Source organism: Scyliorhinus torazame, chromosome 8, assembly GCF_047496885.1.
Source record: "Scyliorhinus torazame isolate Kashiwa2021f chromosome 8, sScyTor2.1, whole genome shotgun sequence".
Taxonomy (NCBI): domain Eukaryota; kingdom Metazoa; phylum Chordata; class Chondrichthyes; order Carcharhiniformes; family Scyliorhinidae; genus Scyliorhinus; species Scyliorhinus torazame.
Window position 1 is genome coordinate 177,321,560 of NC_092714.1, and position 72,089 is coordinate 177,393,648.

Genomic DNA, 72,089 nt, shown 5'->3' on the forward strand with positions numbered 1-72,089 from the left:
AGCGGCAGGATCTGAGAATCCTACCACGAGCGAACAGCACACGCCTCCTGCCGCCAAGAAACACGGGGCTGGGGGGGGGGGAGCGAAGAATCCCGCCCATAGATTTCTTAAGGGGTTTGACAGGGTAGATGCTTAGAGATTGTTCGTGACTGAATATATTTAAGAAAGAAATAGATAGATTTCTAGACTCAAATGGGGTCAAGGGGTCTGGGGAAAGAGCAGTAACATGGCGTTGAAATTGAGAACCAGCCATGATCACATTGAATGGCAAAGCTGGCTCAATGAGCTGAATAGCGTACTCCTGTTCCTATTTTCTGTTTCCACTAGTTGGGGAGTCTAAAACAGTCTCAAGATTAAGAGTCAATCATTAGGGCTGAGATGAGGAGAAATGTCTTCATTCAGAGGGTTGTGAGCCTTAGGAATTCTCTACCTCTGATGGTTGTGGATACTCCATTCTTGGATATATTTATGGCTGTAATAGACAGATCGTCGGTCCCTCAGAGAATCGAGGGATATGGAGAGTGGCGGGGGAAAGTTGAGTTGAAGCCTGTGATCAGCCATGATCGTACTGAATGGTGGGACAGGCTCAATGGGCCGCATGGTGTACTCCTGCTCCAATTTCTTGAGATTTTGCACATCCCTTCCTCCCTCTTTATAAAGTAGTACCATGGTAGCTGTCCTCAATTTGCCTGGCACGTGCCTGTAGCCAGAGAGGAATAGCGAATGACGGCTTAGCGTCGTTCAGATGCATTTAATCCAAGTTTGGCAATTACTCCGCCCTCAAGGATTCTAAACATGGGGCGTCATTCTCCGCCGGCGGGAGTCTCCGTTTTGCCGGCGCCCGGGGGTTTCCCGACGGCGTGGGGCTGCCCCACAATGGGAAACCCCATTGACCGGCTGGTGTTACGGAGACTCCCGCCGGCCGGTTGGGGCAGAAATGTGGCGGGGCGGGTAGGAGAATTTCGCCCAAGATGTGGTGATGCCGGCGTTAGACTGGGGTGAGCACAGTAAGAAGTCTTACAACACCAGGTTAAAGTCCAACAGGTTTGTTTCGATGTCACTAGCTTTCGAAGCACTGCTCCTTCTCTAGGGCACGGGAAATGGATAAGGATGAGATAATTTGACATTACTGTGCAATACCTAGTATTGAATGCTGCTGTATTGAGTGGTGATAACTTTGTCCCAGTATCACGTGTTCATTGTTTATCGCTTGCTTATAGCAACTAAAAGGGAAAGCAGCGGCTTCCAAGTTCAACATAAGAATATAAGAACTAGGAACAGGAGTAGGCCATCTGGCCCCTCGAGCTTGCTCCGCCATTCAATGAGATCATGGCTGATCTTTGTGGACTCAGCTCCACTCTCCGGCCCGGACACCATATCCCCGAATCCCTTTACTCTTTAGAAAGGTATCTATCTTTTTCTTAAAAACGTTTAAAGAAGGAGCCTCAACTGCTTCTCTGGGCAAGGAATTCCAGAGATTCACAACCCTTTGGGTAAAGAAGTTCCTCCCAAACTCGGTCCTAAATCTACTTCCCCTTATTTTGAGGCTATGCCCCCTAGTTCTGCTTTCCCCGACCAGTGGAAACAACCTGCCCGCATCTATCCTATCTATTCCCTTCATAATTTTATATGTTTCAATAATACCCCCCCGCATCCTTCTAAACTCCAATGAGTACAGTCCCAGTCTACTCAACCTCTCGTCATAATCTAATCCCCTCAACTCTGGGATCAACCTAGTGAATCTCCTCTGCACTCCCTCCAGTGCCAATATGTCCTTTCTCAGGTAAGGAGACCAAAACTGAACACAATACTCCAGATGTGGCCTCACCAACACCTTATACAATTGCAACATAACCTCCCTAGTCTTGAACTCCATCCCTCTAGCAATGAAAGACAAAACTCGATTAGCCTGTTGCACCTGCACACCAACTTTTTGCGACTCGTGCACCAGCACACCCAGGTCCCTCTGCACAGCAGCATGTTTTAACATCTTACCGTTTAAATAATAATCCATTCTGCTGTTATTCCTCCCAAAATGGATAGCCTCACACTTGGTAACATTGAATTCCATCTGCCAGACCCTAGCCCATTCACCTAACCTATCCAAATCCTTCTGCAGACTTCCGGTATCCTCTCCGCTTTTTGCTTTACCACTCATCTTAGTGTCGTCTGCAAACTTTGCCACATTGCACTTGGTCCCCAACTCCAAATCATCTATGTAAATTGTGAACAACTGCGGGCCCAACGCTGATCCTTGAGGGACCCAACTAGTTACAGGTTGCCAACCAGAGAAACACCCATTTATCCCCACTCTCTGCTTTCTGTTAGTTAACCAATCCTCTACCCATGCTACCACTTTACCCTCAATGACATGCATCTTTAGTTGATGCAGCAACCTTTTGTGTGGCACCTTGTCAAAAGCTTTCTGGAAATCCAGATATACCACATCCATTGGCTCCCCGTTATCTACTGCACTGGTAAAGTCCTCAAAAAATTCTACCAAATTAGTCAGACACGACCTACCCTTTGTGAACCCATGCTACGTCTGCCCAATGGGACAATTTCCCTCCAGGTGCCCCGCTATTTCCTCCTTAATGATAGATTCCAGCATTTTCCCTACAACCGAAGTTAAGCTTACCGGCCTATAATTACCCGCTTTCTGCCGACCTCCTTTTTTAAACAGTGGTGTCACGTTTGCTACTTTCCAATCCTCTGGGACCACCCCAGAGTCTAGTGAATTTTGATAAATTATCACTAGTGCGTTTACAATTTCCCTAGCCATCTCTTTTAAAGTACACTTACGCTGTTTTTTATGTCTTTGTTATGAATCCTAACACCTTGATCAGTAACTTTTCGCAAATTATTTTTCCTCTTACCCTTTCTCCTAATTTTCCTCGTCTTTGAACCCATATCTCTACATAATAACCTGTCACGTAACCTGCTGCCTTGCTCTCCATTAACCATTATACTGTCCATAGCTTTACCCTTCCCTTCCCCCCAACTTGCAAGTTTAAAGTCCTTGTGACCAACCTATTTATCCTATTCGCTAGAACACTGGTCCCAGAATGGTTCAGGTGAAGACCGTCCCAACGGTACAGGTCCCTCCTGCCCCAGTACTGATGCCAATGCCCCATGAAATGGAATCCCTCTTTCCCTCACCATTCCTTTAGCCACGTGTTAACTTCCCTAATTTTCTCAACCCTATGCCAATTGGCACGTGGCTCGGGTAGTAATCCAGAGATTATAACCCTGGAGAACCTGTTCTTTCATTTAGTCTCTAGTGTTTGATAATCCCCAAACAGGTCCTCTTTCCTAGTCTTACCTATGTTGTTAGTCCCAACGTGGACCACAACAACTGGATCCTCCCCCTCCCTCTCCAAAATCCTTTCAAGCCGATCAGAGATGTCCCTCACCCTGGCACCGGGCAGGCAACATACCATGCGGGACTCACGATCTGGCTTACAAAGGATGCCATCAATCCCCCTAATTATAGAATCCCCTACAACTACCACTTGTCTTTTTGCTCCCCCCTCTTGAATGGCTTCCTGTACCACAGTGCAGTGGTCAGTCAACGCATCCTCCCTACAGCCCTCTCCCTCATCCACACAGGGAGCAAGTAGCTCATGCCTGTTGGACAAGGTCAAGGGCTGAGGCTCCTCAACTCCTAAACTCAGGATCCCCCTACCTGCCTGCCTTGCAATCATACCACTCTGTCCCTGACCACTGACCAAATTATCAGTACTTATTCTACCGGGTGTGACTGCCTCCTGAAACAAAGCGTCCAGGTAATGTTCCCCCTCCCTGATGTGCCGCAGTGTGTGCAGCTCGGTCTCCAGCTCATCAATTCTGAGCCGAAGTTCCTCGAGCAGCCAACACTTGCTGCAGATGTGGTCACTGACGGTCTCAATGGGATCCACCAGTTCCCTCATCATACAGCAACAGCACATCACCTGTCCAGGCATATTCAACTAGTTAATTAATTTAAATAATTTATTTTTATAGAACGTCAAGGATAAACCCGAACACCAACAAAAACACAGCCCTCTCTCACCACTCACCCGAACTCAGTCACTCACCTAAACTCAGATGCACTCTGTTCCAATCAGCATTCAGTCACTCACCTAAACTCAGATGCACTCTGTTCCAATCAGCACTCAGTCACTCACCTAAACTCAGATGCACTCTGTTCCAATCAGCACTCTGTGTCTAAAGGCACTCCCGCCACACCTTTTGTACCCTGCCTGATTTCCAATGAGCCAATAGGCCTGCTCCAGGAACTGGACTCTCCAACTGCCACTCGACCTGCAAACAAGCTCTTTTAAATATGCACTCACCTCTCCCAGCAACCCTGCAGCCTGTGGCCTGCTCCAGGAACTGAAGTCTCTTTTAAATATGCACTCACCTCTCCCAGCAACCCTGCAGCCTGTGGCCTGCTCCAGGAACTGAAGTCTCTTTTAAATATGCACTCACCTCTCCCAGCAACCCTGCAGCCTGTGGCCTGCTCCACGAACTTAAGTCTCTTTTAAATATGCACTCACCTCGCCCAGCAACCCTACAGCCTGTGGCCTGCTCCAGGAACTGAGTCTCTTTTAAATATGCACTCACCTCTCCCAGCAACCCTGCAGCCTGTGGCCTGCTCCAGGAACTGAAGTCTCTTTTAAATATGCACTCACCCCTCCCAGCAACCCTGCAGCCTGTGGCCTGCTCCAGGAACTGAAGTCTCTTTTAAATATGCACTCACCTCTCCCAGCAACCCTGCAGCCTGTGGCCTGCTCCAGGAACTGAAGTCTCTTTTAAAAATGCACTCACATCTCCCAGCAACCCTGCAGCCTGTGGCTCAACACGAGAGAATTAGGAAGATGTTGCTCCAAGCAAGGTTCAAAGCTGTCAAAATATAGACAAATGTGCTGTGACCTTATTGAATCAGAAGAGGGGAGAGAGCAGCCAAACTCAGGCTCTCTGATCCTTCTGGAATTCAGCAAACAGCAAGGGGACTGACAGAACAAATTGTGTGTCACAGCATGATGCACTGCTCCGTCACACACTGTGGATTTTTTAAAAACTTGCCCAGCGATTATTTTATTTTTAAAATTGAATCGGCACTACACAAAAGGCAGGGAAATCTGGAACTCCCTCCTCCAAAAAAACTGCTCAGCTGAGAGTCAATCGAACATTTCAAAATTGAGATGGTAGATTTTTGTCAGACAAGTCCATGGAACCAAACCCGACACACGGAGTTAAGATGCAACCAACCATTGCCTAATTGAATGGAGAAATAGGCTCAAGAGGCTGAATGGTCTACTCCTGTACCTATACTCCTCATCTCAACGCCACATCTTGGTTTTAATTGCCCATGACTCCTTTGAAAAGGTCAAGCAGTGCTATTAAACAGTTAGAGCCAGGAAAATACATTGAAAGGATAATAGCAAAGATGGTACCTCAGTTTGTTCAAAGTTAGTCCCAAGACCCTTGCTCCTATGCAGTATGGTGATGACTGATGTTACAGTGAACCTTCCATTTCCATCTTTTATCAAAAGCTGCCATGTAAGTTAGTGACAAGGTCTTAGCAACAAGGAATGTGATAATTCTGGGAAAATATAAATTCATTTCCAATTCAGTAACATTTACTGATATATTTGCATGTAGATCTGGATTGTCAGTTAATCACAGTTAGCTTCTGCAATTAAAGCACATTTAAAAAAAAAAATTAACATGTTAACCACAGATTTTTACTGCGGTTAGTTGACAGGTCTGTTCAAAATATACCTACTTTACTGAATCTGGATAGTTGATGAGATCATAACTTCAAGCAAAGACATTAAAAAACAAGCACTGAACTTTATTTCTAGAAGGATATAACTAAAAAGTAACGACCTTATGCTAAATCTTCATCAAAACCTCTTCAGACCACACTTATTAAAGAGGATATCGAAACGCTGGATAGAGTTCCGAGAAGATTTACAAGAATAGTACCAGAAATGTGTGGGAATACCTATCAGGAAAGGATACGCTCGTGAGATAGCTGAGGGGTGACCCAATCAAGGTTTTTTAAATGATGAAAGTCTTTGATAGAGTAATCGCAGAGAGAATGTTTCCTCTTGTGGGCACGAGCAGAACTAAGATAGCCACTAAGAAATCCATAGGGAATTCAGGAGAAACTTCTTCATCCACAGAGTGCTGAGAATGTGGAACTCACCAGCACAGAGAGTGGTTGAAATGAATGGTATAGATAATTTAAGGGGAATTTAGGCAAGCATGTGAAGAAGAAGGAAATAGACGGTTAAGAAGATTAGATGAGGAAAGCTAGGAGGAGGCCTCAGTGGAACACGTGAGTGGACTAATTGGACTGGGTGTCCTGTTTCTGTGCCATATATTCAATGTAATGCTTAATATATTCCAATATTCCAAACAGTAGGGAAGACTCTGTAGACCTCTGAAGATGACAACTGGTATTTGAATGTTGAAGTGCCGCCACCATTCACAACAGATCCCATTTTTTCCAAAAGGGGGAGGGCAGCGAGACATGGTCACACTGACAGGAAACCTGAACTTGTCAGGATCATTTGAGCTTAGTGCTGAGTTCAAATATACCCCATTCTGGCTGATCAAGGCCCTGACCTTGCAGCATGGCAGTCACAAATTTATGAAATGAAATGAAAATCGCTTATTGTCACAAGTGGACTTCAATGAAGTTCCTGTGAAAAGCCCCTCGTCACCACATTCCAGCGCCTGTTCAGGGAGGCTGGTACGGGAATTGAACCGTGCTGCTGACCTGCCTTGGTCTGCTTTCAAAGCCAGCTCTTTAGCCCTGTGCTAAACCAGTAGGCATCATAGAAATCACAGAAATCATAAATGCTTCAAAAGCGAAGATAAAATCCGTTAATGTTTTAGGGTCTGAAGTTATTAAATTTCCTAATCTTTAAACTTGAGGGGAAAATAACAGATTTTAGTTGTCAGCGAGAGTTACAAAGCACTATCTGGTGAACTGTTTTGATTAACAGGTCATCTGGTGTAGGTTAGAAAAAACATGAGCGACTGTGGACACAGTTTGAATAGAGTTCTTTGTTGACATTTTCCAAAGGCTGTTATTGTGCCATTATGAATGCTTGGCTGGATTTAAATTTATCTCAGCAGGGATGTGGCTACTGAATAGAAGTGTTTATTGTTAGAAAGATTAACCACTTGAGATTTAAAAGCTTTGAATGTGATTTCATGAATGGGAGGTTTTCAACTATCAAATGTGTATGAGTGAGAGCTGTATTAGATGTTAGAAGATTTATTTTGCATCTCCACATGGCTCCTGAGGTCTGCCCATTGTGGATACTGGGTGACTGGTTATGGGGGTATTATTGGAATTATGAGGAGGAATGGGTTGGGTGGGGGGGGCATGAGTTGGCATGGAGGTGAAATGTGTGTATGAGGGTCGATGGGGGCATGAGGTGGCTTGGAAAAAGCATGAGGTTTGAAGAGACATGAGAGTTGGGTAGGGGAATGAGTTGACATGAAGGTGGCATGGGAATATGTGAGGTCATGTAGGGTGCAGTGGGGGGGGGTGAGGAGAATTGAAGGGTGAGGGCTAAAGGATCTAACATATTTTAACGCATTTATGACAAAGTCCCAGAGAACCAAGGAGGCCCTTCTAACTGGACCGCTTCAGCCCTTGCCCGCCTCTGCAGTTGCCAGCGATCTACTTCTGAGATTGGCGACCCGACTATCCTGTCCTTGATTTCCTAGAGTGGAATTTTAAAAATATATAAATTTAGAGTACCCAATTCTTTTTTTTTCAATTAAGAGGCAATTTAGCGTGGCCAATCCACCTACCCTGCACACCTTTGGGTTGTGGAGGTGAGACCCAGGCAGTCATGGGGAGAATGTGCAAACTCCGCACGGACAGTGACCCGGGGCCGGGATCGAAGCCGGGCCCACGGCGCCATGAGGCAGCAGTGCTAACCACAGCGCCACCGTGCCGCCCATACCTGGAGTGAAAATTGGGTCCACTGGGGCTCTTTAAATTGAGGTGGGTCTACAGAGTTGGGAAATTTCCTCCCTCATCCTATCTGCTTCAGTAGTGAAAGTCCAGTTCTAGAGATGCTAAATATATTCCCTGAAGGCACTCAGTACTTTCCCTATTCCTCTGGCATAACTCCGCTGAACAGTACTTGCTTTATAACCTTCATCCATTCCCAGGTTTACTCTTGGAATCACTTCAGTTCTGAGTTTAGCGAATACTATTTTCTATGAAACCTTTTGAAAAAGGATTGATTTTAATTCTAAATGGCAGCACCATTTTCACGGTAAAGTTCACACAGCACAGGCCAAGCTCCTTGACTGAAAATTATACAAAGGGTTCTTAGCATTTTATATTTTTAACATGACACTAAAATAATACTTTTCTGAATGCATATGTCTTTGAATGCTAAAACTGAATGGCCTCTTATTGAATTCAAAATATGACAGAGCCTCACATTCACTTTAAACAGCTGGTCAATGATTACCTTAAAAAATTAAAATATTGCTAATATGAAAGAAAAAGCTGACTGTACAATTTTCAATCTCAAGCCTCTCGTTGAGTCCAGAGACACAATGACAAGCACACTTTAACAGAATCCAATGTACCTCGGCCTTGGATGGTTCTCAGATAACCAGGTACACTGCTTAAAACAGGCATTAGATCCCCTGTATATGCCAATGAAGGGCCTATTAGATATTTTCTTATATGGAATTAAGCTATCTTTAGCGGAGCAGACACAGGGCTCATGTTTTCTGAGTCTAGATGCGGCCTCGCGAATAGTAACATTGAAAAAGTTAGATAATTTTTCTTTAAAAGATTAATATGGAGCCAGGTTCCCAGCAGTGCACTCAGATAATTAGATGTGTAGAACAGGACAACAACCTTGCCATCCGTAAATCTAAATATTCACAGGGTAATTCAAGTCATGACATCATTTCAAACACAGTACAAACATACATGTTTCGCACTCATTAACAACCCTCTATTTCCATTTCAAGAGCTTTATTGGACAATCATAGAATCCCTACAGTGCATAAGGAGGCCATTCGGCCCATTGAGTCTACACCGACCCTCTGAAAGAGCATTCCACCAGGCCCACTCCCTGTAACCCATTAACCCCACCTAACCTGGACACTTAGCTACAATTTAGCATGGTCAATCCACCTAACCTGCACATCTTTGGACTGTGGGAGGAAACCGGAGCACCCGGAACAAACCCGCGCAGCTGCAGGGAGAACGTGCAGACTCCACACAGACAGTGACCCAAGGTTGGAATTGAACCTGGGTCCCTGGCGCTGTGAGGCAGTAGTGTGAATCACTGTGCCACCGTGCTGCCCCAATGTGTGTTCCAATTTCAGAAATGCCTCAAAAATGAGTGCCAGGTAATGTTGTCCCCATATGTAGGGCTACTCCATTTGTGAATTATTTGCACATTAAGTTAAACTGTCACACCATATCTGTCTCATCTTGCTATGGTAACAGGCTGCTTAGATTACAGCAGTTTCCAATATGTGGTCTTATTATTCATCCCTTTTATCTTCCCCTTTGTGTACTAATGTCCCCTTACCTCAGACGTTTTCGCAACAACTTTGAATGTGATGAGGATCTCATTCTGTGTCCCTTGGAGTTAGAGAGAATATCACATTTCAGCATTTTGAATTACTTGGCCTTGAAGGATTGGATTACGTAGGATATACGACACAGAAACAGACCATTCTACCCAATCAGTCAATGCCGGTATTTATGTTCCTCTCAAACCTCCTCCCATTTTTTCTATCTAAATCTACCATCATATACCCTTGTCTGGTTTCCCTTTTATTTAGCCTGGGAGGAACAAGTCATCATATGGTTTCATGATCCTGAGATTTCATCATCTTCGCATGTCAGTGGAGGAGCCCAGCACATCAGTGCAAAAGATAAGGCTGAAGCAATTGTAACCACCTTCAGTCATAAGTACCCAGTGCATGAAGACTTCCGGGTGCGGCAATGACCAGCTGAGTCGCACGTTTCGGCACCTCCCATTGGAACGGACTTTTGGGCTCTTGATAGGAGCCCCAACGGCAATTTAAACAGCCAAAATCACTGTGCGGTGAAATAGAAGGGAATCCCCCCGGATACACATGGAAAAGGGAGAGGATAGCGGCCGGATTGCAGAAGATCCTCTGGAGCAGTGGCAAGGAAGGGAAGCTCGAAGCAAGATGGCGTCGGAAGGTGGCCGTTTGCTATGGGGCCCAGAGCAACAAGAGTTCCTGCGGCGCTGTGTGGAAAAGCTGAAGAAGGAGTTGAAGAAGGAGGTGTTGGCCCCGATATTACAGGCGATTGAAGGGCTAAAGGAGGAGCAGAGGACCCAGGAGCTGGAGCTTCGGGTCGTGAAGGCAAAGACTGCTGAAAACGAAGATGAAATACAGGTGGTGGTGAAGACAGAGACGCACGAGGCACAGCACAAAAGGTGTGTGGAGAGGTTGGAAGCACTGGAGAATAATTCGAGGAGGAAGAATTTAAGAGTCCTGGGTCTTCCCGAAGGCGCAGAGGGGGCGGACGTCGGGGCATATGTAAGCACGATGCTTCACTCGCTAATGGGATCGGAGGCCCCGACGGGCCCCTTGGAGGTGGAGGGAGCCTATCGAGTTCTGGCGCGAAGACCAAAGGCTGGAGAAATACCTCGAGCTATAGTGGTGAGGTTTCTCCGCTACAACGACAGAGAGACGGTCCTCAGATGGGCGAAGAAAACTCGGAGCTGTAGGAAGGAGAACGCGGTGATCCGCGTATACCAGGATTGGAGTGCGGAGGTGGCGAGAAGGAGGGCAAGTTTCATCGGGCTAAGGCGGTGCTTCACAAAAAGAAGGTTCAATTTGGAATGTTGCAACCGGCGAGACTGTGGGTCACACACCAAGGGAAGCACCACTACTTTGAGACGGCAGAAGAGGCGTGGACATTCGTTGTGGACGAGAAGCTGGAATAGTCTGGCGAGAGAAAGAGCTTCTGGGATAAAGTGGTGGGGTGATTATGTGGGGCGAGGAAGGGGAAGGGGGAGGATGATTTTTCAATTTGTTAATACTTCGATACTTTGACCCTGTAACTTTTCTCTCTTCCCCTCGTTGGGGGGGGGGGAGCATGAGGAACTGTGGGAAGGAAAGGGGAAGGAGAAGGGAAATGCGCCATTAGGGGCGGGGCCGAGTGGGAAACGCGGGCTTTGCTCCCGCGTTATGGTAATTGTGGCTGGAACAGGGACGCAAGAAGGAGGGGGCCTCGCACAGTGAGGGGCCGAGGGCAAAGGGGGAAGCCGAGGTCAGCCAGAGTTCGCTGACTTCTGGGAGCAACATGGGGGGTGCAAATACGCTAGAGGGGGATCTAGCGGGGGGGGGGGTGGAGTTAACTGGGTTGCTGCTGCTAAGGAGAAGGGGGAGCTGTTATGGGACGGGGTGGTCGAGACGGGGGGGCACCGTCGGTGGGATATACGGGTACGTGGGAACCGGGTGAGGAGCTGGGTTAAAAAAGGTGATGGCTAGTCGACAAGGTGGGGGAGGGTAAAGAGCTCCCCAACCCGGCTGATCACGTGGAACTTGAGAGGGCTGAACGGGCCGATTAAAAGGGCACGGGTACTCGCACACCTAAAGAAATTAAAGGCAGATGTGGTTATGTTGCAGGAGACGCACTTGAAACTGATAGACCAGGTCAGACTACGTAAAGGATGGGTGGGGCAGGTGTTTCATTCGGGTTTAGATGCGAAGAATAGGCGGGTGGCTATCTTAGTGGGGAAACGGGTACTGTTTGAGGCAAAGACCATAGTGGCGGATAGTGGGGGTAGATATGTGATGGTGAGTGGCAGATTGCAAGGGGAGGCGGTGGTTCTGGTGAACGTATCTGCCCCGAACTGGGATGATGCAAACTTTATGAGGCGTATGTTGGGGCGTATCCCGGACCTGGAGGCGGGAAAGTTGGTAATGGGGGGAGACTTCAATACGGTGCTTGATCCAGGGCTGGACCAGTCGAGGTCCAGGACCGGGAGGAGGCCGGCAGCGGCCAGGGTGCACAAGGACTTCATGGAGCAGATGGGAGGGGTAGACCCCTGGAGATTTAGTAGGCCTAGGAGTAAGGAGTTTTCATTTTTCTCCCATGTTCACAAAGTATACTCACGGATAGACTTTTTTGTCTTGGGAAGGGCACTGATTCCGAAGGTGACAGGGACGGAATATACGGCCATAGCCATTTCGGACCACGCTCCACATTGGGTAGACCTGGAGGTAGGAGTGGAAAAAGAACAGCACCCACTCTGGAGAATGGATATGGGCTTATTGGCGGATGAGGGGGTATGTCTAAGGGTGAGGGGGTGTATCGAAAGGTACTTGGAGCTTAATGACAACGGAGAGGTTCAGGTAGGAGTGGTTTGGGAGGCGTTGAAGGCGGTGGTCAGAGGGGAACTGATATCCATAAGGGCACATAAAGGGAAGCAAGAGGGTAAAGAAAGGGAGCGATTGTTGAGAGAACTTCTGAGGGTGGACAGGCAATATGCAGAGGCACCAGAGGAGGGACTGTACAGGGAAAGACAAAGGTTACATGTGGAATTTGACCTGCTGACCACGGGTAAGGCAGAGGCACAGTGGAGGAGGGCACAGGGTGTACAGTATGAGTATGGAGAGAAGGCGAGTCGGCTACTGGCCCACCAATTGAGGAAGAGGGGAGCGGCGAGGGAGATAGGTGGGGTGAGAGATGAGGAGGGAGAGATGGAACGGGGAGCGGAGAGAGTGAACGGGATGTTCAAGGCATTCTATGAGAGGTTATATAAGGCTCAGCCCCCGGAAGGGAAGGAGGGAATGATGTGTTTCCTGGATCAGCTGGAATTCCCGAAGGTGGAGGAACAGGAGAGGGCGGGACTGGGAGCACAGATTGAGATGGAGGAGGTGGTAAAGGGGATTGGGAGCATGCAGGTGGGTAAGGCCCCGGGACCGGATGGGTTCCCGGTGGAATTTTATAGGAAATATATGGACCTACTGGCCCCGCTTTTGACGAGAACCTTTAATGAGGCCAGGGAAAGGGGGAAGTTGCCCCCGACTATGTCAGAGGCGACGATATCGCTACTTTTGAAGAAGGAAAAAGACCCGCTGCAGTGTGGGTCCTACAGACCCATTTCCCTTTTGAACGTAGATGCTAAGCTCCTGGCCAAGGTGATGGCGACGAGGATAGAGGATTGTGTCCCGGGGGTGGTCCACGAGGATCAAACTGGGTTCGTTAAGGGGAGACAGCTGAACACGAACATACGGAGGCTGCTAGGGGTGATGATGATGCCCCCACCAGAGGGGGAGGCGGAGACAGTGGTGGCGATGGACGCCGAGAAAGCATTCGACAGAGTGGAGTGGGATTATCTGTGGGAAGTGTTGAGGAGATTTGGCTTTGGAGAAGGGTTTATTGGATGGGTACAGCTGCAATATAGGGCCCTGGTGGCAAGTGTGGTCACGAACAGGCAGAGGTCTGACTACTTCCGTCTTTATAGAGGGACGAGGCAGGGTTGTCCCCTGTCTCCGTTACTGTTTGCATTGGCAATTGAGCCCCTGGCCATAGCACTGAGGGGCACCAGGAAGTGGAGAGGAGTACTCAGGGGAGGAGAAGAACACCGGGTATCATTGTATGCAGATGATTTATTGTTGTATGTTGCGGACCCGGTGGAGGAAATGCCTGAGATAATGCGGACACTCAGGGAGTTTGGGGAATTCTCGGGGTACAAATTGAATATGGGGAAGAGTGAGTTGTTTGTGGTGCATTCGGGGGAGCAGAGCAGGGGAATAGATGATTTACCGCTGAGGAAGGTAACAAGAGATTTCCGGTACTTAGGGATTCAGATAGCCAGGAGTTGGGAACCTTACATAGGCTTAATCTAACACGATTGATGGAACAGATGGAGGAGGATTTTAAGAGATGGGACATGGTGCCCCTGTCACTGGTGGGTAGGGTGCAGGCGGTCAAAATGGTAGTCCTCCCGAGATTCCTTTTTGTGTTTCAGTGCCTCCCGGTGATGGTCACAAAGGCTTTTTTCAAGAAAATTGAGAAAAGTGTTATGAGTTTTGTGTGGGCTGGGAAGACCCCGAGAGTGAGGAGGGGCTTTTTGCAGCGTAGCAGGGATAGGGGGGGACTGGCACTACCGAGCTTAAGTGAGTACTATTGGGCCGCAAATATATCAATGGTGTGTAAGTGGATGGGAGAAGGGGAGGGAGCGGCGTGGAAGAGATTGGAGATGACGTCCTGCAAAGGAACCAGCCTACAAGCACTGGCGACGGCGCCGTTGCCGTTCTCCCCGAAGAAATACACCACAAGTCCAGTGGTGGTGGCAACACTGAAAATTTGGGGGCAGTGGAGACGGCATAGGGGAATGACGGGAGCCTCGGTGCGGTCCCCGATAAGAGATAATCATAGGTTTGTCCCGGGGAGAATAGATGGGGGATTTAGAGCATGGCAGAGAGCTGGGATTGTGCAACTGAGGGATCTGTTCTTCGACGAGACGTTTGCGAGTCTGGGAGCGCTGACGGAGAAATATGGGTTGCCCCAAGGGAATGCATTTCGGTACATGCAACTGAGGGCTTTTGCGAGGCAACAGGTGAGGGAATTCCCGCAGCTCCCGACGCAGGAGGTTCAGGATAGAGTGATCTCAGGGACATGGGTGGGGGATGGTAGGGTGTCGGATATATACAGGGAAATGAGAGACGAGGGGGAGATCATGGTGGATGAGCTGAAGGGAAAATGGGAAGAAGAGCTGGGGGAAGAGATTGAAGAGGGGCTGTGGGCAGATGCCCTATGTAGGGTAAACTCTTCGTCCTCGTGCGCCAGGCTTAGCCTGATACAATTCAAGGTTTTGCACAGGGCGCATATGACCGGAGCAAGGCTCAGTAAATTTTACGGGGTAGAGGATAGGTGTGGGAGATGCTCAAGGAGTCCAGCAAACCACACCCACATGTTTTGGTCATGCTCGGCACTGCAGGGGTTCTGGGTGGGGGTGGCGAATGTGCTTTCGAAGGTGGTGGGGGTCCGGGTCGAGCCAAGCTGGGGGTTGGCTATATTTGGGGTTGCAGAAGAGCCGGGAGTGCAGGAGGTGAGAGAGGCTGATGTTTTGGCCTTTGCGTCCCTAGTAGCCCGGCGAAGGATATTTCTTATGTAGAAGGAAGCCAAACCCCCGGGCGTGGAGACCTGGATAAACGACATGGCAGGGTTTATAAAACTAGAACGGATAAAGTTTGCACTAAGGGGTTCGGCTCAGGGGTTCACCAGGTGGTGGCAACCATTAATTAACTACCTCGCAGAACGATAAAGGAAATGGGAAGGTAACAGCAGCAACCCGGGTGTGGGGGGGGGGGGGGGACGGGAGGCTCAGGTGGTTCCTCAGGGGTGGTTTTTTTTTTGTATAGATATTTGTACTTGGTTATGTATATTGGATTGTTTGATTTTACTATTTGGGAGAGCTATTATTTTTGTTATGGCAGTTGCCATTTAGTTTATATATTATTTATCTATTTGTTAAAAAATGGTCACTGTTATTTATATTGTGTTATTGTTGTAAAAAGGGAAAAACCTTTGTACGGTTTTGTTTGGCCGAAAAACTTGAATAAAATATATATTTTTTAAAAAGTACCCAGTGCATGATTCATCTCGGTCTCTGCTGGGGGTCCCCAGCTTCACAGATATCAGCCTTCAGCCAAACAATTCACTCCATGAGATATCAAGACACGGCTGATATCTCATGCAAAGACTATGGGCCCTGACAATATTCCAGCAATAGTACTGAAGACTTGTGCTCCAGAACTTGCCACGCCCAGAACCAATCTGTTCCAGTACAGCTACAACGCATGCATCTTCCTGGCAATGTGGAAAATTGCCCACGTTTGTCTTGTCCATAAAAAGTAGGACAAATTCAGTTCAGCCAATTACCGTCCCATTAGTCCACTTGCGATCAACAGTAAAATGGTGGAAGGGGTCATCGATTGTGCTATGATGCTCATTTTGGGCTCCACCTGGGCCACTTTGTTCTCGATCTCATTACAGCCTTGGTCAAAAAAAGCTGAATACCAGAGGCGCGGTGAGAGTGACTGCCCTTGACATCAAGGCAGCATTTGACTGAATGCAGCATCAAGGAGACCTGTCAAAATTGAAATCATTTCATATCAGCTGGCTGGAAGTTGAGAGTATGGGCATCTTAGAACTGAGTTGATGCGAAAGCACATTGTAATCGGGTGTCTGATAACACCCTATCTGACCTACTACAATCCCCCAAAAACTCAACATTGGAGAAGATACAGTTAGTTCGACAATCAGAGGGGGCCACCCACAAAATAGATCCATACCAAGTGGGTGAGACCCCAGCCCCCAAATGACAGGACAGCTTATTAAACAAAAGAATGTCAAAGATACACCAAGGAAAAACCCACCTTATGGATCAAAAGCTCAGGACACCATTAAACTATGCCAGTGCTGTGGCATCAAAAAGACCCAACGCATGATTCGCATCCTGCAGGCATAGCGGAATACTTCCACTGTAAAAGGGTTTGGACACTTTGGGAAAATGTGCAGAATGACAACCTCCAGATACCCAGAGGATAACGACAGAATCCTCCTACACAAGGTCATAACAAGATAGAGGAATCTCAACAAAAAGGGGAACAATTGTCCAAGGTGAGATCAAAGATACAAGATATACTTGCTGGACAGCATGGGTGGCACAGTGGTTAGCACTGCTACCTGACAGTGCCAGGGACCCAGTTCAATTCCAGCCTTGGGTTTACATGTTCTTCTTGTGTCTGCGTGGGTTTCCTCCAGGTGCTCCAGTTTCTAAAGATGGGAAGGTTAGGTGGATTGGCCATGCTAAATTGCCCTTTAGTGTCCAAGGATGTGAAGGTTAAGTGGGGTTACGAAGATAGGGCAATGGAAGTGGACCCAGGTAGGGTGCTCTTTCAGAGGGTCGGTGCAGACTCAATGGGCCGAATGGCCTCCTTCTGCACTGTAGGGATTCTATGGATTATTTGCTGGAATGCAGACAAATAGGAGTAAGATTGCCAATTATTTATCTGTTTGTTCCATTATGGCTCATTTGACTTTCCGATTCTGGCCGGACGAGATCCAGGAAGTGCAGCCAGTCTCTGGGGCCCAACACGATGTGCAAGATTGGCTGAGGGCTAGGGTAGTGTCTGGTGGGTGTGGTGGGGGGGGAGAGTTATGGTCAGATCCAGTTGGGGTGGGGGTCGGGAGGGTCAGGAATGGAGGTCATGGGGTGTCGGAGGTCAAAGAATATCAGATCAGGCATGCGGAAGGGGGCAGATGTTGGGCTTTGGCGGTGGGGGGGAAGAGTTTCAGGCCTGAGGGGTGGTGGAGATAGGCAGCGGAATTCTCCGAACCCCCGCTGGGTAGAAGGATTCCCAGGGGCCGGCGCGAATCCTGCCCCGCCGCCGGCTGCCGTATACTGTGGCACTTTTTTCGGGCGGGGTTCACGCCACGCCAGTCGGGGGCCATTGGCAGCAATTCTCCGGGCCCCGATGGGACGAATGGCCATCCGTTTTTGGCCAGTCCCGCCGGAGTGAATCACTCAGCTCACGTACCGGCAGGACCTGACAGGTAAGTCGGCTGGGGTGGTCGTTGGGGGGCCCAGGGGGATCCGACCACGGGGGGGAGTGGCCCCATGGTGTCCTGGCCCGCGATCGGGGCCCACCGATCTGCGGGCGGGCCTATGTCGTGGGGGCACTCCTTCCTTCCGCGCCGGCCCCTGTAGGGCTCCGCCATGGCCGGTGCGGAGAAGAAAACCCCTCTCGCATGCGCGAGATCACACCGGCCCTTTGGTGCATGCGCAAACTCGCGCAGTACCTTCGCCGCCGGCTGGAGTGGCGCCAACCCCTCCAGCGCCCCCGAGAAAGTGGAGGTAAGTGGAGGGAGAATCCCTCACCTTGGGGGCCCGTTGACGCCGGAGTGGTTGGCGCCGGTTTTCCCGCCGGCGTGGGGACTTAGTCCCCGGAAAGGAGAATCCCGGCCAGGGTTTGGCCTGGGGAGGATAGGGGAGGGTGACCAATTGTTCCTCACTCTTCTTGCTTCTTCGGGATCTAGTGCTAAGTGTGTCCCTAGAGGTGGAGGCAGCCTGCTGCTTTCCGCACCCTGTGAACTTTGATGCCCTTGCTGGGCGCCCTCTGAAGGGTCTGGAACCAGAGGACACTCGCCAAGTTACCAGTGTCACACGCGTTGCACGTGCAACCCTGTTCTGCCTGATGCCCATGAGATGTGCCGGTGTCAGGAGGGGGGTGGAATTCAGAAGAACTCGAGGCCTCTGTAGTCTCCTTGATGGAAGGCTCCGAGTTGCCTTCCAGTGCTTCCTCCTCCTTGATGATGCCCTTAGGGCCCTGGGTGATTCTATGGGACAGGGGGACTGCTGGAGGGAGCTCCAGAAGCCTCTGCGTCACCTGGCACTGTCAGCCTTGGAGGCTCCTCATTGTCTGCACCATGGTGTTGACATCCTCAGCGACTGGGTCATGCTCTAGAGTGCCTCGGCAATGTCCACCTGTGTCTGGAACACGTCCATCAGTAACTGGAACATGATATTGAGATCCTCAGCCATGGTCATCACAGACTGAGCAACACCTTGGACACCACCACTCAAGGTGCTCCAGGTTTCCCACTGCGGTCTCCACCCTAGCAGTGTTGACCTCGGTGTCACACATGGTTAGCACCATCTCCTGTGCCTGAAGCCTTTGGGACTCCTCCAATCGGCCTTGCAGTCACTGGAATGTCGTTAACCTATCCTCTAGGATCTCATGGCTCTGTCCTATTATTAGCATCAGCTCTGGGAAAACCTTGTACAGAGATCGGCATCTGACTGGGTCTCAGCTGAGTGCTGGGATCCAGCAGAACTCCGACTGCTGTCTCTTTGGATGTTTCTGTCTCCATCTGATGTGCATCAGCAACTGTGTGATGCTTACCAGTTTGTGCCCTCCCTTGCCAGGAGGGCCTGTCCACAATGCCGCCCACCAAGGTGTGTATCGCTACGCTGGTGGAAAGTGCGAGTGATAGCTGTGACGCCTCAATGGCGATCTTCACGGAGGTCTCCACTGAGGTGTTCTCTTGGATGTCAGGGGGCCTGGCCTCATCAGATGGAGATCTTGCAAGACAATGACCATTGTAAGTAATAATTGGAAGGAAGAATGTAGTTTGGAACAAAATAAACAGAGTAAAGTAAACATATAAAATTATAGGTAAAGGAACATGAGGGAATTTCAGAGTGCTTGTAAAAGCTTGAAAAATAGCATGCACACACAAGGTCAAAAGTTTGATAAAATTTGAGAAAGAATAGAGGGCATAGGAAAAGATCGTTAAGAAAGTTGCAGTTTTTAAAATAGACAGGAAATAACTATCAATTATTTTAAGACACGTAACGGGTTTTTTGGAACCTTTGAGAAAAAGAGGAACAAGTAATTTTGGAGACATTGCAAACTCGAACAATGAGAATCTTGGGCAAGGTGTTAAACGGTTTAAAGATAGCAGGCATGACAGAGCAAGTTTACAAAAAATGCGAACGGCTGAAATAGACAAAGATAGACACAGCTTAACGTTTTTTTAGACTTTGAGCAGAATGCACCACGTGCTTTTGAAATGTATGGCAGTCTTGGGCATGGTGCAGAATCGCGGTTTTAAATGTAATACATCTGAAAATAAAAATTGCTTATTGTCACAAGTAGGCTTCAAGTGAAGTTACTGTGAAAAGCCCCTAGTCGCCACATTCCGGGAGGCTGGTACGTGAATTGAACCGTGCTGCTGGCCTGCCTTGGTCTGCTTTCAAAGCCAGCGATTTAGCCCTGTGCTAAACCAGCCCCCTATTTTGTTAAACATGAGGCAATGCTTTATAATTGACATGCGCTGGAGAGATTAATTAAAATGCATAAAATCTCGGAACGCCAGTGGCAAAAACCCAGAAAGGGCAGAGAGCGAGAGAGAGGGGAAGAGACAGGCCGAGCCATTCGGTTCGAATTTATTCTTAGATCGATTCGAATCAGCTCATCGGTCCATGGAAATGGGAAGACGCTGTAAGACCGAAGAATAAGAACAACCACAAGCTATCAAGACAGAAGAAAAATCGTTAAATAAAGCTCCTTAAGTCTGATCAACTAAAAGAGACTTTTAAATCCGAAGTAATTTGTTAAGATTTTGTAAAAGCAAATAAAAGTGTGATTTTAAATTTAAACCTGAAATAGGGGTTTATTTTAAATCTGAATCTGAAATAGTGGTTTATTAAAAATCTAAACCTGAAACTGAAAGACTCACCTATACCTCCTCAGCAGATCCAGACGCTTAAAGGACATTGAGTGGTAAGTGAGTTAGAATTCTTCCTTGTAGATTTGGGATCCTATTATAACTTGAAATATAGTTTGAAATAGATTAGTTCCCATCTGGTATCAGCAAGGGAGCCTAAGGGATAGAAGATCTTAGAGTGGCCAACTAGTTAAGAAGTTATAGGATATAGTAATTCTGAAAGGATTAATATCATTAGTCTTAACGAGAGTTGACCATAAAAACACACCATGTGGTCAGCAAGAGGGAAGGATCATTTTGCTCTCTCCTCGGGCAACCCAGCGATCTCCTAGGCCCATATCTCATAGTGGGTGGGGTCTCGGATCTCAGGGATGTCTCCCCCGTTTCCCGTGTATTATGGGATATCTTCTCCTGCGGGGAAAAAGAGAGGGTATTGTGAGCCACACGGTTGATGGGTCAGGAGGTCTATAGCAGGTGGTATGTGTGGGTACTGCGCCTGGGCATGAAGGGGTTGTGCTGGTGGGTGCTCGGGGGTTCTGAGGTACAAGCTTGAAGGTCGGATGTGGGGTGGGTGTGAGGTGTCAGTCAATGGATTGGCGGGGAGGGAGGCGGGATTTGGGAATTTGAGGGGTGGCAGGCAGAACTGATGGCAGGAGAGAGGTGGTAACTTACCCTTGCAGTTCTGTGGTCTTCTGACATTGTACGGCGGTTCTCTTGGTTTTGCTGCCCACACTGAAAGCCGCCGCCACTGCCTCACAGGCGGCATTGCTGACACTGCTGCTGATCCTCCTACTTCCTTGGGGGGGGAACAGGGTGCCCGCCTCTCATCCACAGCGTCAAGATCTTGTGAGGTCGGCATCAACAAAATGAGGAGCAGGTCTGCGCGCTGCTGTGCTTGTGTGTTGACAGGGAGTGAGTGGTGAGGGAGCGTTAAATAATCATAATAATAAAAATCTTTATTGTCACAAGTAAGCTTACATTAACACTGCAATGAAGTCACTGTGAAAAGCCCCTAGTCGCCACATTCTGGCGCCTGTTCGGGTACACTGAGGGAGAATTCAGAATGTCCAAATTACCGAACAGCATGTCTTTCGGGACTTTTGGAAGGAAACCGGAGCACCAGGAGACACAGGGAGAATGTGCAGACTCCGCACAGACAGTGACCTAAGCCGGGAATCAAATCCGGGACCCTGGTGCTGCAAAGCAACAGTGATAACCACTGTGTTACCATGCCACCCATGTAAAAGAAGCTCCCTCGTTTTAGTGCCGAGAAGCAGAGGCAAGACAGCCAGTGATGTTGAGATTCTCAGCGGGGCCCACTTTTGGCAATAAGTGCCGTTGTATACTGGCTGTGATCTTAACAATGCAGCCGTCGCAAAACTCTGCCAAATGTGCCCAAAACTGAACTTTAACTTTGGTCCCTTAGTATTAGAATGTTCAGGGCTCAAAGCGTTAGTGTTTGAATTGAGAAATAATATCATCCACAAGATGATGTAAGAGAGACGTGGCCAAAAGACAAGGGAAGGACATTGCTCATGTCTTAGATTAAGCAACACCTCATCATGTATATATGTAGATAGTTATGATTACCCAATAAAACAGTTAATGTTTGGAAACATCTATGCCTCCGCCATCATTCCTTCGCCAGTTACAACCAATCTTCAACTCAGAGGTGAAATTTTACAACAGATCAAAAGGAAAACTCTTTGCTGTTTGGAGTCATACCTGGCACAAAGGAAGATGATTGTGATTGTTGGAGGTCAATCATCTCAGCTCCAGGACATCACTGCAGGAGTTCCTCAGGGTAGTGTCCTAGGCCCAACCATCTTCAACTGCTTCATCAGTGACCTTCCCTCCATCATAAGGTCGGAAGTGGGGATGTTCGGTGGCACTGTGGCGCAGTGGTTGGTACTGCTTTCTCATGGCACCGAGGATTGGGGTTAGATCCCGGCCCCGGGTCAATGTCCGTGTGGAGTTTGCACATTCTCCCGTGCCTGTGTGGGTCTCACCCCCACAACCCAAAAATGTGCAGGTTAGGTGGATTGGCCACGCTAAATTGGACCTTAATTGGAAAAAAAAAATGGGTACTTTAAATTTAAAAAAAAGAAGTGGGGATGTTCGCTGGTGACAGTGTTCAGTACCATTTGCAACTCCTCAGAGACTGAAGCAGTCTGTTTCCACATGCAGCAAGACCTGCACAATATTCAGGCCACATAAGTGCCAGACAATGACTATTTCCAACAGGAGAGAATCGAACCACCTTCCCTTGATGTCCAACGGCATTACCATCGCTAAATCCTCCACCATCAACAACTTGGGAGTTACCCCTGATTAGCCATTTAAATACTGTGGCTACAGGAGAAGATCAGAAGCTGGGAATTCTGTGGTGAGTAACTCACCTCCTAACCCCCCCCCCCCCCCCCCACCAAAGCCTGTCCACCATCTACAAGGCACAAGCCATGAGTGTAATGAATACTCTCCACTTGGCTGGATGAATGGCTTGGTTGGCACCCCATCCACCAATGTAAACATTCACACCCTCCATCACTGAAGCACAGTGTGTACCATCTGCAAGACGCACTGTAACAATTTACAGAGCCTCCTTCAAAAGAGCATGCTAACCCCACAACCACAACCACCGAGAAGAACAAGGGCAGCAGGTACAAGGGAACACCATCCCTTGAAAGCCCACCAAATTACACACTGCCATGACTTGCAGCTACACTGCAGTTCCTTCACTGTCGCTTGCTCAGTTACCTGGACTTCTTCTTAACAGCACCATGTGTGGACATACAGGGAATAATTACAGTGCAGAAGGAGTCCATTCAGCCCATCGGGTCTGCACTAACCCTCCAAAAGAGCACCCCATCGAGGCCCACTCACCTTCCCCGTCCCCGTAACCCCATCTAGCCGTTGGACATTAAAAGGGCAACTTAGCATGGCCAATCCACCTCACCTGGTGGTGTCCTCTTGTGGGCACAAGGGTTGTTGTTCCGGCGAAGGGTCAGGAAATTATGTTAAAGGACCTTCACAACAGGCACCCCGGAGTGTCCAAAATGAAGATGCTGGCGAGAGGCTACGTCTGGTGGTCGTAGATGTCGAGACATTGGCTCAACAGTGCCCCATCTGTCAAGAGCACCAGAATCCGCAGCGGCACCCCTACAATCTTGGCATGACCGTGGCGCCCTTGGGCTTATGTACAGGCTGATTTCGCCAGTCCATTCCAGAGTTCAATAGTTCTCATCCTGGTTGACGCCCATTCCAAGTGGTGAGAGGTCCATAATGTGGTGTTGGGTGCTCTGAGGTACAGACGAACCAACACGGTTGCGATTGGTACAATGCAGTTTTATTCCAACTAGTTATTTACACATCTGACTTGGTACTCAGCACGTGGTGACTGTGTGAGTGTCTTGTTAATGAGCTCCTGGCCTTGTCCTGTCTCCAGATGGACTGGCCAGCAGGTGTCGTGTTTCTTGTCTTATACTGTGTCTGCTCTTGTCTGTGATTGGCTGTCGTGTTATGTGTGCTAATTGATCTGTTGGTCTGTCTATCATGATGTGTGTGTTGTGATGTGTGTTTGAATATCATGACACATAAGATGGCAGTTATCATCGCCCAGGCGACTGTTGAGTTAGTGCGCATTTCTTTTTCCACCCATGGAATACCAGAGATACTCATGACAGGTGGGGCCTCATTCACAAGTGTAGCATTTGCCGCTTTTGTGAAAGGCGGATTCGCCATGTCCGCACTGCCCCATACCATCCAGCATCAAATGGCTTGGCAGAGAAGGCTGTGCAGACGCTTAAAAGGGTGCTAAAGATGCAGACTTCCGGCTCGATGGACACCAGGCTGGCACGTTTTTTATTCTCATACAGTACCTCGCCGCATTAACTGGGGTAGCCCCCCCTGAGATGCTCATGGGTCGTAGGCTTCGTACCCAACTTAGTTTGAATCTCCCAGACATCAGCGTTAAGGTGCGCCATACCCAGGAGTTGCAAGGGCATGGTTCGACGTCGACCTCTCTGACACTTCATAGAATCATAGAATCTACAGTGCAGAAGGAGACCATTCGGTCCATCAAGTCTGCACTGGCCCTTGGAAACAGCACCCTGCCCAAGCCCACACCTCCACCCTATCCCCACCTAACCTTTTTGAACGCTAAGGGCAATTTATCATGGCCAATCTGCCTGACTTGCACATCTTTGGACTGTGGGAGGAAACCAGAGCACCCAGAGGAAACCCACACAGACACGGGAAGAACATGCAGACTCCGCACAGACAGTGACCCAAGGCGGGAATGGAACCTGGGACCCTGGAGCTGTGAAGCAACTGTGCTAACCACTGTACCGCTTCACACCTGATGACACGGTGTTCGTTCATAACTTTAACGACAGTGCCACTGGCTCTCGGAGATTGTCGCCCGTCACACAGGACCAGCCTCTCACCAAGTTCAGGTCTGAGGCCAACTGATGAGACTGAATTTGGATCATATTCGCTCACAGAGGTTAGTACCTCGTGAGGTTCCTTGGAACCATTGGGGCTGGTATAGCACAGTGGGCTAAACAGCTAGCTTGTAATGCTGAACAAGGCCAGCAGCGCGGGTTCAGTTCCTGTACCGGCCTCCCCGAACAGGTGCCGGAATAGAACATAGAACATAGAACAATACAGCGCAGTACAGGCCCTTCGGCCCACGATGTTGCACCGAAACAAAAGCCATCTAACCTACACTATGCCATTATCATCCATATGTTTATCCAATAAACTTTTAAATGCCCTCAATGTTGGCGAGTTCACTACTGTAGCAGGTAGGGCATTCCACGGCCTCACTACTCTTTGCGTAAAGAACCTACCTCTGACCTCTGTCCTATATCTATTACCCCTCAGTTTAAAGTTATGTCCCCTCGTGCCAGCCATTTCCATCCACCCTATCTAACCCCCTGATCATTTTGTATGCCTCTATTAAGTCTCCTCTTAACCTTCTTCTCTCCAACGAAAACAACCTCAAGTCCATCAGCCTTTCCTCATAAGATTTTCCCTCCATACCAGGCAACATCCTGGTAAATCTCCTCTGCACCCGCTCCAAAGCCTCCATGTCCTTCCTATAATGCGGTGACCAGAACTGTACGCAATACTCCAAATGCGGCCGAACCAGAGTTCTGTACAGCTGCAACATGACCTCCTGACTCCGGAACTCAATCCCTCTACCAATAAAGGCCAACACTCCATAGGCCTTCTTCACAACCCTATCAACCTGGGTGGCAACTTTCAGGGATCTATGTACATGGACACCTAGATCCCTCTGCTCATCCACACTTTCAAGAACTTTACCATTAGCCAAATATTCCGCATTCCTGTTATTCCTTCCAAAGTGAATCACCTCACACTTCTCTACATTAAACTCCATTTGCCACCTCTCAGCCCAGCTCTGCAGCTTATCTATATCCCTCTGTAACCTGCTACATCCTTCCACACTGTCGACAACACCACCGACTTTAGTATCGTCTGCAAATTTACTCACCCACCCTTCTGCGCCTTCCTCTAGGTCATTGATAAAAATGACAAACAGCAACGGCCCCAGAACAGATCCTTGTGGTACTCCACTTGTGACTGTACTCCATTCTGAACATTTCCCATCAACCACCACCCTCTGTCTTCTTTCAGCTAGCCAATTTCTGATCCACATCTCTAAATCACCCTCAATCCCCAGCCTCCGTATTTTTTGCAATAGCCTACCGTGGGGAACCTTATCAAACGCTTTGCTGAAATCCATATACACCACATCAACTGCTCTACCCTCGTCTACCTGTTCAGTCACCTTCTCAAAGAACTCAATAAGGTTTGTGAGGCATGACCTACCCTTCACAAAGCCATGCTGACTATCCCTGATCATATTATTCCTATCTAGATGATTATAAATCTTGTCTCTTATAATCCCCTCCAAGACTTTACCCACTACAGACGTGAGGCTCACCGGTCTATAGTTGCCGGGGTTGTCTCTGCTCCCCTTTTTGAACAAAGGGACCACATTTGCTGTCCTCCAGTCCTCTGGCACTATTCCTGTAGCCAATGATGACATAAAAATCAAAGCCAAAGGTCCAGCAATCTCTTCCCTGGCCTCCCAGAGAATCCTAGGATAAATCCCATCAGGTCCCGGGGACTTATCTATTTTCAGCCTGTCCAGAATTGCCAACACCTCTTCCCTACGTACCTCAATGCCATCTATTCTATTAGCCTGGGGCTCAGCATTCTCCTCCACAACATTATCTTTTTCCTGAATGAATACTGACGAAAAATATTCATTTAGTATCTCGCCTATCTCTTCAGACTCCACACACAATTTCCCATCCCTGTCCTTGACTGGTCCTACTCTTTCCCTAGTCATTCGCTTATTCCTGACATACCTATAGAAAGCTTTTGGGTTTTCCTTGATCCTTCCTGCCAAATACTTCTCATGTCCCCTCCTTGCTCGTCTTAGCTCTCTCTTTAGATCCTTCCTCGCTACCTTGTAACTATCCATCGCCCCAACTGAAACTTCACACCTCATCTTCACATAGGCCTCCTTCTTCCTCTTAACAAGAGATTCCACTTCCTTGGTAAACCACGGTTCCCTCGCTCGACGCCTTCCTCCCTGCCTGACCGGTACATACTTGTCAAGAACACGCAGTAGCTGATCCTTGAACAAGCCCCACTTATCCAGTGTGCCCAACACTTGCAGCCCACTTCTCCACCTTATCCCCCCCAAGTCACGTCTAATGGCATCATAATTGCCCTTCCCCCAGCTATAACTCTTGCCCTGCGGTGTATACGTATCCCTTTCCATCATTAACGTAAACATCACCGAATTGTGGTCACTGTCCCCAAAGTGCTCTCCTACCTCCAAATCCAACACGTGGCCTGGTTCATTACCCAAAACCAAATCCAATGTGGCCTCGCCTCTTGTTGGCCTGTCAACATATTGTTTCAGGAAACCCTCCTGCACACGCTGTACAAAAAACGACCCATCTATTGTACTCGAACTATATCTTTTCCAGTCAATATTTGGAAAGTTAAAGTCTCCCATAATAACTACCCTGTTACTTTCGCTCTTATCCAGAATCATCTTCGCCATCCTTTCCTCTACATCCCTAGAACTATTAGGAGGCCTATAAAAAACTCCCAACAGGGTGACCTCTCCTTTCCTGTTTCTAACTTCAGCCCATACTACCTCGGAAGATGAGTCCCCATCTAGCATCCTCTCCGCCACCGTAATACTGCTCTTGACTAGCAGCGCCACACCTCCCCCTCTTTTGCCTCCTTCTCTGAGCTTACTAAAACACCTAAACCCCGGAACCTGCAACATCCATTCCTGTCCCTGCTCTATCCATGTCTCCGAAATGGCCACAACATCGAAGTCCCAGGTACCAACCCATGCTGCCAGTTCCCCTACCTTGTTTCGTATACTCCTGGCATTGAAGTAGACACACTTCAAACCACCTACCTGAACACTGGCCCCCTCCTGCGACGTCAAATCTGTGCTCCTGACCTCTATACTCTCATTCTCCCTTACCCTAAAACTACAATCCAGGTTCCCATGCCCCTGCTGCATTAGTTTAAACCCCCCCAAAGAGCACTAACAAATCTCCCCCCCAGGATATTTGTGCCCCTCAGGTTCAGATGTAGACCATCCTGTCTGTAGAGGTCCCACCTTCCCCAGAAAGAGCCCCAGTTATCCAGAAATCTGAATCCCTCCCGCCTGCACCATCCCTGTAGCCACGTGTTTAAATGCTCTCTCTCCCTATTCCTCATCTCATTATCACGTGGCACGGGCAACAACCCAGAGATAACAACTCTGTTTGTTCTAGTTCTGAGCTTCCATCCTAGCTCCCTGAAAGCCTGCCTGACATCCTTGTCCCCTTTCCTACCTATGTCGTTAGGTGACTAGGGGCTTTTCACAGTAACGTCATTGACGCCTACTTGTGGCTATAAGCTATTATTATTAGGAACCTGTCCTGGATCCTCCGATTCCATTGCCGAACCAGGCTGCTGTGATGCCTCCAGTCTGTGTCGACGCCGACATGCCCGACATTGTATCTTGGGATTCAGAAATGAGCATGCAGATGCCTCTGGTCCCGGATGCAGAATCAGCCGCCTCCTGCCGATCATCCACCACAGCGTTCCTGCCGCAGACGGCATTCCCCTGCGAGGTGCATGCTGACTGATCCGGCGTATCATGTTCACAATGATTTACCAGGACTGAAGAAAGTCTGATGTCCACCTCCTCCTCCTTCTTCGACTTATTAGTCGTCGAGGAGGTCTTTGGACTTTGCAGGGGAGGAATGTAATATCCCACACGGGGTGGGAATAATTATCTTCTGGCGGGGTACGAGCTCCCCCGGTGAAGGGCGGGGGAACTCCGTTTAGCATTGTATAAAAGATCGGCCAGTAAGGCACCAACCAGAAAGAGACCCGGTCGGGGTCTACCTGGAGTTGTATATAAACATAACTGTAAATAAACTAAAGTTCATTATTTTACTCAGTGTGAACTCTCCGTGTCCTTATTAAAGCATTATTTCTGTAAGGCTCTCTCTGTTAAACAAATATCTAAACATTGCTTCTAATTGGTTATCGCAAAAGAAAATACACATGCAGGCACAATTATTATCCATATCAGTTGTATTTAATACGTCCCAATGCTTCCTCATACGTATGATGTGTTGACACATGATGCCACAGAATATCAGAATTGTTACAGGCTTTCCAACCATTGTGTCTGCGCCAGCTTTTACCTAGTACCATTTCCCCACCTTCTCCCCGTAACTCTACATCATCTTCCTTTCCAGATAACTGTCTAATTCACTTCAGAATGCCTCAATTGAACTTGCCTCCATCATACTCTTCGAGCAGTGCATTCCAGATCCCAACAACATCCCAACCATGAAAAAGTTTTCCTCATGTCGTTTTTGCCTCTCCTGCCAATTACTTTAAATCTGTGCCCTCTCATTCTCAATCATTTCCTGAGTGTTTCCTGATAGTTTCTCCCTATCTGATCTGTCCTTGCCCCCTGTACACTGCCCCCCCCCCCCCATGATTTTTGAATACCTCTAATGGATCTCCTCACTACCTTCTTACCTCCAAAGAAAACAGTCCCAGCTTCTCCAATCTATCTATGTACATGAAGTTCCGCATCCCTGGAAACATTCTCATTTGAAGGGCTCCTTTCTCAATCAGTATGAAAGGGGGCTTAGCCGTACAGGTCATGTTGTCTTTTCTGATTGGCAGGATTGGAACCCCGCAGGGGTCTCAGGTGGGCCTCAGCTTTTTACAATTTATATCAATAACTTCAATGAGGGGACTGAAAGCATGGCAGCTAAATGTGCAGATGACACAAAGATAGGTAAGAAAGTATTGAGTGAAGAAGACATAAGGAGGTTGCAGACAGTTTTAGACAGGTTGAGTGAGTGGTCTAAAATTTGGCAGATGGAGTATAATGTGGGAAAAGGTGAAGTTTTTCTCCTTGGCAGGAAGAATAAAAAGGTAGAGCATTACTTAAATGGAGAATGGCTGCAGAATTCCAACGTGCAGAGGGATCTAGATTTTCAAGTCATGAGTCACAAAATGTTAGTATGCAGGTGCAACAAGTAATAAGAAGACGAATGGAATACTGTTCTTTATTATGAGTGAATCAAACATAAAAGTAAGAATGTTATGCTTCTGTAATGCAGAGCATTGGTGAGACCATATCTCGAATACCATGTGCAGTTTCGGTCTCCTTATTTAAGGAATTATATAAATCCATTGGAGACAGCTCGGCGAAGGTTTACTGGGTTGATGCCTGGAATGAATGGGTTGTATTATGAGAAAATATTAGACAGACTGGGCTTGTTTCCATTGGAGTTAAAAAGAGTGAGGGGTGACTTGGTTTAAGTACCATGGCTAGAATTCCCCGACCCCCCGCCCGCCGTGTCAGAGAATCGGCACGGCACCGCGAGAATTGCGCCATGCCGCCCCGACGCCAGGACACAATTCTCCGCAGTGTGGAGAATCGGCACCGGCGTGGTCGGCGCGTCGCCGGTCGAGGTTTGCGCCAACTCTCCAGCCCGAGTCGACGCACCGATACTCCGGCTCAGATGGGCCGAGCGGCCGTCAACAAAACGACGAGTCCCACCGGCGCCATTCTAACATCCTCTGAGCCGGCAGGACCTCCGCGTTGAAGGGTCCAGGGGCGGCTTGTGGGGGGTGAGGGGGTGTCCGACCCGGGGGGGGGGGGGGGGCTCCGTAGTGGCCTGGCCCGCGATCGGGGCCCACCGATCAGCGGGCCGGCCTCCTTTCCTCCACGCCGGCTCCTGTAGCCCTGCGCCATTTGGCGTTGGGGCCGCCACGAGGAAGAAGGCCACTGCGCATGCACTAGTTGGCCCCGGCCCAACTGTGCATGCGCGACCCCGCGGCGCCGGGTTCAGGCCAGGATCGGCAGCTAGAGCGGCGTAGGCAGCCCAAGCGCCGTCCGAGCCCCCTGTGTGCCGCGGAATGGGGTCCCGGAACAGGCGCCGACGCTGCAGTACAACACTCCCATTTTTACTCCGGGATCGGCACTTAGCCGCCTGTTGGGAGAATCCTGTCCATATATTTTTCAGTGTATAAGACAACTTTTTTCTCCAGAAGATCATGCCATATCTTATTCAAGACTTCAACGTATATTTATCATTTAAGTGGATTTTAGATGCTGCGCCATAGAAATAAATCCAAACAAACTCTATGCCTCATATCAAAATGCTTCCAGTTCAGTCACATCGATCCTATACAGCAGCATTCAAGCTGGAAATCATCAAATATGCAGAAGAAAATGGCGGGAACATGGCTGCTCAGCGTAAATACAAAGTCAGTGAGGAAAATGTTCGGGACGAGCGCAAAGCGAAGGGTGTGTGTTGCACAAGCAAGAAAATCAAAAAAGCAAACTTTGGACCTAAAGCCAAGTGACCTAACATCGAACAGAAATTGGAAGAATACATGTTGGCACAATGAGCTGCATACCACGGGTTAAATACAATTCAGATCTGTCTGATGGCCAGGCAGATCGCTACAGACTTTGGAATTACGAATTTTAATGGTAAACCTCTCCATTCTCTGAGGTAGAATAAACTGTGTTGAACGTGTTCATAGTCAGTGTGGTAGTCAGTATTAGAGGTATTACAGTACCCTGTAATGCTGTAAGACCATTGGTGTAGGAGGTACTGGTTTCATTGGTTAAGCCTGCCTGCTGGTTCCGCCCAGTAAGGCGGAGTATAAGAGCCCGTGTCTCCCTAGCAGCTGCCTTCTGTACCTGCGCTGCTGGGGGAAACATCTAGTGTAATAAAGCCTTCAATTGTCTCCAATCTCGCATCTGGAGTTATTGATCGAGCATCAGTCAGTGATTCATGTATTAATATACGATTTCGCAGTTGTCTTGGGAGTCATGCCTGCTCCAAATTTATTGTTGTTAGTGAACCTGATTTGGATTTGCTAAAAAAATGTGTTGCATGATTTTTCTTTTTCATTGCTAAATGTATGAATAAGAGATTTGAACTGAACTCCTTTATCTGGTCTGGGCTCGTCTTGTACACCACTTCGAATTGTATATGAATCGACTTCGAAATATTGGAAATCTAATCAATTTGACTGATACACCACATCGACTTATACACTGAAAAGTACAGTGGGAGGGATTCTCCTGTTCCGCAGCCGCATGTTTCCCGGCGACGCTCCATTTGTTCGTGGCGGGATTCTCTCTTCCTGCTGCTTGTCAATGTGGTTTCCCATTGAAGCTACCCTAAAGCGCGGGAAACCCACAGGTGTGAGTGCATTGCTGGCTGGAAAAGATAATTTTGGCCATTATATAAGGTCTTGAATGGCCGTGCGGTTCAGTGGCGCAGTGGTGAGCACTGCTGCCTCACGGCGCCGAGAACCCGGGTTTGATCACGGCTCTGGGTCACTGTCCGTGTGGAGCTTGCACATTGTCCCCATGTTTGCATGAATCTCACCCCCACAACACATAAATGTGCAGGGTAGGTGGATTGGCCACGCTAAATTGCCCATGAATTGGGAAAAAAAATGTAAAAATTAAAAATTAAAAAAATAAGATCGGGATTGACAATGTGGATGTTGAAAGGATGTTTCCTCTTGTGGAGGAGTCCAGAACTACGGGGGCACATTTTTAAAATTAGGAGTCACCCTTAAAGGCCAGGGATGAGGAGACTTTTTTTCCCTCAGAGAGTTCTGTGACTTTGGAACTCTTTGCCTCAGAAGGCGGTGGAGGCGGAGTCGCTGAATATTTTCCAGGCGGCGGTAGATAGATTCTTATTAGGAAAGGGAATCAAATGTTACCGGGGGTAGATGGGAATGTGGAATTCGAAACTCAAACAGATCAGCTATGATTTTATTGAATGGCGGAGCAGGCTCGATTGGCTGAACGGCCTACTTCTGCTTCTCTATCGTTTGTTTCTACCTTTGGATATCATTGGTCAAGGATTTTGCTGCTACAAAGTGGTAAGTTTAACTCAGTCATTTTCAAAGTCAGCGTCGCGGTCACGGTTGGGTGTAGGGAGGGCGCAGGGCCATCAGTCGCGCGTACCCGATCGCGGAAAGAAGTCCCCCAATGGCCGCGACTTGCTTTTAAGAATGGCAGCCACGATCGGCTTTCAGAATGTGGGCCGTCCTATGCATCCGTGCCCCTCTGCAGTGCACAGGCCCGGAGCCCCGTGAGGCAGACCGCCTTCTCCTGACGTCAGCGCCTTGACCCAGGGGCAGATCCTTTTTAAAAATCGATGGAGTCTTCTCCCCAGAAGTAGCTGCAGAGAAGCGGTCACGCACCCTGAAAATGAAAATGAAAATTGCTTATTGTCACAAGTAAGCTTCAATGAAGTTACTGTGAAAAGCCCCTAGTCGCCACATTCTGGTGCCTGTTCGGGGAGGCTGGTATGGGAATTGAACCGTGCTGCTGGCATGCCTTGGTCTGCTTTCAAAGCCAGCGATTTAGCCGTGTGCTAAACCAGCCCCTAGGGGCTGTCAGCAGGGGCGGCAACATCACATTTGGGGTGGGCATCAGTGGCCAATCCTGGGAGGGCTCCGAGCAGGACCTCGGTGCCCCCGAGTTCTGTTTTCACCCGCCAGTGGAATCAACCTGCCCGCATCTATCCTATCTATTCCCTTCATAATTTTATATGTTTCTATAAGATCCCCCCCCATCCTTATAAATTCCAACGAGTACAGTCCCAGTCTCCTCAACCTCTCCTCATAATCCAACCCCTTCAGCTCTGGGATTAAGCTAATGAATCTCTTCTGCACACCCTCCAGTGCCAGTACGTCCTTTCTCAAGTAAGGAGACCAAAACTGAACACAATACTCCAGGTGTGGCCTCACTAACACCTTATACAATTGCAGCATAACCTCCCTAGTCTTAAACTCCATACCTTTAGCAATGAAGGACAAAATTTCATTTGCCTTCTTAATCACCTGTTGCACCTGTAAACCAACTTTTTGCGACTCATGCACTAGCACACCCAGCATGTTTTAATATTTTATCATTTAAATAATAATCACTTTTGCTGTTATTTCTATCAAAATGGATAACCTCACATTTGTCAACATTGTAGTCCATCTGCCAGACCCTAGCCCATTCACTTAACCTATCCAAATCCCTCTGCAGACTTCTGTACTTTTTGCTTTACCACTCATCTTAGTGTCGTCTGCAGACTTGAATACATTGCCCTTGGTCCCCCAACTCCAAATCATCTATGTAAATTGTGAACAGTTGTGGGCCCAACACTGATCCCTGAGGGACACCACAAGCTACTGATTGCCAACCAGAGAAACACCCATTAATCCCCACTCTTTGCTTTCTATTAATTAACCAATCCTCTATCCACTACTTTCCCCTTAATGCCATGCAGCTTTACCTGATGCAGCAACCTTTTGTGTGGCACCTTGTCAAAGGCTTTCTGGAAATCCAGATATACCACATCCATTGGCTCCCCGTTACCTACCACACTGGTAATGTCCTCAAACAATTTCACTAAATTAGTTAGGTACGACCTGCCCTTTATGAACCCATGCTGCGTCTTCCCAATGGGACAATTTCCATCCAGATGCCTCGCTATTTCTTCCTTGATGGTGGATTTCAACATCTTCTCTACTACCGAAGTTAAGCTCACTGGCCAATAATTACCCGCTTTCTGCCTCCCTCCTTTTTTGAACAGTGGTGTCACGTTTGCTAATTTCCAATCCGCCGGGACCACCCCAGAGTCTAGTGAATTTTGGTAAATTATCACTAGTGCATTTGCAATTTCCCTAGCCACCTCTTTTAGCACTCTGGGATGCAGTCCATCAGGGCCAGGAGACTTGTCTACCTTTAGCCCCATTAGCTTGCCCATCACTACCTCCTTAGTGATAACAATCATCTCAAGGTCCTCACCTGTCATAGCCTCATTTCTATCAGTCACTGGCATGTTATTTGTGTCTTCCACTGTGAAGACCGACCCAAAAAACCTGTTCAGTTCCTCAGCCATTTCCTCATCGCCCATTATTAAATCTCCCTTCTCATCCTCGAAAGGACCAATATTTACCTTAGCCGCTCTTTTTTGTTTTATATATTTGTAGAAACTTTTACCATCTGTTTTTATATTCTGAGCAAGTTTACTCTCATAATCTATCTTACTCTTCTTTATAGCTTTTTTAGTTGCTTTCTGTTGCCCCCGCAAAGATTTCCCAGTCTCCAACTAATCTTTGCCACTTTGTATGCTTTTTTCTTCAATTTGATACTCTCCCTTACTTCCTTAGATATCCACGGTCGATTTTCCCTCTTTCTACCATCCTTCCTTTTTGTTGGTATAAACCTTTGCTGAGCACTGTGAAAAATCACTTGGAAGGTTCTCCACTGTTCCTCAACTGTTTCACCATAAAGTCTTTGCTCCCAGTCTACCGTAGCTAGTTCTTCTCTCATCCCATTGCAATCTCCTTTGTTTAAGCACAAAACACTAGTGTTTGATTTTACCTTCTCACCCTCCATCTGTATTTTAAATTCCACCATATTGTGATCGCTCCTTCCGAGAGGATCCCTAACTATGTGATCATTAATCAATCCTGTCTCATTACACAGGACCAGATCTAGGACCGCTAGTTCCCTTGTAGGTTCCATTACATACTGTTCCAGGAAATTATCGCGGATACATTCTATAAACTCCTCCTCAAGGCTGCCTTAACCGACCTGGTTAAACCAATCGACATGTAGATTAAAATCCCCCATAATAACTGCTGTCCCATTTCTACGCTGGGAGTAATTGAGGACACAGTACAGAGGTTCATCCCAAAGAAAAGAAAGGTTATCAGAGGGGGGGATTAGGCAGCCATGGCTGACAAAGAAAGTTAGGGAATGCATCAAAGCAAAAGAGAAAGCCTATAATGTGGCAAAGAGTAGTGGGAAGTCAGAAGATTGGGAAGGCTACAAAAACAAACAGAGGATAACAAAGAGAGAAATAAGGAAAGAGAGGATCAAATATGAAGGTAGGCTAGCCAGTAACATTAGGAATGATAGTAAAAGTTTCTTTAAATACATTAAAAACAAACGGGAGGCAAAAGTAGACATTGGGCCGCTCCAAAATGACGCTGGTAATTTTGTGATGGGAGACAAGGAAATAGCTGAGGAACTAAATAAGTACTTTGCGTCAGTCTTCACAGTAGAAGACATGAGTAATATCCCAACAATTCCGGAGAGTCAGGGGGCAGAGTTGAATATGGTAGCCATCACAAAGGAGAAATTGCTAGAGAAACTAAGAGGTCTAAAAATTGATAAATCTCTGGGCCCAGATGGACTACATCCTAGAGTTCTAAAGGAGAAAGCTGAAGAAATAGTGGAGGCGTTAGTTATGATCTTTCAAAAGTCACTGAAATCAGGGAAAGTCTCAGAGGATTGGAAAATCGCTGTTGTAACCCCCCTGTTCAAGAAGGGAACAAGGAAAAAGATGGAAAATTATAGGCCAATTAGCCTAACCTCGGTTGTTGGCAAGATTCTAGAATCCATTGTTAAGGATGAGATTTCTAAATTCTTGGAAGTGCAGGGTCAGATTAGGACAAGTCAGCATGGATTTAGTAAGGGGAGGTCGTGCCTGACAAACCTGTTAGAGTTCTTTGAAGAGATAACAAATAGGTTAGACCAAGGAGAGCCAATGGATGTTATCTATCTTGACTTCCAAAAGGCCTTTGATAAGGTGCCTCACGGGAGACTGCTGAGTAAAATAAGGGCCCATGGTATTCGAGGCAAGGTACTAACATGGATTGACGATTGGCTGTCAGGCAGAAGGCAGAGAGTTGGGATAAAAGGTTATTTTTCGGAATGGCAACCGGTGACGAGTGGTGTCCCGCAGGGTTCAGTGTTGGGGCCACAGCTGTTCTCTTTATATATTAACGATCTAGATGACGGGACTGGGGCATTCTGGCTAAGTTTGCCGATGATACAAAGATAGGTGGAGGGGCAGGTAGTATGGAGGAGGTGGGGAGGCTGCAGAAAGATTTAGACAGTTTAGGAGAGTGGTCCAAGAAATGGCTGATGAAATTCAACGTGGGCAAGTGCGAGGTCTTGCACTTTGGAAAAAAGAATAGAGGCATGGACTATTTTCTAAACGGTGACAAAATTCATAATGCTGAAGTGCAAAGGTACTTGGGAGTCCTAGTCCAGGATTCTCTAAAGGTAAACTTGCAGGTTGAGTCCGTAATTAAGAAAGCAAATGCAATGTTGTCATTCATCTCAAGAGGCTTGGAATATAAAAGCAGGGATGTACTTCTGAAGCTTTATAAAGCATTAGTTAGGCCCCATTTAGAATACTGTGAGCAATTTTGGGCCCCACACCTCAGGAAGGATATACTGGCACTGGAGCGGGTCCAGCGGAGATTCACACGGATGATCCCAGGAATGGTAGGCCTAACATACGATGAACGTCTGAGGATCCTGGGATTATATTCATTGGAGTTTAGGAGGTTGAGGGGAGATCTAATAGAAACTTACAAGATAATGAATGGCTTAGATAGGGTGGATGTAGGGAAGTTGTTTCCATTAGCAGGGGAGACTAGGACCCGGGGCACAGCCTTAGAATAAAAGGGAGTCACCTTAGAACAGAGATGAGGAGAAATTTCTTCAGCCAGAGAGTGGTGGGTCTGTGGAATTCATTGCCACAGAGGGCGGTGGAGGCCAGGACGTTGAGTGTCTTTAAGACAGAAGTTGATAAATTCTTGATTTCTCGAGGAATTAAGGGCTATGGAGAGAGAGCGGGTAAATGGAGTTGAAATCAGCCATGATTGAATGGTGGAGTGGACTCGATGGGCCGAATGGCCTTACTTCCGCTCCTATGTCTTATGGTCTTATGGTCTACATGCATCAGTTATTTCTTTGTTTATTGCCTGCCCCACCATAATGTTACTATTTGGTGGCCTATAGACTACTCCTATCAGTGACTTTTTCGCCTCACTATTCCTGATTTCCACCCAAGTGGATTCAACCTTATCCTCCATAGCACCGATGTCATCCCTTACTATTGCCCGGATGTCATCCTTAAATAACAGAGCTACACCACCTCCCTTACCATCCACTCTGTCCTTCCGAATAGTTTGATACCCTCGGATATTTAACTCCCAGTCGTGACCATCCTTTCACCATGTTTCAGTAACGGCCACTAAATCATAATCATCTGCGATAATTTGCGCCATTTACCTTATTCCGAATACTACGAGCATTCAGGTAAAGTACACTTATGTTGGCTTTTATACCTGTTTTGAATCTTAACACCTCGATCAGTAACCTCTCTTAAGTTATATTTCCTCTTAACTTTCCCATATCTTCATGTAACAACCTGCCGCGTCGCTTACCATTTATGTTTTTACTTCCCGTTTTATTCCTTTTAGTATTACTGGGCCTATTCACTGAGCTCCCCTCAGTCACTGTACCTTGTACTGTCGCCCTTTTTGATTTTTGACTATGGCTTCTCTGCCTTACACGTTCCCCCTTACTGCCTTTTGTTTCTGTCCCTGTTTTATTACCTTCTGACGTCCTGCATCGGTTCGCATCCCCCTGCCACATTAGTTTAAACCCTCCCCAACAGCTCTAGCAAACACCCCCCCAGGACATCGGTTCCAGTCCTGCCCAGGTGTAGACCGTCCGATTTGTACTGGTCCCACCTGCCCCAGAACCGGTTCCAATGCCCCAGGAATTTGAATCCCTCCCTCTTGCACCATCTGAAGTCCTTATCAGAAATGTAACATTGAATAACAAAGCAAATGAGATTGTGAGGCTCACCCACCACATTAAAGGTGAGCAAAAATGTGGGTTGCGAAGTTCGGGTGGCATGTGCCACGAAGGTCGGCCGACGTGGGTCCCGAAGGATGACAGGTTGGAAACAATGGGTCCTGGGCAAAAAAGTTTGAAAAACACTGGTTGTAACAACAAATCAGATAACAAGACCCTGGACCTGGTGAGCTCAGGGCGTCAGGCATCTGGTTTAATAAAAAGCAGGTTGGAATTGTGCCAGCTGAGGAACCAGAGCGTTAGCTTAGAAGGTGCAATAACTGAAGGGGAAATAGAGAACAAAAATAAGAGAACAACATCACCCTCAGGAAGAGCAAAAAAGGTTTCAAGTATGAGAAGAGAGGTGATCAATGCAGGTTTGAGGGCATTGTACCTAAATGCGTGCAGTATATGGAACAAGGCAAATGAGTTTGTTGCGCACATTGAAATTGTCCGGTACGAAGTTGTGGGCATCACAGAGATGGGGCTCCAAGGGGATCAGGACTGGGATCTAAATATCCAAGGTTATGTGTCCTATCGAAAGGACAGACAGATGGGCAAAGGAAGTGGGGTTGCATTGTAAGGAAGGAATGAAGTTAATCGATAGCAAGGAGCGATATAGGATCAGAAGGCATAGAATCTCTGTGGGTAGAGTTGAGGAATCGCAACGGTAGAAAGACCCTGATGGGAGTTATGTCCAGGCATCCTAGCAGTAGTCAGGATGTGGGGCAGAGAATAAATCAAGAGATAGAAAATAATAATAATAAAGGCACATAAAAAAGGCAATATTACAATAATCATGGGGGACTTAAATATGCAGGTGGACTGGGAGAATCAGGTTGATAGTGAATCCCAAGAAAAATAATTTGTGGAATGTCTAAGAGATGTTTTTTGGAGCAGCTTGTGACAGAGCCTACTAGGGAACAGGCAATTCTGGATTTGGTGATGTGTAATGAGGCAGACTTGATTAGGGAACTTAAGGTGAAGGAACCCTGAGGGAGCAGTGACCACAATATGATAGAATTTACCCTGCAGCTTGAGAGGGAGAAGCTGCAATCAGATGTAACGGTATTACAATTAAATAAGGGTAACTACAAAGACATGAGAGAGGAGCTGGCCAGAGTTGATTGGAAAAGGAACCTAGCAGGGAAGACAGTGGAACAGCAATGGCAGGAGTTTTGGGGGGTTATACGGGAGGCACAACAGAAATTCATCCCAAGGAGGAGGATACATGCTAAGGGGAGGACGAGGCATCTATAGCTGACAAGGGAAGTCAAGGACAGAATAAAAACAAAAGAAAAAGCATACAAAATGGCGAAGATTAGTGGGATGCCAGAGGATTGGGAAGCCTTTAAAAGTGAGCAGAGGACAACTAAAAAAGCAATACGGGGGGAGAAGATTAAATATAAGTGTAAGCTAGCTAATAATATAAAAGAAGATAGGAAGAGTCGTTTTCAATATATAAAAGGTAAGAGAGAGGCAAAAATAGATATTGGACCACTGGAAAATGAGGCTGGAGAAGCATTAATAGGAAACAAAGAAATGGCAGATGAACTGAATAGTTACTTTGCATCAGTCTTCATGGTGGAAGACACCAGTGGGATTCCAGAGCTCCAGGAGAATCAGGGGGCACTGGTGATTGTAGTGGCAATCACTAAGGAGAAGGTTCTGGGGAAACTGAAAGGTCTGAAGGTGGATAAATCACCTGGACCAGATGGACTACACCCCAGGGTTCGAAAAGAGATAGCTGAGGAGATTTTGGAGGCATTGGTGGTGATCTTTCAGGAATCATGGAGACAGGAAGGGTCCCAAAGGACAGGAAAGTGGCTAATGTAACATCGCTGTTTAAGAAAGGAGGGAGGAAGAAGATGGGAAATTATAGGCCGGTTAGCCTGACTTCAGTCATTGGTAAGATTTTAGAGTCCATTATTAAAGATGAGATCAGGGAGTACTTGGAAGTGCATGGTAAAATAGGACTGAGTCAGCACGGCTTCATCAATGGGAGGTCATGTCTGACAAATCTATTAGAGTTCTTGGGGAGGTAACAAGGAAGGTAGACAAAGGAGAACCAGTGAACATGCTTTATTTATACTTCCAAAAAGCCTTTGACAAGGTGCCGCATAGGAGACTGTAAAATAAACTAAGAGCCCAGGAGAATGGGGATGAGAAAAATATCAGCCATGACTGAATGGCGGAGCTGACTTGGTGGGCCGTGGCCTAATTCTACTCCTATGTCTTATGGTCTTATGGTTTTATGAGGATGCAGTCTGAGGCTTAATGGTAAAGTTGGAGGTGGAAAAATCTCTGCATAAGGTTAGCACCGTAGAAATCAGAAATGGAACCCACTAACAGGGGCGATGTGACATTCTTTATTTTCTGATGTGTTAAATATTACAAAGATGTTAAAATTAATGGTAATAATTACTTTTTCATTTTACTTTTCGATAAAAGAAATGATATTGTTAATTAAGTAATTGGCCTCAGCTCGAGGAAGTGCTCATCAATTCAGTGTTTAGAAATAAATGCAAGTGGGGCACATGTAATGTTAGCGCATTCAGTTTACATAATAAGAGGCTTTATTCTTACTAGATATTGGACTTAGAGATAAGCTTCTGAACATAAAAGGAACTTATACTTTTAGAATGCATTTAACATAAAAAACATTCCAAGACACTTCACAGAGCCCTCAAAAGCAAGATTAACACCAAACCACCTTAGACAATATTAGGGGAGATGTTCAAAGGTTTGGTAAATATGGTGGGCTTTAGGAAGGCTTTTTAATGAGAAAAGAGAGATAGAAATTACATAGCTTAGCATCTAGGTAACTGAAGACTTGCCTACCAGCGAGACGAGGAATAGGGAGAGAGAGGAGTTGAACAGGTGGCTACAGGGATGGTGCAGGAGGGAGGGTTTCAGATTTCTGGATAATTGGGGCTCATTCTGGGGTCGGTGGGACCTCTACAAACGGGATGGTCTACACCTGGACCAGAGGGGTACCAATATCCTGGGGGGGAAATTTGCTAATGCTCTTCGGGAGGGTTTAAACTAGTTCAGCAGGGAATTGGGAACCTGAATTGTAGCTCCAGTATACTTGAGGTTGAGAGTAGTGAGGTCATGAATAAGGTTTCAAAGTTGCAGGAGTGTACCGGCAGGCAGGAAGGTGGTTTAAAGTGTGTCTTCTTCAATGCCAGGAGCATCCGGAATAAGGTGGGTGAACTTGCGGCATGGTTTGGCACCTGGGACTTCGATGTTGTGGCCATTTCGGAGACATGGATAGAGCAGGACAGGAATGGTTGTTGCAGGTGCCGGGGTTTAGATATTGCAGTAAGCTCAGGGAAGGTGGTAAAAGAGGGGGAGGGGTGGCATTGTTCGTCAAGGACAGTATTATGGTGGCAGAAAGGACGTTTGATGAGGACTCGTCTACTGATGTAGTATGGGCTGAGGTTAGAAACAGGAAAGGAGAGGTCACCCTGTTAGGGGTTTTCTACAGGCCTCTGAAAATTCCCAGAGATGTAGAGGAAAGGATTGCAAAGATGATTCTGGATAGGAGTGAAAGCAACAGGGTAGTTGTTGTGGGGACTTTAACTTTCCAAATATTGACTGGCAACGCTATAGTTCGAGTACTTTAGATGGGTCCGTTTTTGTCCAATGTGTGCAGGAGGGTTTCCTGACACAGTATGTAGATAGGCCAGTGAGAGGCGAGGCCATATTGGATTTGGTACTGGGTAATGAACCAGGACAGGTGTTAGATTTGGAGGTAGGTGAGCACTTTGGTGATAGTGACCACAATTTGATTACGTTTACTTTAGTGATGGAAAGGGATAGGTATATACCGCAGGGCAAGAGTTATATCTGGGGGAAAGGCAATTATGATGCGATGGGGCAAGACTTAGGATGCATCGGATGGAGAGGAAAACTGCAGGGGATGGGCACAATGGAAATGTGGAGCTTGTTCAAGGAACAGCTACTGCGTGTCCTTGATAAGTATGTACCTGTCAGGCAGGGAGGAAGTGGTCGAGCGAGTGGACCGTGGTTTACTAAAGCAGTCGAAACACTTGTCAAGAGGAAGAAGGAGGCTTATGTAAAGATGAGACATGAAGGTTCAGTTAGGGCGCTCGAGAGTTACAAGTTAGCTAGGAAGGGCTTAAAGACAGATCTAAGAAGAGCCAGGAGGGGACATGAGAAGTCTTTGGCAGGTAGGATCAAGGATAACCCTAAAGCTTTCTATAGATATGTCAGGAATAAAAGAATGACTGGGGTAAGAGTAGGGCCAGTCAAAGACAGTAGTGGGAAGTTGTGCGTGGAGTCCGAGGAGATAGGAGAGGTGCTAAATGAACATTTTTCATCAGTGTTCACACAGGAAAAAGACAATGTTGTCAAGGAGAATACTGAGATTCAGGCTACTAGACTAGAAGGGCTTGAGGTTCATAAGGAGGAGGTGTTAGCAATTCTGGAAAGTGTGAAAATAGATAAGTCCCCTGGGCCGGATGGGATTTATCCTAGGATTCTCTGGGAAGCTAGGGAGGAGATTGCTGAGCCTTTGGTTTTGATCTTTAAGTCATCTTTGTCTACAGGAATAGTGCCAGAAGACTGGAGGATAGCAAATGTTGTCCCCTTGTTCAAGAAGGGGAGTAGAGACAAGCCGGGTAACTATAGACCAGTGAGCCTTACTTCTGTTGTGGGCAAAATCTTGGAAAGGTTTATAAGAGATAGGATGTATAATCATCTGGAAAGGAATAATTTGATTAGAGATAATCAACACGGTTTTGTGAAGGGTACGTCGTGCCTCACAAACCTTATTGAGTTCTTTGAGAAGGTGACCAAACAGGTGGATGAGGGTAAAGCAGTTGATGTGGTGTATATGGAATTCAGTAAAGCGTTTGATAAGGTTCCCCATGGTAGGCTACTGCAGGAAATACTGAGGCGTGGGATTCAGGGTGATTTAGCAGTTTGGATCAGAAATTGGCCAGCTGGAAGAAGACAAAGGGTGGTGGTTGATGGGAAATGTTCAGACTGGAGTCCAGTTACTAGTGGTGTACCACAAGGATCTGTTTTGGGGCCACTGCTGTTTGTCATTTTTATAAATGACCTGGAGGAGGGCATAGAAGAATGGGTGAGTAAATTTGCAGATGACACTAAAGTCGGTGGAGTTGTGGACAGTGCGGAAGGATGTTACAAGTTACAGAGGGACATAGATAAGCTGCAGCGCTGGGCTGAGAGGTGGCAAATGCAGTTTAATGCAGAAAAATGTGAGGTGATTCATTTTGGAAGGAATAACAGGAAGACAGAGTACTGGGCTAATGGTAAGATTCTTGGCAGTGTGGATGAGCAGAGAGATCTCGGTGTCCATGTACATAGATCCCTGAAAGTTGCCACCCAGGTTGAGAGGGTTGTTAAGAAGGCGTACGGTGTGTTAGCTTTTATTGGTAGAGGGGTTGAGTTTCGGAGCCATGAGATCATGTTGCAGCTGTACAAAACTCTGGTGCGGCCGCATTTGGAGTATTGCGTGCAATTCTGGTCGCCACATTATAGGAAGGATGTGGAAGCATTGGAAAGGGTGCAGAGGAGATTTACCAGAATGTTGCCTGGTATGGAGGGAAGATATTATGAGGAAAGGCTGAGGGACTTGAGGCTGTTTTCGTTAGAGAGAAGAAGGTTAAGAGGTGACTTAATTGAGGCATACAAGATGATCAGAGGATTGGATAGGGTGGACAGTGAGAGCCTTTTTCCTCAGATGGTGATGTCTAGCACGAGGGGACATAGCTTTAAATTGAGGGGAGATAGATATAGGACAGATGTCAGAGGTAGGTTCTTTACTCAGAGAGTAGTAAGGGCGTGGAATGCCCTGCCTGTAACAGTAGTGGACTTGCCAACACTAAGGGTATTCAAATGGTCATTGGATAGACATATGGACAATAAGGGAATAGTGTAGATGGGCTTTAGAGTGGTTTCACAGGTCGGCGCAACATCGAGGGCTGAAGGGCCTGTACTGCGCTGTAATGTTCTATGTTCTAATGGAGCAATTATAATTGGGTTGTTTAAGAGGCCAGAATTAGAGGAGCATAGATATTCCGGAGGCTTATGGTATTGGGGGAAATTACAGAGATGGGGAGCGGCACGTTTATGGAGGAATTTGAAAACAAGATAAGAATTTTAAAATTGAGGTTTTTGTTTGACCAGTAGCTAATGCAGATCAACATGCACAGGACATGGTACGAATAAGGGCAGGACAGCAGAGATTCGGATCATCTCAAGTCTATGAAAGGTATAATGTGGGATGCCAACCAGGAGAATACCAGAATGGTCAAGTCTAGAGGTAACAGAGGCATGAATGAGGGTTTCAGTAGCAAAAATGGGATGATGTTATGGAGGTGGAAATAAGCGGTCTGAGGGATGGAGCAAAAGCAAAATATGTTGAAAATATTCAGCAGGTCAGACAACATCTGTGGAGACAAATGGAGTTAATATTTCAGGTCAAGGTGACTGTTCATCAGTCCCACAGCAGAATTTCAAGCAATGTGTCAGAGACCTGGGGCACAGCTTCCCCACTTGGGTTGTTGATGCCTCATGAAACAACGCAAAGTTCCGTCACTCTGAGTTCATGAGAATGGATCCGGTAGTGACAAACTTCCGAGTGGAGAAATTGGGACTGTTTTCCTTGTAGAACAGTAGATTGAGGGGAGATTTGCTACAGGACCGCTTCCAGGGTCCTTTAACTGGAAATCCTCCTCGGGCTGTGACGTGGAACTTCATTGTCACGCCTGTCCTCTCTGATTGGTCAGGAAACCACAAAGTGTGCTAATAACAAGGAGAGGTGGTGACGTAGTGGTATTGTCTCTGGACTAGTAATCCAGAGACTCGGGGTTTTGTCCTGGAGACGCTGGTTCGAATGGCACTTGGTGAAATTTAAATTCAGTAAATAGTCTGGAATTAAAAGTCTAATGATAACCATGAAACTATCATCGATTGTTGTAAAAATGCATCCGGTACGATAACAAACTTGGCATCTACAGGAGCAGAGAACAAGGAAAATCCGGGCGAAAGATGGGACGAACGGCTGAAACGGGGATGATCGCGAGACGACAACGGCAGCGAAAACCGTCCGGGAGAAGCAAGTGACAACACCAACACCAGATCCATTCGCGTATTGCCCTCTGTAATTGTCCTGTAATTGTTTCCCCAAATGTATATGTAGCCCCCCCCAGTTTCCCCCCACCTTCCCACAAACAGATGCCTACTTATGTGTTAAACACTATATTGCCAATTGTACAGAGCTGCTGTTGTTGAGCTAGCACCAGTTATTTTATTCTAACTTTTTTTTTGCTGTTGTTAATTTTGTTCTTTGTGCGTGTTCCCTTCTCTTCTATGAATATATATGTATTCTATTTTGTGTACATAACGGTAAATATACTTTGTTCAAAAACCCAATAAAAACATTTATTTTTAAAAATGCATCTGGTTCAGAAATGACCTTTAAGGAAGGAAATCTGCCACCCTTACCCAGTCTGGCCTACATGTGACTCCAGACACACAGCAATGTGGTTGACTCTTGAACGCTCTCTGAAATGGCTGAGCAAGCGACTCCGTTCAAGGGCAATTAGGGATGGGCCATAAATACTGGACCAGCCAGTGACACCAGATCACATGAAGGAATAAAAAAATATTTGTGACTGCATTAAAGCCCACTTCAATTACAATCTGGTCGCTGACCTACTACCAGCTGCCACTCCTCCCCATGCCTCCACCTGCAAGCGAGCTTGTTATATTCGATTAAAATGCTGGAAATATTCGCTGGCAGCATCTGTAGAGAGAGAAAATCAGAGTTATCATTTCTGGAAGTCTCACCTTGAGAAATCTCTGCTCTTCTCCCCAAATCCTGACCAGAGGTCATCAATCTGAACTCCTTCTCTCCACAGGTGTTGCCAGACCTACCAAGTGTTTCCAGAATTTCCAGTTTTTATTTCAGCTTTCCAGCATCTCCAGTATTTTATCTGTATCTGTCATTTTAAGACTCTTACTCCCAGTGTCTGCATGGCTGTGGTCACGCTGTGCATGGCCTCATTTGATTGGAATGTTTGATGTTCACAGAGTTGACTACCCTACCCACCGAGGAACACATCATCACAAAGCCCATATTATCAACGCACTGATTTGTGCAATGACTCCTCCATTCTTTCTGTATTTGTGCTCTTTGTGCTTGGAAGACCCAATGCATCATAAATTCTCCACTGCTGCTCACTGATTCTCCTTTTCAGTGTCAGTCCTTGGGATACGGCATCTGTGCCCAGCTGAGGTGAACTCAGCGAGGCCTCTGCTCTCCATTGGGGACTCTCCACTCCTCTCTCCACCATCGCCTGCTCTGGTTGACTTGTGAAGGTGAAAACCCAATGATCTCTCTTACTGACCCCAGTAAGGTCTAAGTATCTGAACAGGTGAGTGATCTGCATGAGCTCTGTGATGGCGTGTGGTGATTCCCAGAGGGAGTCAGCTTCAAACTCATTGCCCAAGAGGCTAATAAATGCTGCTGCATAGGAGAAGGCTCTGGCAGGGGGAAACATTATAATTATTCCTGGCAAGATAGGAATTTTACAAATTATTATTATGAAGAGAGGATCTAACTACCGCTCCTTGACATTCTATAGCATTACCATCATTGAATCCCCCGTTATCAATATCTTGGGGGTTACCATTGATCAGAAACTGAACTGGACAAGCCGTATTAATACTATGTATTAAGACCCAGGAAACCAGCGGTAAGAAGAACGTAGACTTTAACCAAGGCCACAGCAGTGAACTATTCATACAGCACAGTCCCGTTGGGACAGTCAACATCCCTGTCCAGGCTAGTTTATGTACTCAATTCCTATGAGCCCCAGCTGGGCGGGCCTCCATTCACTAATGGGGGAGCTCATATTCCACAAGCCCCAAGGGAAGATCAATCACAGTGTCCCCGTGGGCCTCGTGGGGGTTATTGCACTCTTCTTGCCCCCCAAGTCTGAAAGTTCCCCCTCTGCAACCATCTGAGGAGGCCTTCTGCGCCACTTCGTACATAGCTGTGCTTCCACCAGCAATGGGTCTGGGTCAGTGTGGTAATCATCACTGGTGTATATATTAGGAGATGTGTGGTAAGGCCCTGTACTACAGGTACGGGGGTAGTCCCTGCCTGCTGGCTCCACCCAGTAGGCAGAGTATAAATATGTGTGCTCCTCATACAGCAGCCATTTCGTCAGCTGCTGTAGGAGGCCACACATCTTAGTGTAATAAAGCCTTGATTACATCCAACTCTCGTCTTTATGCAATTGATTGTGCATCAATTTATTACACTAAAGTTTTCAGAAGATGGACCTCCACATCAAGCCGGATCGCCTGCAGCTGGATCCGCAATCAGGCAACGCCAAAAAGGACTTTGAACATTGTCTCGCCTGTTTCGGCGCTTACATCAGGTCTGCACCAGACCCAATTCCGGAAGCTCAGAAGATCCAGATCCTCTACTCGCAGCTGAGCTCCAACGCCTTTCCGCTTTTCCAGGAAGCGCCGGACTATGATGAAGCCATGGCGTTACTGAAAGAGAACTACACCCAGCAGATGAACACGCTCTTCGCCAGACATGTACTCTCTACTCGCAGTCAACGCCCTGGTGAGTCCGTAGAAGATTTCTGGCGTGCTTTAATTCCCCTGGTCAGAGACTGTGACTGTCAGGCCCTCACGGCCACGGAACATTCAAACCTCCTCAAGCGGGACGCTTTTGTCACGGGGATAGGGTCAGACCACTTCCGCCAGCAACTTTTAGAGGGGGCCACGCTCGACCTCGCGGAAACCAAAAAGCTGGCGCTATCGATGACAATCGCCTCGCGCAATATCTAGGCCTCCACCCCCGGCCGCGCGGCCCACTCCTCCTACGCATCGTGGACTCCGCAGATGGCCGCCCCACCGGGGACCCCACTCAGCCAATCCTACACCTGTGCCATGCGCCAGCCAGCCAACCGCGGGGGCCCCAGATGTTACTTCTGTGGGCAGCAAAAACACCCCCGCCAACGCTGCCCGGCCCGCAGCACCCTTTGCAAGGCCTGTGGCAAGAAGGGGCACTTCGCTGCGGTGTGCCAGGCCCGCTCAGTTGCCGCGGTCGCCCCGACCCCCACTGCGTACGAACAGTGGGCGCCGCCATCTTCCCCTCCTCAGACCACGTGCGGCCCATGGGCGCTGCCATCTTTATCAACCCCTGCCACGTACAGCCCGTGGGCGCCGCCATCTTGTCCACCTCAGGATCTTCAGGCACCGCCATCTTGTCTCCCCTACGGCACATGGGCGCCACCATCGTACCAGGACCCGTGCCCCCCGGGCACCCCATCGTCCGACACCAGCGACGACCAGCCGCGACTCACCTCGGTCACGATTGACCAGTCTCGCCCGCACAATCTAGCCACCGCCTCAACAAGCATGAAGATTGAGGGGCACGAGATCTCCTGTCTGCTGGACTCCGGGAGCACCGAAAGCTTCATCCATCCCGATATGGTAAGGCGCTACTCCCTCACGGTACACCCCGCCAATCAGAGAATCTCCCTGGCCTCCGGGTCCCACTCCTTAGCGATCCGGGGGTACTGTACAGCCACGCTCCCGATCCAGGGCGTAGAATTCAGCGGCTTCCGCCTCTACGTCCTCCCCACCCTCTGCGCTGCCCTGCTACACGGCCTGAACTTCCAGTGTAACCTCCAGAGCCTAACATTGAAACCACTTACTGTGTGCGGCCTCGCGACCCTAAAGGTCGACCCACCTTCCCGATTGGCAAACCTAACCCCGGATTGCAAACCCGTCGCCACCAGGAGCAGACGGTACAGCACCCAGGACAGGACCTTCATCAGGTCCGAGGTCCAGCGGCTGCTTCGGGAAGGCATCATCGAGGCCAGCAACAGCCCCTGGAGAGCCCAAGTGGTGGTGGTTAAAACTGGGGAGAAACACAGAATGGTCGTGGGCTACAGCCAGACCATCAATAGGTACACGCAGCTCGACGCGTACCCCCTCCCACGCATATCTGATATGGTCAATCAGATTGCACAGTACCGGGTCTTCTCAACTGTAGACCTAAAATCCGCCTATCACCAGCTCCCCATCCGTAAGGCGGACCGCCCATACACTGCCATCGAGGCAGATGTCCGCCTCTACCATTTTCTTAGGGTTCCCTTCGGCGTCACCAACGGAGTCTCGGTCTTCCAAAGGGAGATGGACCGAATGGTTGACCGGTACGGGCTGCGGGCCACTTTCCCGTACCTAGACAATGTCACCATCTGCGGCCGTGATCAGCAGGACCATGATGCCAACCTTGCCAAATTTCTCCACACCGCCACTCTCCTAAACCTCACCTATAACAAGGAGAAGTGCATGTTCAGCACGAACCGCTTAGTCATCCTCGGCTATGTGGTCCAGAACAGAGTTCTGGGGCCCGACCCCGACCGCATGCACCCCCTTATTGAACTCCCCCTTCCCCACTGCCCCAAGGCCCTCAAACGATGCCTGGGGTTCTTTTCTTACGACGCCCAGTGGGTCCCAAACTCTGCGGACAAGGCCCACCCACTCATCCAGTCCACTCTTTTCCCCCTGACGGCCGAGGCTCAACAGGCCTTCAACCGTATTAGGGCCAACATCGCGCGCCTGGTGAAGGCCTCCCGCCCCTTTGAACGCCTCAGCGTGGATTTCAAAGGGCCCCTCCCTTCCACCGACCGTAACACGTATTTCCTCAGTGTAGTCGATGAGTACTCCAGATTCCCCTTCGCCATCCCATGCCCCGACATGACGTCTGCCACCGTCATCAAAGCCCTCAACACAATCTTCGCTCTGTTCGGCTTCCCGCCTACATCCACAGTGACAGGGGATCCTCATTCATGAGCGAGGAGCTGTGTCAGTTCCTGCTCAGCAGGGGTATCGCCTCGAGCAGGACGATCAGCTATAACCCCCGGGGAAACGGGCAGGTGGAGAGGGAGAATGGGACGGTCTGAAGGGCCGTCAAGCTGGCCCTACGGTCCAGAAATCTCCCAGCCTCCTGCTGGCAGGAGGTCCTCCCCGATGCACTGCACTCCATTCGGTCGCTCCTGTGCACTGCGACTAATGACACACCCCATGAGCGTCTCTTCGCCTTCCCCAGGAAGTCCACATCCGGGGTGTCGCTCCCAATGTGGCTCACAGCTCCAGGACCCGTACTCCTCCGTAAGCATGTGTGACTCCACAAGGCGAACCCGTTGGTTGAAAGGGTGCAGTTCCTCCACGCTAACCCCCAGTATGCCTACGTAGCGTACCCCGACGGCCGCCAGGATACTGTCTCCCTCAGGGACCTGGCACCAGCAGGTTCCCCACACACACACCCCTCCGGCCCGTCCCCACCCTCCCCTCCCCCGGCGCACCCAGTAGCAACCCCCCTGGCACCATCAGCTCTACTTTCCAGCCCAGGTTTGGGAAAGTCCGGCTTAGGCAGGTTCTGAGGCACCGGCCCATCAGCAGCTCCACTGGTGCCACCACTGTTGTGACATGCGGCGTGGTCCTATAGTTGAAAAGGAATCTCACCAGTTGTGTGCCCTGGGAGCCCGCGGTGTGATTCTGCATGTCCCTCTTAAATGTTTGGACCACCCATTTCTGTACCCATGACCACTCCCATCCAGAAGGACAAGAGCAGCAAGTACTTGTGAACCCCATCATCTGGAGTTTCCGCACCAGGTCGCTCACCACCCTGACTTGGAAATGTATCACCCGTCGCTGGGTCAAAATCCTGGGACTCCCTCCCTAACAGCATTGGGGTGCACCTACATGCCAGGGACTGCAGTGGTTCAAGAAGGCAGCACCTTCTCAAGGGCATTTAGGAATGGGCAATAAATGCTTGCTGAACCAGGGACTCCTACATCCTGTAAATGAATAAAAATAAATAAATAATCATACTTCACCCATTGTTGAAAACAAGTGTTGAATGATATGTTGACAGCTGATATTTAATTGTGTCACCAGATAACTGGGGGGTCCTCATCTCCCCATCTCCCATGACCAGGAATGTCAAAATCATAGAATCATAGAATCCCAACAGATTCTGCCCATTGAGTCTGCACCGACCCCCTGAAAGAGCAGCCTAACCAGACTCCTACCTATCCCTGCAACCCCATAACCCCACTTAACCTGCAAAGGCCTGGACACTAAGGTGCAATTTTAACATGACCAATCCACCTAACGTGCACATGTTTGGACTGTGGAAGGAAATCAGAGCACCCGGAGGAAACACGCAGACACGGGGAAAATGTGCAAACTCCAAACAGCCACCCAAGGCAGAATTGAACCCGGGTCCTTGGCACGTGAGGCAGCAGTGCTAACCACTGTGCCACTGTGCCGCCCCAATGTCGCTGTCTGAAAATGTTGCTGAGATTGTGGAAAGATCTCTGAGAGACGGTAAGGAAATCTGCCACCTGATGAATTCAGTGCATTTGATGAGGTTGATTATCTGGGAGAGGCATAAAATTACACAAGGACAGCACAATGGTTGGGGTGACACAGTGGTTAGCACTGCTACCTCATAGCGCCAGGGACCCAGGTTCGATCCCAACCTTGGGTGACTGCGTGAAGTTTGCACTACCCCCCCCGTGTCTGCGTGGGTTCCCTACGGGTCCTCCGGCTTTCCTCAACCATCCAAAGATGTGCAGGTTAGGTGGATTGGCCATGTTAAATCACCCCTTAGTGTCCAGGATATACATGTTAGGTGGGTTATGTGGTTATGGGGTTAGAACGGGAGAGTGGGCCTATTTGGGGAGCTCTTTCAGAGGGTCAGTGCAGACTCGATGGGCCAAATGGCCTCCTTACACACTGTAGGAATTCTATGGTTCTATGGTTAAGCAAATAATCCAGGTTGGCATAATTGGGTGCTGCAGTGTCAAAGGTGTCATCTTTCAGATGTGACATTAAACCGAGTGCCTGCCTGGCCTCTTAGGTGGCAGTAAAAGATCCCATGGCTACTATTGGAAGAAGAACAGGGGATGTTCGGGCTCACTGGCCTGGCTGACACGTATTCCACATCACTAAACAAAACAGGTTATGAATATTGCTGTGGAGAGAGTGATATATTTTGCTGAAGCTTTTCATCTTGTACTCATCAGGTCAAACAAAAGAATACCCAAATTTCAAACGATCACAATAATGAAAAGATTCAGCAACATGTGTCTACCTTCAGCCATGTTCGGCTCTGCACCAAGCGACTGTTTGGTCATTAGCACATGTAGCTATGCACCAATATAACTGCCACATATTCCTCCAATAGCAGTCACTAAACTGCAAAGGTGTTTGACGATGGCATGAGGTTAGAAAAGACACTCGATTTGTGCAACCTTTTTTTCTTTTCTCTCCCCTGAGGGGGGGGGGGGGGGGGGGGGGGGGGGGGGTCAGGGGAAGCGATGGAATCAGGGATCCCATAATGCCATAGCTCCCTGCTGGCATGTGTGTCTTTATGTGGACAGGGTTAAGATTGGCTGTGATTCTTAGTGCAGTCAATTAGCCTGCCACCACTCTCCAGTCAAGGCTGACGGATGAAATGGAGGGAAGCTGGTGCCTGTAAGAATTGCACAAAGGGGAATTATTACATTCGCCGGCGCCTTCATCTCCCCATTAATCAGCACCAGTGGAAATCATGTTATCCCGGTGCCTGCCGTAACTGCGCGGTACAACACACAGTCACCCCCTCTGCTAGCTTTGATGCAGCCAATCGATCACCCGGGCTCAGCTATTCCCAGTCTCTGTCCATCAGACACAGCAGCTTGTCATATGTATCTCGAAGCAAAGAAATTAGACAAAAAATATTGATCAACGGAGGACTTGAGAGGACTGATGTGTCTGTAACCTTCCCATGTCTTGCCTCTCACTCTGCTGTGTTGCTGAAACAGCAGTAATAAGATTCTGTAAGTGGAGGGCTCGACTGAGGTCATACTGCTGACACAGAATGGAAACACAGCAGTCAGCTGGAACTCTTACCTCATTCATAGTTCTACATAGTTCTTTGTCTAACTTGGCTTTGAAGGTTATTTTTCTTGTGGTACAGTTACACAATTCCCCATGAATCAACTAGTCTGGCTTTATTTAACTTGAGAAAAGATAACAGCTGTCGCAACATATCTTTTCTTTCTCGTCAGACATTCTGCTTGTTTTTCATCCTTGTTTTATTTACTCTTTCTCTCCCATATTGAGAGCAGCCAAGCAGCCCTTGCCCTGTACGGAGGGTGACATGGAGGCTAGCCACCAGAGAATAGCCATAGCAAAAAGCTGGTCCTCCATTTGCGTGCGGGAGGGAGAGATTAGATGCGTCAACAAGGTGCTTACTCCTTTTATTACCTATGCGTCCAGGGCCATGACTCCCACTGAGCAGAGGCATGCTCAGATAGAAAAAGAGTGCCTGGGCCTCCTCACCAGTATTGTAAAGTTCCATGACTACGTCTACGGTCTACCAACCTTCACAGTAGAGACTGACCACAGACCCCAAGTCCATATCACTCACAAGGACTTGAATGACATGACACCCAGGCTTCAGCGCATTCTCCTTCGCCTCTGCAGGTATGACTTCAAATTGGTATACACACCGGGCAGGGAGCTAATCTTTGCGGATACCCTGTCGCGCGCCATCACCTCGCCATGTGAACAGGTCGACTTCATCCGCCAAATTGAGGCACAGGTGTAACTGTGTGCCAGCAACCTCCCGGCCTCAGATGAAAGGGTGGTCAACATTCGAGAAGAGACTGCCAAAGACCCTCTTCTGCAGCGGGTCATGCATCACCTTGCAAATGGTTGGCAGAAAGGGCAATGCTCCCGGTTCTTTAATGTTAAGGACAACCTGACAGTTGTCGAGGGGATCCTCCTCAAGCTAGATCGTATCGTTATTCCTCGCAGCCTCCAGAGCTTAGTGCTCAAACAGATCCACGAGGGACACCTCGGTGTCGAAAAATGCAGACGCAGGGCCCGCAGGCTGTCTATTAGCCTGGAAACAACCAGGACATATCCAACATGGTCCTCAATTGCGCGACCTGCCAGCGTTTCCAGCCTGCTCAGCCCAAAGAAACACTCCAGCAACACGAGATCGTGACCTCTCCGTGGTCTAAGCTGGGAATCGACCTTTTTCACGCCAATGGGCGTGACTATGTGCTTATCATTGATAACTCCTCGAGTTACCCAGAAGTGGTGAAACTGTCCGACCTCACATCAAGGACAGTCATCAAGTCCTGTGTGGTAAACCACTGTATTGTATTGTATTGTGCATGCCTGGGTTTGTCCCTACTGGCTCCGCCTGTGGCTCCTCCCCTCGGGCTCATGTATAAAGGTGGCTGGTCTCTGCCTCTGATCCAGTTCGGGATCAGAGGCCAGGAGGCTTTCTGTTTAGTGTATTAAAGTCTCAGTTATGTTCACCACTCGTCGTGTGTTCATTGAAGGCATATCAATTTAATACACAAAATATCTAAGATGAATTCGTCACTCAAGCCTGATCGCCTGGAGCTGGACCCACAGGCAGCCGACGCCGCTGCAACATTCGAGCACTGGCTAAGCTGCTTTGAAGCGTACCTCGGATCCTTCACCGAAGAATTCACCGACCTCCAAAAGAAGCAGATCCTCCACGCTCGGGTGAGCCCGCAAGTCTTTCTTCTCATCAGGGGCGCCCCCTCGTATACGGAGGCGATAATGCTGCTGAAGGGACACTATGTTAAGTCTGCGAACAAGGTGTGTGTTAGACACCTTCTCGCCATGAGACGACAACGCCCTGGGGAATCACTAGCAGAATTCCTGCGTGCCTTGCGTATACTCTGCCGGAACTGTGACTGCCAGGCGCTATCGGCTGCCCAACACGCGGAGCTTTTGGCCAGGGACGCTTATGTCGCAGGCATGAAATCAAACTACATCCGTCAGCGATTGCTAGAAGGGGGTACACTCAGCCTCCCAGAGAGAGTGCAGCTCTCAAACTCGCTGGAGGTGGCCATCCAGAACATGGAGGTCTACACCTCCGACCGCGCGGCACCCTCATGGGTGCCGCCATCACCCGACCCGGGTACGGCGCAAGTCTGTGCCTCGCAGCAGTCCACCAACGCCGGAAGCCCGAAATGCTACTTTTGCGGCCAGGGTAATCATCCCAGACAGAGCTGCCCGGCACGGAACGTGACTTGCAATGGGTGTGGGAGGAAGGGCCACTTTGCGAAAACCTGCCAGGCCCAATCTCTCCCTAAAGCTTCTAGGCCCAGCAGCGCTGCCAGCTGCCACGCCACCCGCCATGTGCGACCCGTGGGCGCTGCCATCTTCGCCACCATCTTCGCCGCCATCTTCAATTTCGGCCACCACGTGCGACCCATGTGGGCCGCCATCTTTAACGCCATTTTGTGCTTCACCCGCCATGCACGACCCATGGGGACCGCTATCTTTGACGCCATCTCCGATGCCACCCGCAACGCGCTACGCGCGACGCCATCTTGGGAGCACTCCGCAGCCTCCCGGGAGCCCTGCTCTCCCCATCGTACGCTGGCTGCCGCTAACTCCGATCTGCCTACCCATCATCTTCCGAAGCTCGCTTCCATCACGCTCGACCAGTCCCGGCCTCATCCCCTCACTAAATCGACGATGACCTACCGGATCAACGGGCACGAGACGGCCTGCCTTTTTGACTCCAGGAGCACAGACAGCTTCATACACCCAGATACGGTAAGGAGCTGCTCCCTCCCAATCTTACCCGCGACACAGAAAATCTCCCTGGCTTCCGGAAGTTTGGCGGACCCCTGCCCCCCTCACCGTCTGTAGCCTCAAGATCCTTAAGTTTGCCCCACCCTCACTCTTCGCTAATCTCACCCCGGAGTGTAAGCTACTAGGAGCAGGCGATACAGTGCCCGGGATAGGTCCTTTATCAGGTCGGAAGTCCAGCGACTCCTACGAGAGGGGATCATTGAGGCTAGTACCAGCCCCTGGAGAGCCCAAGTGGTGGTCGTCAAGACTGGGGAGAAGCACCGGATGGTCATCGACTACAGTCAGACCATCAACCGGTACCCCCTCCCCCGCATATCTGACATGGTCAATCAGATTGCGCAGTAACGAGTCTTCTCCACAGTTGACTTGAAGATCGCGTACCACCAGCTCCCTATCCGGCCAGAGGACCGCCAATACACTGCCTGCCTTCGAGGCAGATGGCCGCTTCTACCACTTCCTCAGGGTTCCCTTCGGCGTCACCAATGGGGTCTCAGTCTTCCAACGAGAAATGGACCAAATGGTTGACCAGTACGGGCTGCGGGCCACATTCCCGTACTTAGATAATGTCACCATCAGTGGCCAAGACCAGCAGGACCATGACGAAAACCTCCGGCACTTCCTCCACACCGCTAAACTCCTGAACCTCACCTATAATAAGGAAAAATGTTTTCCGCACAACCCGCCTAGTCATCCTTGGTTAAGTTGTGGTTGCCTGACCCCGACCGCTGGCGCCCCCTCCTGGAACTCCCCCTCCCCCACTGCCCCAAGGCCCTGAAGAGGTGCCTGGAGTTCTTCTCCTACTTTGCCCAGTGGGTCCCCAATTATGCGGACAAGGCCCGCCCACTTATTAAATCCACCGTTTTTCCCCTGACGGCTGAGGCCCGTCTGGCCTTCAACCGCATCAAGGCAGATATTGCCAAAGCCACGATGCACGCTGTGGACGAGTCCATCCCGTTCCAGGTGGAGAGCGATGTGTCTGACTTTGCTCTGGCCGCTACCCTCAACCAAGTAGGCAGGCCCGTGGCTTTCTTCTCCCGTACCCTCCATGCCTCCGAAATTCGACACTCCTCCGTCGAAAAGGAAGCAAAGCCATTGTAGAAGCTGTGCGACATTGGAGGCATTACCTGGCTGGCAGGCGATTCACTCTCCTCACTGACCAACGGTCGGTATCCTTCATGTTCAATAACACACAGCGGGGCAAGAACAAGAACAACAAGATCTTGAGGTGGAGGATTGAACTCTCCACCTACAACTATGATATCTTGTATCGACCTGGGAAGCTCAATGAGCCCCCAGATGCCCTATCCCGCGGTACACATGCCAGCGCACAAGTAGACCGACTCTGGGCCCTCCACAATGACCTCTGTCACCCAGGGTCACCTGTTTTTTTCACTTTATCAAGGCTCACAACCTGCCTTACTCCATCGAGGAGGTCAGGTCCATGACCAGGGACTGCTAGGTCTGCGCGGAGTGCAAAACGCACTTCTGTCGGCCAGACAGAGCACACGTGGTAAAGGCGCCTCAGCATCGATTTCAAACGGCCCCTCCGCTCCACTGACCGTAACGTGTACTTCCTCAACATTGTTGACGAGTACTCACGATTCCCCTTTACCATCCCATGCCCTGACATGACCTCTGCCGCAGTCATCAAGGCCCTGCACGGTCTTTTCACTTGTTCGGGTTCCCCACCTACATCCACAGCGATCGGGGTTCCTCCTTCATGAGCGACGAGTTGCGTCAGTTCCTGCTCAGCAAGGGCATCGCCTCCAGCAGGACGACCAGCTACAACCCCCGGGGCAACGGACAGTGGAGAGGGAGAACGCGACGGTCTGGAGGGCCGTCCTCCTGGCCCCACGGTCTAGAGGTCTCCAGTCTCCCGGTGGCAGGAGGCCCTTTCCGGTGCGCTCCATTCCACCCGGTCGCTCCTGTGTACTGCCACCAACGAGACCCCTCACGAGCCTATGTTTGCCTTCCCCAGGAAGTCCACCTCCGGGGTCTCACTCCCGTCCTTGGTGACAGTCCCAGGGCCCCTCCTCCTCCGGAAGCATGCGAGGAGCCATAAATCAGATCCTCTCATCGAGAAGGCCATGCTCCTCCATGCCAATCCACAATATGCCTACGTGGCACACCAGGGCGGGCGACAGAACACAGTCTCCCTTTGGGATTCGGCACCTAGAACATAGAACATAGAACATTCCAGCGCAGTACAGGCCCTTCGGCCCTCGATGTTGCGCCGACCTGTGAAACCACTCTAAAGCCCATCTACACTATTCCCTTATTGTCCATATGTCTATCCAATGACCATTTGAATACCCTTTGTGTTGGCGAGTCCACTACTGTTGCTGGCAGGGCATTTCACACCCTTACTACTCTCTGAGTAAAGAACCTACCTCTGACATCTGTCCTATATCAATCTCCCCTCAATTTAAAGCTATGTCCCCTCCTGCAAGACATCACCATCCGAGAAAAAAGGCTCTCACTGTCCACCCTATCCAATCCCCTGATCATCTTGTGTGCCTCAATTAAGTCACCTCTTAACCTTCTTCTCTCCAACCAAAACAGCCTCAAGTCCCTCAGTCTTTCCTCGTAAGATCTTCCCTCCATACCAGGCAACATTCTGGTAAATCTCCTCTGCACCCTTTCCAATGCTTCCACATCCTTCCTATAATGCGGCGACCAGAATTGCACGCAATACTCCAAATGCGGCCGCACCAGAGTTTTGTACAGCTGCAACATGACCTCATGGCTCCAAAACTCAATCCCTCTACCAATAAAAGCTAACACACCGTACGTCTTCTTAACAACCCTCTCAACCTGGGTGGCAACTTTCAGGGATCTATGTACATGTACACCGAGATCTCTCTGCTCATCCACAGTGCCAAGAATCTTACCATTAGCCCAGTACTCTGTCTTCCTGTTATTCCTTCCAAAATGAATCACCTCACACTTTTCTGCATTAAGCTCCATTTGCCACTCTCAGCCCAGCGCTGCAGTTTATCTATGTGTCTCTGTAACTTGTAACATCCTTCCGCACTGTCCACAACGCCACCGACTTTAGTGTCATCTGCAAATTTACTCACCCATCCTTCTACGCCCTCCTCCAGGTCATTTATAAAAATGACAAACAGCAGTGGCCCCAAAACAGATCCTTGTGGTACACCACTAGTAACTGGACTCCAGTCTGAACATTTCCCATCAACCACCACCCTTTGTCTTCTTCCAGCTAGCCAATTTCTGCTCCAAACTGCTAAATCATCCTGAATCCCATGCCTCCATATTTTCTGCAGTAGCCTACCGTGGGGAACCTTATCAAACGCTTTACTGAAATCCATATATACCACATCAACTGCTTTACCCTCATCCACCTGTTTGGTCACCTTCTCAAAGAACTTAATAAGATTTGTGAGGCATGACCTACCCTTCACAAAACAGTGTTGACTATCTCTAATCAAATTATTCCTTTCCAGATGATTATACACCCTATCTCTGAGAAACCTTTCCAAGATTTTTCCCACAACAGAAGTAAGGCTCAGTGGTCTATAGTTACCGGGGTTGTCTCTACTCCCCTTCTTGAACAAGGGGACAACATTTGCTATCCTCCAGTCTTCTGGCACTATTCCTGTAGACAAAGATGACGTAAAGATCAAAGCCAAAGGCTCAGCAATCTCCTCCCTAGCTTCCCAGAGAATCCTAGGATAAATCCCATCCGGCCCAGGGGGCTTATCTATTTTCACACTTTCCAGAATTGCTAACACCTCCTCCTTATGAACCTCAAGCCCTTCTAGTGTATTAGCCTGAATCTCAGTATTCTCCTCGACAACATTGTCTTTTTCCTGTGTGAATACTGACAAAAAATATTCATTTAGCACCTCTCCTGTCTCCTCGGACTCCAAGCACAACTTCCCAGTACTGTCCTTGGCTGGCCCTACTCTTACCCCAGTCATTTGTTTATTCCTGACATATCTATAGAAAGCTTTAGGGTTATCCTTGATCCTGCCTGCCAAAGACTTCTCATGTCCCCTCCTGGCTCTTCTTAGCTCTCTCTTTAGGTCCTTCCTAGCTAACTTGTAACTCTCGAGCGCCCTAACTGAACCTTCATGTCTCATCTTTACATAAGCCTCCTTCTTCCTCTTGACAAGTGTTTCGACTGCCTTAGTAAACCACGGTTCCCTTGCTCGACCACTTCCTCCCTGCCTGACAGGTACATACTTATCAAGGACATGCAGTAGCTGTTCCTTGAACAAGCTCCACATTTCCATTGTGCCCATCCACTGCAGTTTTCCTCTCCATCCGATGCATCCTAAGTCTTGCCTATAATTGCCTTTCCCCCAGATATAACTCTTGCCCTTTCTATCACTAAAGTAAACTGTTGCTTTCGCTCCTATCCAGAATCATCTTTGCAATCCTTTCCTCTACATCTCTGGAACTTTTCGGAGGCCTATAGAAAACCCCTAACAGGGTGACCTCTTCTTTCCTGTTTTTAACCTCAGCCCATACTACCTCAGTAGGCGAGTCCTCATCGAACGTCCTTTCTGCCACCGTAATGCTGTCCTTGACGAACAATGCCACCCCTCCCCCTCTTTTACCACCTTCCTTGAGCTTACTGAAATACCTCCCAGGTACCAAACCATGCCGCAAGTTCACCCACCTTATTCCGATGCTCCCGGCATTGAAGAAGACACACTTTAAACTACCTTCCTGCCTGCCGGTACACTCCTGCAACTTTGAAACCTTACTCATGACCTCACTACTCTCAACCTCCTGTATACTGGAGCTACAATTCAGGTTCCCAAGCCCCTGCTGAACTTGTTTAAACACTCCCGAAGAGCATTAGCAAATTTCGCCCCCAGAATATTGGTACCCCTCTTCCAGGTGTAGACCATCCCGATTGTAGAGGTCCCACCGACCCCAGAATGAGCCCCAATTATCCAGAAATCTGAAACCCTCCCTCCTGCACCATCCCTGTAGCCACGTGTTCAACTCCTCTCTCTCCCTATTCCTCGTCTCACTATCACGTGCACGGGTAACAACCCAGAGATAATAACTCTGTTTGTCCTATATCTAAGTTTCCACCCTAGCTCCCTGAATTCCTGCCTTACATCCCTATCCTTTTTCCTACCTATGTCGTTGGTACCTATGTGAACCACGACTTGGGGCTGCTCCCCCTCCCCCTTAAGGATCCCGAAAACACGATCCAATACATCATGCACCCTGGCACCTGGAGGCAACACACCAACCGCGAGTCTCTCTTGTTCCCACAGAATCTCCTATCTATCCTCCTAACTATGGAGTCTCCAATGACTAATGCTCTACTCCTCTCCCCCCTTCCCTTCTGAGCAACAGGGACAGACTCTGTGCCAGAGACCTGTACCCGATGGCTTACCCCTGCTACGTCCCCCCCCCAACAGTATCCAAAGTGGTATACTTGTTACTAAGGGGAACGACCACAGGGGATCCCTGTACTGACTGCTTCCTCCAGCCCCTCTCACCGTCACCCATCTATCTTGATTCTTCGGAGTAACTATATCCCTGAAGCTTCTACCTATGACCACCTCTGCCTCCCGAATGATCCGAAGTTCAGCCACATCCAGCTCCAGTTCCCTAACGTGGTTTCTGAGGAGCTGGAGATGGGTGCACTTCCCACAGATGATATCAGCAGGGACACTGACGGTGTCCCTTACCTCAAACATTCTGCAGGATGAACATTGTACTGCCTTCCCTGCCATCACTTGACAACAGTTCCTCCACAAACCACCTTCAAGTTAAGGTGAGCACACGGACTTATGCAGATTTCCCCGGCAACAGCCAATCAGCAGCTCCACTCTACTGCCCTCTGCTGGATCCCCAGCGACCATCACCAGCACCCACCCCCCCACCCCCCCCGCCCCCCCTGCTCCTCCACCGTCTTCCCCTACCTCTACCCACCTACCTCAAGAACTGGCACCCGCAGGCCCACCGGCGACCATCACCTCCACCCCTGCCCTTACACCGCCCCCCCCCCCCCCCCCCCACCGACTCAACAACTGGGTGAAGAAGAGGACAACACGCTCCCGGACGCACATGTCTCGACACTGGTGCCCACACCACAGCCGGGACTGAGGCGATCCTGGCGGAAGGTCAAGGCCCCCGACAGACTTGATCTTTAAGCCCACTTCACCCCCGCTGGACTCTTTATTTAACAGGGGGTGAATGTGGTAAACCACTGTATTGTATTATATTGTATTGTTACATGCCTGGGCTTGTCCCTGCTGGCTCAGCCTGTGGCTCCTCCCCTCGGGCTCATGTATAAAGGTGGCTGGTCTCTGCCTCTGATCCAGTTTGGATCAGAGGCCAGGAGGCTTTCTGTTTAATGTATTAAAGCCTCATTTACGTTCACCACTCGTTGTTTGTTCATTGAAGGCATTTCAGCCTGAAAGAAGCCATTTGCCATGCATGGTATTCCACTCACGGTCATGAGCGATAACGGTCCCTGCTTCCGCAGCCAAGAGTGGTCAAACTTCGCAAAGCTGTACCAGTTCAAGCACATCACCTCAAGCCCGTATTACCCGCAATCTAACGGGAAGGTCGAAAAAGGGGTCCATATCGCGAAGCAACTGCTCTGGAATTCTGCAGACTCGGCTTCTGACTTTAACCTTGCGCTGCTGGCATACAGGACAACCCCTCTGTCCACCGGTATATCTCCAGCACAACTCCTTATGAATCGAGACCTGCGGACGACTGTTCCGGCCATTCATTGACCAGACCTGGATCACCTCCCAGTGCTGCAAAAGGTGCAGCAACTCAGAAACCGGCAAAAGCTGACATATAATGCTCATGCTACTGATTTGCCTGTGCTCTCTCCGGAAGATGCTGTTCGCATCAAGTTGCCTGGTGGAGGCTGGTCAGCTCCAGCTGTTGTTGTTCGACAGGCTGCTCCCAGGTCGTTCGTGGTTCACATGGTTGATGGCTCCTTTGTCAGGTGCAACAGAAGGGCACTACGCAAACTTGCCTGCCCACCACCGGACCTCACATTTCCAGCTGTCATTCTGCCTTCTCCGGACACCTCGCTCCACGAGGCCACCACTCTGGCTGCAATCCCGCCAGTCAAGGCGCCGTCCCCCCCACCTCCTCCTCTCAGGCGATCGACAAGGATCCAACGCCAGCCCCAGCGATTGGACTCATAGACATTTCTTTTGTACATATTATTCTGTATCTGCATGCTAGACACCTTCCACGTACATATGCATTCACTCGCCATTCGCTGTAAATAGTCGTATCTGTATATATGTCGTATATGCTCTAAACAGCCGACAATTTTTTTTTTAAAAAGGGGGATGTCATAATATGCACCCATGCACATCATGAGGTAAAGACAGGCAGTGACAGACACCCAAGTTAGCCAATCAACACAGCCATGCTTATTGGCAGTTGGAAGGAGACTCCACGGGCGGGATTCTCCGGAATTCGGCGGGAACCTCCGCACCTTCATGGGCTAGGCCGGCGTGGCGGGTTTGGCACCATGCCAGCCGGCGCCGGAGGGGTTGGAGCCACGCCAACTGCCGCCGAAGAGCCTCTGCTGGCCGGCGCGAGTTGGTGCATGCGTGGGAGCGTCAGCGTGTTCTGGCGTGATCCCAGCGCATGCGCAGGGGGGGTTCTTCTCCGCGCCGGCCATGGCGGACCGTTACACTGGTCCGTGGGAGTGCCCCCACGGCACAGGCCCGCCAACAGATCGGTGGGCCCCGATCACGGGCCAGGCCACCGTGGGTGCCCACCCCGGGGCCAGATCCCCACGCGCCCCCCCTCCCCCTCCCCCGAGGACTCCGCAGGCCGCCCGCAGCGCCAGGTCCCGTCGGTAAGGACCTTGTTTGATTTACGCCAGCGGGACTGGCTGAAAACGGGCAGCCACCCGGCGCATCAGGGAGCGGAGGATCGCCGGGGGGGGGGGGCACTGCTAACGGCCTCCGACCGACGCAACTCGATTCCCGCACCCGCCAAAAAAATGGAGGCGGAGAATCCGGCAGCCGGCGTCGGGGTGGCGGGGCAGGATTTACGCCGCCCCCCGCAAATTCTCTGGCCTGGCGGGGGGTCGGAGAATCCCGCCCCACATCTTGGAAATACGGAATTATAAATGCGCACAGGGATTATTCGAGTACACTCGCCTTCAGTTCAGGGTCTCATCAGCTCCTGCAATCTTCCAAAGAGTGATGGAAGGCACACTCCAGGGAGCAGTGTATTTGGACAATGTGCTCATTACAGGTACCACTGAAAAGGAGCACATGGAAAACCTGGAGGAAGTGCTCAGACGGTTATCCCAGGTTGATGCCCAGCTGCAAAGTAGCAACTGTGTTTTCAGAGCAAAAGCAATGATATATTTGGGGTACAGGGTGGACAGAGATGGCCTGCACCCTGTGGAGGAGAGGGTTCAGGCTTTAAAAGGGTCCCTGACTCTGAGGAATGTCACAGAATTCCATTCATCCTTAGGCCTTGTGAATTACTAAGGAAAATTCATGACTAACTTGGCCACTCCCTTGGCACCCCTTCACATATTGTTGAAAAATAACCAAATGTGGACCTGAGGTGCCCCACAGGAAGAAGCGTTCGCCGGGTGAAGAGGCATTTGTCATTCTCTCAACCCTCACCCATTATGACCCATCTTGACCACTCATCCTGACTTGCGATGCCTCCCCCTATGGCAATGAGGTGGTGCTGGCCCATAGATGGGACAATGACACGGAGCACCCTATTGCATTCACATCAAGAACATTGGCAGACACGGAGCGCCATTATGCCCAAGAAAAGGAAGGCTTGGCGGTGGTATTTACAAGCAAGTCATAGTATGTCTACAGGTGACACTTCTTCATCATTATAGACCACAAGCCTCTGCTGGGCCTCTTTAAAGAGGGCAAGAGGATTGTAATATCCTGCACGGGGCCTAAGGGGGGGAAATGCTTGTCTTTCCCATGCTCCTTGCTGGGTACAAAACCTCCACTAAAGGTGGGGGAATCTCAATTACCCAGTGTATATAAGTTCAGCCAATAAGGCATGTACTGATATTTTGTTTGTAAATAAAATGTTGTTCTTATTTCTAATCAGTGTGCACGCCTCATGTCCTTATTAAACTGGCGATGAGGAGTAATCTGGTTTGCTGTTGACGCCGCGACCTACTCAGCTGAGCCAGCTCCCTGATTTTATGGATCTAAGTTTGGATTTCTTTGATTCGCTGTGCCTCTGTTTGAGAGGTCAGATGCATTTGACGCTGGTGTTGAAGACTGGAACCAATATGCTGAACGAATGCATTATTTCTTCCGGGCCCAAAATATGACGCAGAACAAGTGCCAGACGGTCATACCGTTGATAGCTTGTTGATCGCATATGTTCAGGGTCGGAGTCTTGTGTACCCGGCGATGCCGGATATGCAAATATTCAACCAGCTCATGACACTCGTGACGCAGCACGATGAACTCAATGCATTCTATGCTCGGTTCGAGCAGGAAACCATCGATCTGCTGTCGAGTGCCCCAGCAGCCCAAAACACACCAATACCCACCACCACAGCTTCCAACAGACTTCCGGGTGCGGCGATGACCAGCTGAGGCGCACGTTTCGGCAGCTCCCAGTGAAACGGACTTTTGGGCTCTTGATAGGAGCCCCAACGGCAATTTTGACGGCTAAAAACACTGTGCGGTAAACCAGAAGGGAATCCCCCCTGGATACGGATGAAAAAAGGAGGAGAAAGTGGCTGGATTGCAGTGGATCCTTTAGAACAGCGGCAAGGAAGGCAAGCAAAAACCAAGATGGCGTCGGAAGGTGGCAGTTTAACATGGGGCCCTGAACAACAAGAGTTCTTGAAATGCTGTGTGGAAGAGCTCAAAAAGGAAATGAAGAAAGAGCTGTTGGCCCCGATACTACAGGCGATCGAAGGGCTAAAGGAGGAACAAAAGACCCAGGAGCGGGAGCTTCGGGTCGTGAAGGCAAAGGCAGCCGAGAATGAGGACGACATACAGGGCCTGGTGGTGAAGACGGAGACGCAGGAGGCACATCAGAAACGATGAGTGGAAAGGATGGAGGCACTGGAGAACAACGCAAGGAGGAACAACCTGAGGATTCTTGGTCTTCCTGAAGGTGTGGAGGGAGCGGACGTCGGGGCATATGTGGGCACGATGCTGCACTCGTTAATGGGAGCGGAGGCCCCGACGGGTCCGTTGGAGGTGGAGGGAGCATACCGAGTGATGGCGCGAGGACCGAGAGCAGGAGAAATTCCCAGAGCCATAGTGGTGAGATTCCTCCGTTTTAAGGATAGAGAAATGGTCCTTAGATGGGCAAAGAAAACTCGGAGCAGTAAATGGGAGAACGCGGTGATCCGCGTTTATCAAGACTGGAGTGCGGAGGTGGCGAGAAGGAGGGCGAGCTTTAATCGGGCCAAGGCGGTGCTTCATAAAAAGAAGATAAAATTTGGAATGCTGCAACCGGCAAGACTGTGGGTCACATATCGAGGGAGGCACCACTACTTTGAGACGGCGGATGAAGCGTGGACTTTTATTGTGGAAGAAAAACTGGAATGAGCGGGTTATTAAAAAGAACATTTGAACAAAGTGGTGGGGCGAATGTGGGGGGCAAAGAGGGGGGTTAAAAAGGGGGGAAAGAGGAGTTTTATGTACAAATCCTGCGATGTGGTAACTTTTCTCTCTCCCACAGGTTGTGATGGGGGGAGGAGGGGAGGTGGAGGAGATGGGGCGTTGGCCATTGGGGGCGGGGCCAAGGGAGAAGCGCGGGCTTGGTTCCCGCGCTATGATAATCATGGCGGGAATAGAGAAGCAGGAAGGAGGGGCGTTGCACGGTGCGAGCCGAGGTCACGGGGGGAAGCCGAGGTCGGCCAGAGTTTGCTGACTTCTGGGAGCAACTTGGGGGGAGTAATTACGCTAGCGGGGGATCTAGCGGGGGAGGTGGGAGGGGGGAATTACTGGGTTGCTGCTGCTGGGGAGAGGGGGGAGCTGGTATGGGAGAGGATGGGCGGGGGGGCACCGCCTGGGGGAGATACAGCTGCGTGGGAACCGGGTGAGGAGCTGGAAAAGGTGATGGCTAATCGACAAGGGGGGGGGTAGGAAGCCCCCCAACCCGGCTGATCACGTGGAACGTGAGAGGGCTGAACGGGCCAATAAAGAGGGCACGGGTACTCGCACACCTTAAGAAACTTAAGGCAGATGTGGTTATGTTACAGGAAACGCACCTGAAACTGATAGACCAGGTTAGGCTACGCAAAGGATGGGTGGGGCAGGTGTTCCATTCGGGGCTAGATGCGAAAAACAGGGGGGTGGCTATATTAGTGGGGAAGCGGGTAATGTTCGAGGCAAAGACTATAGTGGCGGATAACGGGGGCAGATACGTGATGGTGAGTGGCAAACTACAGGGGGAGACGGTGGTTTTGGTAAACGTATATGCCCCGAACTGGGATGATGCCAATTTTATGAGGCGGATGCTAGGACGCATTCCGGACCTAGAGATGGGAAAGCTGATAATGGGGGGAGATTTTAATACGGTGTTGGAACCAGGGCTGGATAGGTCGAAGTCCAGGACTGGAAGGAGGCCGGCAGCAGCCAAGGTACTTAAAGATTTTATGGAGCAGATGGGAGGTGTAGACCCGTGGAGATTTAGCAGACCTAGGAGTAAGGAGTTCTCGTTTTTCTCCTATGTCCATAAAGTCTACTCGCGAATAGACTTTTTTGTGCTGGGAAGGGCATTGATCCCGAAGGTGAGGGGAACGGAGTATACGGCTATAGCCATTTCGGATCACGCTCCACACTGGTAGACTTGGAGATAGGGGAGGAAACAGGAGGGCGCCCACCCTGGAGAATGGACATGGGACTAATGGCAGATGAGGGGATGTGTCTAAGGGTGAGGGGGTGCATTGAAAAGTACTTGGAACTCAATGATAATGGGGAGGTCCAGGTGGGAGTGGTCTGGGAGGTGTTGAAGGCGGTGGTTAGAGGGGAGCTGATATCAATAAGGGCACATAAAGGGAAGCGGGAGAGTAAGGAACGGGAGCGGTTGCTGCAAGAACTTTTGAGGGTGGACAGACAATATGCGGAAGCACCGGAGGAGGGACTGTACAGGGAAAGGCAAAGGCTACATGTAGAATTTGACTTGCTGACTACGGGCACTGCAGAGGCACAATGGAGGAAGGCACAGGGTGTACAGTACGAATATGGGGAGAAGGCGAGCAGGTTGCTGGCACACCAATTGAGGAAAAGGGGAGCAGCGAGGGAAATAGGGGGAGTGAGGGATGAGGAAGGAGAGATGGAGCGGGGAGCGGAGAGAGTGAATGGAGTGTTCAAGACATTTTATAAAAAATTATATGAAGCTCAACCCCCGGATGGGAGGGAGAGAATGATGGGCTTCTTGGATCGGCTGGAATTTCCCAAGGTGGAAGAGCAGGAAAGGGTGGGACTGGGAGCACGGATCAAGGTAGAAGAAGTGGTGAAAGGAATTAGGAGCATGCAGGCGGGAAAGGCCCCGGGACCGGATGGATTCCCAGTCGAATTCTATAGAAAATATGTGGACTTGCTCGCCCCGGTACTGACGAGGACCTTTAATGAGGCAAAGGAAAGGGGACAACTGCCCCCGACTATGTCTGAAGCAACGATATCGCTTCTCTTAAAGAAGGAAAAGGACCCGCTACAATGCGGGTCCTATAGACCTATTTCCCTCCTAAATGTAGATGCCAAGATCCTGGCCAAGGTAATGGCAATGAGAATAGAGGAATGTGTCCCGGGGGTGGTCCACGAGGACCAAACTGGGTTTGTGAAGGGGAGACAGCTGAACACGAATATACGGAGGTTGTTAGGGGTAATGATGATGGCCCCACCAGAGGGGGAAACGGAGATAGTAGTGGCAATGGATGCCGAGAAAGCATTTGATAGAGTGGAGTGGGATTATTTGTGGGAGGTGTTGAGGAGATTTGGTTTTGGAGAGGGGCATGTTAGATGGGTGCAGCTGTTGTATAGGGCCCCAATGGCGAGCGTGGTCACGAATGGACGGGGATCTGCATATTTTCGGCTCCATAGAGGGACAAGGCAGGGATGCCCTCTGTCCCCATTATTGTTTGCACTGGCGATTGAGCCCCTGGCGATAGCGTTGAGAGGTTCCAGGAAGTGGAGGGGAGTACTTAGAGGAGGAGAAGAACACCGGGTATCTTTGTATGCGGACGATTTGCTACTATACGTGGCAGACCCGGCGGAGGGGATGCCAGAAATAATGCGGATACTTGGGGAGTTTTCAGGGTATAAATTGAACATGGGGAAAAGTGAGTTGTTTGTGGTGCATCCAGGGGAGCAGAGTAGAGAAATAGAGGACCTACCGTTGAGGAAGGTAACAAGGGACTTTCGTTACCTGGGGATCCAGATAGCCAAGAATTGGGGCACATTGCATAGGTTAAATTTAACGCGGTTGGTGGAACAAATGGAGGAGGATTTCAAGAGATGGGATATGGTATCCCTGTCACTGGCAGGGAGGGTGCAGGCGGTTAAGATGGTGGTCCTCCCGAGATTCCTCTTTGTGTTTCAGTGCCTCCCGGTGGTGATCACGAAGGCTTTTTTTAAAAGGATTGAAAGAGCATCATGGGTTTTGTGTGGGCCGGGAAGACCCCGAGAGTGAGGAAGGGATTCTTACAGCGTAGCAGGGATAGGGGGGGGCTGGCACTACCGAGCTTAAGTGAGTATTATTGGGCCGCTAATATTTCAATGGTGAGTAAGTGGATGGGAGAGGAGGAGGGAGCGGCATGGAAGAGATTAGAGAGGGTGTCCTGCAGGGGGACTAGCCTACAGGCTATGGTGACAGCCCCATTGCCGTTCTCACCGAGGAACTACACCACAAGCCCGGTGGTGGCGGCTACACTGAAGATTTGGGGACAGTGGAGACGGCATAGGGGAAAGACTGGAGCCTTGGGGGGGTCCCCGATAAGAAACAACCATAGGTTTGCCCCGGGGGGAATGGATGGGGGATATGAAATGTGGCAAAGAGCAGGAATAACGCAACTGAAAGATCTGTTTGTGGATGGGAAGTTCGCGAGTCTGGGAGCGCTGACCGAGAAATATGGGTTGCCCCAAGGGAATGCATTCAGGTATATGCAACTGAGGGCTTTTGCGAGGCAACAGGTGAGGGAATTCCCGCAGCTCCCGACACAAGAGGTGCAGGACAGAGTGATCTCAAAGACATGGGTGGGGGATGGTAAGGTGTCAGATATATATAGGGAAATGAGGGACGAAGGGGAGACTATGGTAGATGAACTAAAAGGGAAATGGGAAGAAGAGCTGGGGGAGGAGATCGAGGAGGGACTGTGGGCAGATGCCCTAAGCAGGGTAAACTCGTCGTCCTCGTGTGCCAGGCTAAGCCTGATTCAGTTTAAGATATTACACAGGACGCATATGACTGGAGCACGGCTCAGTACATTTTTTGGGGTGGAGGATAGGTGTGCGAGGTGCTCGAGAAGCCCAGCGAATCATACCCATATGTTTTGGTCATGCCCGGCACTACAGGGGTTTTGGATGGGGGTGACAAAGGTGCTTTCAAAAGTAGTAGGGGTCCGGGTCGAACCAAGCTGGGGGTTGGCTATATTTGGGGTTGCACAAGAGCCGGGAGTGCAGGAGGCGAGAGAGGCCGATGTTTTGGCCTTTGCGTCCCTAGTAGCCTGGCGCAGGATATTGCTAATGTGGAAAGAAGCCAAGCCCCCGGGGGTGGAGACCTGGATAAATGACATGGCGGGGTTTATAAAACTAGAGCGGATTAAGTTCATCCTAAGGGGGTCGGCTCAAAGGTTCACCAGGCGGTGGCAACCGTTCGTCGAATACCTCGCAGAAAGATAGACGGAATGGAAAAAAGAAGGCAGCAGCAGCAGCCCAGGAACGGGGGGGGCGGAGGAACCAGAAGGACTCTCAGGGTTGTTAATATATACTGTATAATATGTATAGGTCGTTGCTACAGATAATTATATATTGGACTGTTAAATTATATTTTTGGAGAGTGTTACTTGTGACAAGGCAGTTGCCAATTAGGGCTAGTTTTCATTTTTGTTATTTATTATTTATTCACTTTTTTGTTTATAAAATAGGTCATTGTTATTTGTGTTGTTATAATATTGTGTAAAGGATGCACAATGTACTGTGTTGGTTGACCAAAAATTTTCAATAAAATATTTATTTAAAAAAATCACAGCTTCCAAAGTCAGTTCGGCCTTCCACAAAGTGAACCCTCGGAAGGCGACGGGTCCGGACACGATCCCTGGTCGTGCACTCAGTGCCTGCGCGGACCAGCTGGCAGGAGTTTTCGTGGACATCTTTAACCTGTCCCTACTCTGCTCCGAGGTCACCCCCCCTGCTTCAAGAAGACCACCATCATACCGGTGCCAAAGAAAAACCAGGCAACGTGCATCAATGACTACCATCCAGTGGCCCTGACTTCAGTCGTAATGAAGTGCTTCGAGAGGTTGGTCATGATGCACATCACCTCCATACTTCCAGAACGTCTTTCCACTGCAATTTGCATACCGCACCTCACAACAACACCTCCTCCACAATACTCAATACTGGTGCTCTGCAAGGCTGCGTACTTAGGCCCCTACTATACTTCCTGTATACACACGACTGCGTGGCAAAATTTGGTATCAACTCCATCTACAAGTTTGCTGACAACACGACCATAGTGGGTCAGAGCTCGAATAAAGGTGAGTCAGAATACAGGAGGGAGATAGAGAACCTAGTGGAGTGGTGCAGCGACAACAATCTATCCCTCAATGCCAGCAAAACTAAAGAGCTGGTCATTGACTCCATAAAG